The 72,089-nt window shown below is 39.8% G+C and overlaps 1 protein-coding gene and 1 long non-coding RNA gene across 3 annotated transcripts; one reads left to right on the forward strand and one right to left on the reverse strand.

The window, feature by feature from the left end:
- The first annotated feature begins 24,827 nt into the window (after positions 1–24,827).
- Positions 24,828–28,338, forward strand: LOC122034333 (subtilisin-like protease SBT3.10). Its single transcript, XM_042593540.1, has 10 exons — positions 24,828–24,933; positions 25,021–25,112; positions 25,201–25,298; positions 25,681–25,839; positions 25,943–26,559; positions 26,662–26,723; positions 26,868–27,134; positions 27,291–27,414; positions 27,556–27,727; positions 27,800–28,338. The coding sequence occupies exons 1-10, from the start codon at positions 24,844–24,846 to the stop codon at positions 28,336–28,338; spliced, it is 2,220 nt and encodes a 739-aa protein (XP_042449474.1). The 5' UTR covers positions 24,828–24,843.
- LOC122034334 lies at positions 27,585–59,120 on the reverse strand. Of its 2 annotated transcripts, XR_006126687.1 has the most exons (6): positions 58,213–59,120; positions 56,867–56,928; positions 56,171–56,332; positions 55,824–55,991; positions 27,805–28,177; positions 27,585–27,724 (listed from the first exon to the last, which is right to left on the reverse strand). It is a non-coding gene; the product is annotated as an uncharacterized LOC122034334 (long non-coding RNA). The 2 variants fall into 2 exon arrangements; XR_006126686.1 differs by lacking the exon at positions 56,867–56,928.
- Positions 59,121–72,089: the final 12,969 nt, after the last annotated feature.

A 72,089-nucleotide genomic window follows, 5' to 3' on the forward strand; every position in this document is an offset into this window, starting at 1 on the left:
TGATCAAAGATTGCAGCAATCCAATATCGATCCATGAAGAGGTCAAGAAGCCCCCGCGGGCTGGATCAACCGGTTAAGGCGTGGCATCCTTGCACAATGAGTTGTAGGGTCGAAGGTCCACAGACGCGCACTGGATGAATAATCTGGGCCGGCTGTGTTAAATTCCGGAGACATCACGTTTTACCCGGGCCAGCATTCATCGCTGATTTACCTCCTCCTAGGATCCCTGTGGGACCAGGCCTAGGGGGCCGCTGGGCGACAGGACCCACCTTTTTTTGCACAATGAAGAGGTCAAGAAGACTAACAACAGTAGAAACGAGGGGAGTAGCGGCGGCAGTGGCGGCGACGGAGAGGCCGGAGTTCTAAGCCGCCTGTGGTCATCACGCGCGACAACGCCCACGCGGTGCGTGCACACGTGATGGAGGTCGCCGCCGGCCACGACATGGTTGAGAGCGTTGCTGAATTGCACGCCGCCGTCAGGTCGGTATCAGCTTGATCAGCAGCCACGAGACCATCTCCAGCGTGACCGTCAGTGGGGCCGCAGAATCGTGATGCCTCTTCAACTGAATTGCTTTTAAAGAAAAAATTCAACTGATGCATATCATATCGTAAAATTTCCCTTACCTTCTTGCTCTTCCATCACAAACCCAACAATGGACACCACGGCGATCACTATATACCCATAGGATGTGATTGAAACCAAAATCCTCTGCAAAATTTTTGCATAAATCGTTATAGAAGATTCAATAGCAAAATATTTAGCAGCTTGTGACTGACAAACAATCTTGTGATCCAATAATTCAGACCTCTAAGGCTCATGTCTAAAACCTTGATAGCAACATTATATTCATTAAAAGGCCACCAATCCAAGCACACATCAGTTCCTGAGCAACAGTGCCCAATGGCGGAGCCAGGCTTAAGATTACCCTGTCTTACATCATCGTAATCTGACATGTCTTGTTGGGAATATGCATACTAGGTAGTTGATTTAGCAAAGCAGTATATGTACAAAGAATAGAATATGCAACATTGCCTGAATCTTATGGGCTTACAATGTCAAAAACAAGTAGATTGGTGACCAATCCGTGGATTCTTTGTAAATTGATGACGAATCTATCGATTCGTCACAATATTACATAATAATTAAAAAAAATTAGCAAAGGTTTGTGATGCGGATATATTTATGGGACCCAAGGAGAATTATGGAGAATAAGAGAGGTATTTCGGTCTTTTGACAAGAGAAGGGTTTTGGTGTTTTTGGGCTACTGTGCATCGCGTGGAGAGGGGGGCATTTTTTCTTTAGGGCTAAAGGTCGCCGCCACAGGAACACAGGCAGAGAAAAACACCGCCAACTCCTTTTTCACACGTCGGTCCTGGCTGCCTTCGACGTCGTCTGTCTTCGTGGCTGGCCATCTCTTTTCTTCTTCTCACGCGGGCTACCGCCATCATCGCGCAGCCTCGCCTCTCACACGAGTGGTCTCCTTGCTCCACGGCCTTTTGACAGCCACCCTTCAGCACCGTCATCGGCCACCCTCGACTCACTCTAGCGTCGAGGGCGTCGCTGGCGCACTCCGCGATAGCAGCCTTCGCGCCACAGCTGGCCGCCTCGCTCCCCTCTTTTCTGGCGTCCACAGTCGCGCATCGGCGGCCTCTCCGCCGTAGAGACCAGCCACCACCCTCGGTCAGGATGCCCCCGACCTCCTCACCCTACGGACTTCGTCGGCTACTGTTACGCAACCACAAGTGCATAGTTTCATCGTTAGTAATAAAAAGATATTGAATCTACAGGGATTGTTGAATAAGCACTAGTTAACTCCGCACGGTAAATTATCTAAACAAACGTAAGATTGGTTGGAAAAGAGAGTAAGAGAAAGAGAAGAGAGAAGAGATGGTGGATTTTGAGAGTGGCTGAGCTAAGAGGATGTGAGAGATGGTTTGAGGTGCGATTCTAGGATTTTGGTTTCCTTGTGATGCTAGACGATGTTACATAAATTACTCAGTTCCTATCCTCTATGTTCATGCTCTTGTAGGAAGTTAGATGCATTACCGACTCTCGCCCTGTAGTGGATAAGTCGGCATGATCTCCTACTCCATGTCCTATGCTACTAAATAGAAGTGATTCCTATGAAGTCCGTTAGCGGGGCAGCCTGCCACTAACGCTCCTCGGTCATACAATACATAAATACACTGACACATAATAACATAGAAATAGAAATAGTGATTATGCCCGATCCCCTACTTCCTTTTGGAGATTTGTTTCTCCTTTCAAGGTGATGATATCCTAGACATCCGTTAGCGGGGCAGCCTGTCACTAGCGCCCTCGGTCATATGATCTAGGGTATCCCCATATGGGATTAACAATTCTGCACAACCATTTGATGAATTTTATATATATATATATATATATATATATATATATATATATATATATATAAAAGCTTCACATACACACTTCATCAAACATGAACAAGGCATTAACAAGTCATTGAATAGAAACATGACAAATCAACATAGTTTTACATCTCCATCAAATCACAAATACTCCCTAATCCTAGAAAGGAGATCTACTCCATTGCAAAGGAAGAACAACCCCAAAACATAAAGTAAAGCATACTTACAACCCTAGATGTGAGAAGAAGGAGAAGAAGAGATGTTTACCGATGTTTCCGATGTCTTGGGGATGCCTCCTTGCTCTGGAGATGGACGGATCGTCAAGCGATGGAGGTGAATGAAGCTCTAGGATTTTCCCCTAAGGGGAAAATTCTTCCCCCAAGGAGAGGGACGAAGTCCCAAACCCAAGATGAGTCAAGGTTCTTGACTCTTTTATACCTCCTCCAAACTGCCCAGAAAAATCAGGATTATAGGGGTTCGGTAAACCAGATTGTTCACCAATTAAACCAGGTTTTCTCATGATTCACCCTGAACCAAAGTTGTATCTCTTGAAATTATCTGCAATCTGATACTTGGATCGAGCCATGGATCCAACCGAGCCGAATGTTATGGTTGTTCAAAGTTTGGTCTGTAGTTTGGCCGGAGGTCCAGATTAACCCGCGGTTGGGAAGCACGACCGTGCCATTTAGCACAGGTATACAATGCTATCTCTCTATTGGATCTGAGGAAAAGTTGTAGATCTTGAATTTAGCTATATTTTAGTATAAAGATCAGCCCAAAACTCCAACCGAGCGCAAAGTTATAGTCATTTTACGATCGGTCTGCAATCTGCCCAGAATTCAGCACAGCTTTGTTTTGGTGTGGCACAATCCCGTGTTCTCCGTCACACGGCCATGTGAAATCCACATGGCCTCATCCGGCTTCCTCTCGGGGTGAGTCACACGGCCATGTGGCTCACACGGTTGTGGCCTTCTTCTTCTCTGTCAAAGTCACACGGTCGTGTGGATTCACACGGCCGTGGCCTTCTTTGCCTTTGGATTGTTGGCACAGCCATGTGCTGCCTGGCCACGGGGAGATTGGCATGGCCGTGTGGATCACACGGTCGTGGCATGATTTACTTCAGTATGGCTACACGGTCATGTGCCCTACATGGCCCAAGCTTGATTTCTTCCGGAGTTGCTCCCGTGTGTGTTTTTACTTCATTTTCACTCCAATATGCGTCTTGTCAATCAAAATATGCAAAGAGCATATCTACAAACATAATATAATGGAAGTATGACATTATAATGAAATAGAGTGCAATAAACATAGATTGTGCTAATGAAATCAAGTAGATATGCGTCAAAATATGCATAAAAGTATATATAATCTACGCACATCAGCTACGCAATTTCTCACTCTACCGTGACCTTCATATGCTGTATTCGCCTTCTGCATCGCAGACGACATCATCGCTATTGTGCTCCAGTGTCACCTCTAGTGGTTGTTGCCGCCCTCCGATGCCACCTCCAGCGATAGCCACCTGCCGACCCACAGCCTTAGTCGGTCGCACAGCGCCATCGTTGTTGTTGGCACCCCTATCGCCAAATTCGACCATCCAGCGCCACTGCCACATTCACAGCACCTGTTCAGTCCTCGATCCGCGCTATCATACACTTTCGACGCTGATCCAATATTCGATCCATGTCAGCGTATGGTTTCGGCGCTGATCCGGTGCTCGAGCCACCGTTGATTCGGCCTTCGGGCCACTGCTATTGCACTCTACCTCCATGATCTGTGTTCTGCCTTGTGTGCTGTGTTCCGACCATCAAGCTGCTATGTTTCACTCTTCGCACCACTATTATGATTGTGAGCTGTTGATATTATCCGACCTATGATCCGTTAATTCGATCCGACCTTTGTGCCATTGCTGTATTCTCGCTACGTGTCACCATCTAGATTCATGCTGTATTCAGCTCCGTGATGTCACCATCAGACCCAACTCCTTATTCGGCTCACATTTATCCACTCTTTCGGGTCACAACGACTCAATCAGCATTATGACAAGCTCATCGGTCTACTATAGGGTGCGCCCCTGGGCCAGGGTATGTCATCATACTTACTCTCCGTTCAGTTCATTATTTAACTATTATCTTGCTCCTTACATGTTCGTGGGATCTTCCTCGAGTATCGAGGTGTCAGGAACTGGGGAAACCCGGACCCTGTTTACAGGTAGTATTGACTGGAGGCATTATGATGACTTGGTCAACATAGGAGACAACTCAGCATACCCTCCTCGTCCGGGGCATGAAGATGCGGTCAACATTCCAGCCACATCACCGGCAGTTTTGTCTTCTCAGATTCTCGACAGGATCATATTGGCACCGTCTGTAGGAACTACGCTTGATCTGGAATGTGAAGATGGACGACGCCGAAAAACTCTGCCATCATCATGATCTAGTGGTTTTCGACGAACATATCATATTCTCTTCACTCCACGGGTATTTGGGAGTCGAGGAACTGAGTCAGATTCTCAGCTGGTCGACAAGTCCGTTTTTCGATTATATTTTCTCCTTCGGTCATAAGATCTGCCACAGCTCCCCAATCAAACGCTAGTGGTACAACTCTCTGATCAGGATCTTGGGACCTAGCTCTTTGATCATAGACTAAAAGTCCAATATGACTATAAAATCGAGTTAGAGATTCTGGTGTCGATCGACCGGGTTTGTGTTATATTAGAGCCACGGGCTCTAGAAGTAGAGCGGTGACTATAAACCCTCAAGTCAGAGACTCCCATGCCGATTAGCCGAGTTTGAGTTATATTAGAGCCACGGACTTTAGAAGTCGAGCGACGGCTATAAACCCTCGAGTTAGAGACTCCCGTGTCGATCGACCGGGTTTGAGTTATATTAGAGTCATGGGCTCTAGAAGTCGAGCGGCGACTATAAACCTTCGAGTCAGAGACTCTCGTGCCGATCGGCCGAGTTTGAGTTATATTAGAGCCATGGGCTCTAGAACTTGAGCGGCGATTATAAACCCTCGAGTTAGAGACTCCCATGCTGATTGACCGGGTTTGAGTTATATTAGAGCCATGGGCTCTAGAAGTCGAGCGGCGACTATAAACCCTCCAGTCAAAGACTCCTGTGCCGATCGGCCGAGTTTGAGTTATATTGTAGCCACAGGCTCTAGAAGTCGAGCGACGACTATAAACCCTCGAGTCAGAGACTCCCATGCCGATCAGCCGGGTTTGAGTTATATTAGAGCCATGGGCTCTAGAAGTCGAGCGGCGACTATAAACCCTCGAATCAGAGGCTCCCGTGCTGATCAGCTGGGTTTGAGTTATATTAGAGCCACGGGCTCTAGAAGTCTAGCGGCGACTATAAACCCTCGAGTCAGAGACTCCCGTGTCGATCGACCGGGTTTGAATTATATTAGAGCCATGGGCTCTAGAAGTCGAGCGGTGACTATAAACTCTCGAGTCAGAGATTCCCGTGCTAATCAGCCAGGTTTGAGTTATATTAGACCCACGGGGTCTTGAAGTCGAGCGACAACTATAAATCCATGTTTACGCCATCTCCACTAGTCTCGGACCAGTTTATTGATGTATCTATCTCCCCCGTTCAGGGTCGAGTCTCAGACTAGCTTATTGATGTATCTATCTCTCCCGTTCGGGATTGAGTCATCTCCACTGGTCTCAGACCAGCTTATTAATGTATCTATCTCCCCCGTTCGGGGTCGAGTCATCTCTATTGGTCTTGGACCAGCTTATTGATGTATCTCTCCCCCGTTTGGGGTCGAGTCATCTTCACTAGTTTTGGACCAGCTTATCAGAGTATTCATCTTCTCCGTTCGGGGTCGAGCAGTCTTCACTGGTCGCGAATCAGCTTATCAAAGCGTCCATCTCCCCCCTTTGGGGTGGAGTAGTCTTCACTGGTTGTGGACCAGCATATCAGATTCCTTATCTCCCCCGTCCGGGGTCGAGCGATCTTCACTAGTCTCGGACCAGCTTATCGGATTCCTTATCTCCCCTGTTCGGGGTTGAGCAATCTCCATTGGTCTCAGACCAGCTTATCAGATCTCTTATCTTCCCCGTTCAAGGTCGAGCTATCTATTGGTCTGGGTAGGCCGACTGAAGAGGGTTGAGTTGCCTGAAACAGAAAAACTAAACATCTTCTCGATCTTTCAACTCAGGTTAGCAGCAATAGTAAATAAAATTAAATAATAAGAAACTAAAGAAAGAGACACCAGAATTTACTTGGTTACAACCTAACTGGTTGTTAATCCAAGACAAATGAAAGTTCTTAAAAAGTCTCATTCGGTGAAGGCGGAGAAGCCTCTTACACTCGTTAATAATTCAGACTATTGCTAGGAAATGAATATATAAGTTGTTATATCTTTCCTAGGTCCAGGGGTTTTTTTATAGCCCTAGAAAAACTTATCCTCAGGCTGAAGGCACCTCCAGCGAGGTAAAACATAAAACTTTATCCTTTTCTGCAACGGCCAGAATTGCCTGGTTGAAGGTGCCTTCCATAGCCCATGGCTAGTTGAAGGCACCTTCTGCCTAAAGGTCGCGGAGGCGCCTTCAACAGGGTGCCTCTAGTAGCTCCATAGCTCCACTCTAGCTCTTCCGTTGCTCCGATCGCGTGGGTGATTTCGGCCAATCGAAATAAGGCTCACCTGAACCCAATTTCGACCTTCTCCTCGAGCAGCCTTCCTCTCCAGCTTCTTGTCACTCGGGTCGTCGCCCGCATCCTTCTCGTCCGTCGGTGTACTCTTTCGTAGCATCTCGTCCCTCAGACGCATTGATCCCGTTGGCTCTCTCCCGTGCCATCCTTCTCGCTAGCTGTGTTTTTCGCTCGACTTCCTGTGCTCCTAAGCTCCTGCACACTTAGACACAGGGATCAGAATATAACAGGACCTAACCTAACTTGGTTGATCACATCAAAAATAACCTTGGGGTTCCAACAATCTCCCCCTTTTTGTGATGTGAGCAACCCAAGTTAAGTTATGGTAAATCAACCATAAAGTAAAGATAATAAAATTGTAATACCAAGATAATAAAATTGCAATTATGCAATAAAGTACAAAAAGATTTTCAAATTTAATTTGACTTTAAAATTTAACTGCTACCTCCTCCTAGACTTAATCTTTCCTTCTCCCCCCTTTGATCACATAAAAATTAGGGTATCAAAAAAAATCTAAGGGTAAATTTTCAGAAAAAATTCAGATTTTCCCAAAAAACTTATCAAGATTTTCACAAAATTTTGAAAATAATTTTGTTAAAAAAAATTCAACGTCAATATTTTTAGAAACTCTAAGTTTTTTTTTAAAAAATCTAAGTTATGAAATTGACAAAGATTGAAAGCATTAATTTAATTAACTATTTCATGCTTATTAGTTTTTCAATTAAATATTCAATTTAGTAATTAACTTCCAAGCTATGACGATACACTAGACTTTCTTGGTTATTGGATCATCAACCACTTTTAGACAAAGTCTCTTAAAGAATTCAAATATTTAATCTTCTATCTGAAAGCCCTAAGTCTAATTTTACTTTTAATTTATACAAGTTTTTGAAACTTAATATAGGTTTCTTCCTACAGGATTAATCAAGAATTTTAGGGGTACATAATTTTTGGATATTTTTCTGATTTGACCCTTGTGAAATCTAAGGTACCAGCTTAGTCTTTTAAAATTTTGAGTTTGAACAGTTGAACATGTATGATTTTTCAAGTTTTCAACTTGTGTCCTCAATTTATCATTTTTAATTTTTAATTTTTCAAAATCTTCTAACAAACAAGATTTTGCTAAAATTATTTTTAATTCTTTGTTTTCATTTTCAAGTTTGCAACAATCTTTAGTTAATAATTTTAAAAATTTAAACAACTTGTCAGGTGGGAGAGATCATACCTGACTTACCTTGTTGATCTTGTCATCTGTAGTGTTGGATTGAGACCGCACTAGAGGGGAGGGGGGGTGAATAGCGCTCGTGGCTTTCACGCGTTTCGGATTCGTTAAATGATCAAGAATTAAAGCAGCGGAAATGTAAAAGAACACAACGCAAACGCAAGGTATTTACTTGGTTCGAAGCCTGTGGTGACTCCTACTCCAAGGCCCACGCTCGTTGAGCGTTTACGTTGGGCAACAACTATAATATCGTTAAAATGTTTACAAATGAAATACAATCAACAGTAGTAAAATTTACCAACGACAAACAAGAAATAGTAGAATCAGGGCTCCGGGTCGTCGGCTCCAAGTTATAGCTTCGTCGGAACTTCTCGTTAGCAGCTGGTTGCGTAAGGATTTCTTGGAAGGTGATTGTCTTGCTGCTGCCTCGAGATGCCCTTTTATTGGACGTTGAGGGCGCCTCCAATGCCCATGGAGGCACCTTAAACCTCAAAACTCATCCCGCTTCCTGCGCTGCGATAAGTCTTCGGGTCGCTGCCTCTTATCCGCCTGGAGGCGCCTTCATCAACCACTGAGGTGCCTTTAAGCCAGCGTCCAGGGCGCCTCAGGTTCCCTTGAGGGTGCCTCCGAGCCCACTATGCAGCCAGCTTCTGCCTTGCACCTGAGACGCCTCCAAACTCTATGAATGACGCCTCGGGTACTGTTCATCCGAGACAAAAGTGTCTCCTTCGTCCCTGCAAGATGTGTTAGTCTACAAAACAACCATATATCCTGCAAGACAAAGTTAGCACATAATAAATATAATAAATAAAATGTTTGACAGCCTTCAAGTGGTTCAATTCTGACTTCAGATTTCCTACCGGAAACCCTACGTCAAACCGACGCCTACTGTTCCCTCCGCGGGGAACGCGTCCTCACCTACTCCCCTCAGGAGAGATTACCTGATGCTAGTTCGATCCTCCAGATCAACTGGACTTTCTGCGTAGGGTTACCACGCCTAGGACCTAGGGTTACCACCCCTAGGACCTAGGGTTACCGCCCCCTAGGGTTTTTCTCCACCTAGGGTTACCATCCCCTAGGACCTAAGGTTACCCTCCCTTAGGATTTCTCCTCCACCTAGGGTTACCACCCCCTAGGACCTAAGGTTACCCCCCTAGGATTTCTCCTCCACCTAGGGTTACTACCCCCTAGGACCTAAGGTTACCGCCCCTTAGGGTTTTCCTTCATTTAGGGTTACCACCCCCTAGGACCTAGGGTTACCATCCCCAAGGATTTTCCACCTGCCTAACCGTAGTTAGGACTTTTCTGCAACCTCATTCGCACACGTTAGATAACAAAACAACTTAACTTGAACCCTTTTTCATAATCAAAATATTGTTTTGATCGTCGGATGCTTCCTGCACCAACATGTAGCTCCCCCGAACTGTTGCTTTATTCTGATGTAGCTCCCCCTTCATCGATGCTCTCGATGCTCATTTCGGACGAGCTTTCTTTATGTTCATCTTCTTGATGACTTGCTATCAACGCAAGTCCAGAAAAGGCTTCAACCTCCGATTCGGACGATGTTTCATCCCAAGTCGCTTTAAGGGTCTTGTGTTTGTTCGTTTAGACGGGCTTCTTGTCTTTGCTTTTGTTCTTTTTCTTCAATTTAGGGCAGTTGTCTTTTACATGCCCTTCTTCATTGCAGTGGTAGTATCTGATTGTCCTTTTCTTTCTACCTTGCAGATGATTAGATTTTCTAGTTTTAAAAAATTTCTTAAACTGTCTTACCATCATTACCGTTTCATTGTCATCAAGAGAGGACTCTGAATCTTGTTCGTCCATCTTTTCCTTAAGGGCAATGTCGTGCTTCGACTCCTTCTTTGTATCTGCACATCTTGATTCATGGACTTCAAAGTTGAAAATAACACTTCTAAGGTAACAGATTCTAAATCCTTAGAGATATAGTAAGCATCTACTAATGATTCCCATTTTATATTGCTAGGGAATGCATTAAGAGCATACCTTAGTGAATCTCGATTGCTTACATTTTCTCTGAGATTTGAAAGTCTGGTGATGAGCTCCTTAATCCTCGAGTGAAGGTGTGCAATGGTCTCATCTTCTTCAAATTAAAGGTTGCTGAGCTGGTTGCGAAGTAGGCCCCGTCTCGCTAGTTTCACCTCTAAGGTTCCTTCGTGTAGTTCCAAGAATTTCTCCCAGAGTTCTTTTGCGGACTTGTAGGCTCTGATCCGGTTGACTTCTTGTGACGGAAAAACGCTTAGCAGATGAAACTCTGCCTTGCCGTTTGCCACGAAGTTGTCTTGTTCCTTCTTCGTCCATTGAAACTTTTCCTTACCCTTTAGTGCTTCAAAACCAAATTCCATTATTAATAATAAATCGAAGTATGTTTTGAAGAATACCTCCATTCCCTTTTTCCAGCTCGGAACTCCCCCCTCAAACTTTGGTGGGTATAGATGATTGGTCCGGTCATCTCATGTACTTCATTTGGCGGTTAGTCCTCTTAAAGCGAACCTCGCTCTGATACCACTTGTTAGTCCGGGTAGGCCGACTGGAGAGGATTGAGTTGCCTAAAACAAAAAAACTAAATATCTTCTCGATCTTTCAACTCAGGTTAGCAGCAATAGCAAATAAAATTAAACAATAAGAAACTAAAGAAGGAGACACCAAAATTTACTTGGTTACAACCTAGCTAGTTATTAATCCAAGATAAATGACAGCTCTTAAAAAGTCTCCTTCGACGAAAGCGAGGAAGCCTCTTACACTCGTTAATAGCTCAGACTATTGCTAGGAAATGAATATACAAGTTGTTATATCTTTCCTAGGTCCAGGGGTCATTTTATAGCTCCTGGAAAAACTTATCCTCGGGCTGAAGGCGCCTTCCATAGGGTTGGAAGGCGTCTCTAGCGAGGCAAAGGATAAAACTTTATCCTTTTCCGCAATGGCCAGAATTGCCTAGTCAAAGGCGCCTTCCATGGCTGGTTGAAGGCGCCTTCAGCCATTGAAGGTGTCTTCTGCCTAAAGGTCGTGGAGACGCCTTCAATAGGAGTTGAAGGCGCCTCTAGCAGCTCCATAGCTCCACTCTAGCTCTCCCGCTGCTCCGATCGCCTGGGTGATTTCGGCCAACCGAAATAAAGTTCACCTGAACTCAATTTCAGCTTTCTCCTTGAGCAGCCTTCCTCCCAGGTTTCTCGTCCCTCGGACCACCGCGCACGTCCTTCTTGTCTGTCGGTGTACTCTTCCGCAGCACCTCGTCCCTCAGACACACCGAGCCCGTCAGCTCTCTCCTATGTCGTCCTTCTCGCTAGCTGCATCTTCCGCTCGACTTCCTGTGCTCCTAAGCTCCTACACACTTAGACACATGGATCAGAACATAACAGGACCTAACTTAACTTGGTTGATCACAACAAAAACAACCTTAGGGTTCCAACATTATCTCCATTGGTCTCGGACCAGCTTATCAAATTCCTTATCTCCCCCGTTCAGGCTCGAGAGATCTTTACTGGTCTCGGACCAGCTTATCGGATTCCTTATCTCCCTCGTTCGTGATTGAGCAATCTCCATTGGTTTCAGACCAGCTTATCGGTTTCCTTATCTCCCCCGTTCGGGTCAAGCAATCTTCACTGGTCTTGGACTAGCTTATCGGATTCCTTATCTTCCCCGTTCAGGGTTGAGCAATCTCCATTGGTCTCAGACTAGCTTATCAGATCTCTTATCTCCCCCGTTCAGGGTCGAGCAATCTGTTAGGATCCTTCGTACTCGGCTAGAGAGGGGGGTGTGAATAGCCGCCCCAAATCGATCGCGTTTCTTCCTACAATTCGTTAGCGCAGCGGAAAAATAAACAAGGAAACGAAAACAAGAAGATCAAACCTCAACGCGTCGATGTAACGAGGTTCGGAGATGATACTCCTACTCCTCGGCGTGTCCGTGAGGTGGAAGAGCCCAGTCAATCCGTCGGTGGATGAGCCCCCGGAAAACCGGCTAATACAATATACTCCTTGTGGGTGGAGAAACCTCGCCACAAACGTTTGCAACAGCAAACAAAGAGTACAAGAACAGTAAGAGAAGCAATACAATATGAATACAATAGCACTCTACCAATTGCTTGCTTTCTTGTCGACTGGAGGTGAAGCAGCAACTTCACAACCCAAACGCAGCAGCTCGTCGACGACTGGAAGCTCACGCGAAGCTTCGGAGGCGAGCTCAATCAAAGCTCAGTTGAAGCAGAAACTTCAGCAGCAGAAGAACAAAAGTTCTAGTAGCAAGGAAGAAGAATCCCTGTAGAAGCCCTCAGCCCCTTTATACCTGCGAAGAAGAAACAGCGAAGAAACTAGCCGTTGCATCGCAACGGCTAGAACACTGATCGCCCGATCGGCCTAGCGTGAAGCTTGCTTGTCACTGATCGGTCCCGGACCGATCAGGTGTCGCGATCAAGCCCTGATCGGTCCGTGGACCATCCCTCTCTGATCGGTCCATAGACCGATCGAACTCCCTTCTCCCTTCCGCGATCTCTTCACAGACGCCAACCTCCGATCGCAAATGGATCGGTCGGCGGACCGATCCACGGTTTCTCTTCTCGTTGCCTCATGATCGGTCTCGGACCGATCGATTACTGTCGATGAGCCGCGATCTAATTACGATCGGTCACCGGACCGATCGAGGGAAGATCTGATCGATCTGCGGATCGGTCTGCAGACCGATCCAACTCCTAGGTTTAGAGTGCCCTCTCTAACCTAGTTCGGAGAACGAGCTACCGAGCCCTCTCCGACTCCATATGCCAAGCTTCACTCACTTGGACTTCTCAACACCTTGCCCGGCTTCACTCACCAGGATTTTCCGCCTGGCTTCACTCACCGGGACTTTCACACTGCCTAACATCCCAGTTAGGACTTTCTCATTCACCTAGCTTCACTCACTAGGATTTTCACCTGCTTCACTCACCCCGAATGCCTGGCTTCACTCACGGGACTTTCACCTTCACCTAGCTTCACTCACTAGGATTTTCACTGGATTCACTCACCAGATTTCCATCTGCTTCACTCACCGGGACTTTTCCCCGTGCCAAACTCCCTGTTTGGACTTTCCCGTCCAAGTCTCCATACTTGGACTTTTCGTGCCAAGCTCCTGCTTGGACTTTTCCATGCCAAGCTCCTGCTTGGACTTTTCCGTGCCAAGTCTTCATACTTGGACTTTTCCCGAATCAGGTCAACCAGGTCAACCTTGACCTACGGTTGCACCAATAATCTCCCAAACATCTATTCTTGTCCCATATCAAGAATAGAACTCTCTCACGAGTGTCAAACATCAACATGCAACTCAACTAGGTCAATCTTGACCTACGGTTGCCTCAACAATCTTCCCAAGTCAAACATCAAAATACAACTCGAGTCAAGTCAACTCGAGTCGGGTCAACCAGGTCAACCTTGACCTAAGGTTGCACCAACAATCTCCCCCTTTTTGATGTTTGACAAAACCATAATCAAGTTAGGTTAACCCGATAACCTAACTTAGGTTTTCCAACCATCTTCCAATGTCCAATGTTCTTTCCTTGAACATTCTCTGGACATTCTCCCCTTAGGTTAACCCGATAACCTAACTTGGGTTCTCCAATAATTCTCCCCCTTTTTGACACACATCAAAAAGTATTCCAATGTTCTTCCTCGAACATTCCTTGACATTCTTCCCCTAGCTTAGGTTAACCCGATAACCTAGCTTGAGTTCTACAATAATTCTCCAATGAGCACTCTCCCCTTTTTGACACACATCAAAAAGAAAAAGGAGGGTATCAAGGTCAAGAGTTTCTTCCTGATGAAAGTCCCATACCTTTCATTGAAACTCTTATTTTCCCCTTGATACTAAGCTCAACAATCAACTTAGTGATAATCCCATATCACTAATCCTCAAAAGTCTTAAGGAGTAAAAACTCCCCCTAAAAGTCAACTCCCCCTTGACAATTAGGTAGAACTCCCCCTAAAGGTCAACTCCCCCTTGACCATTGCACCAACAATGTCTTTGTGAGTTCCAAACCTTTAGAAATCTAAAAACCAACTGTCAGCCGAAATTTCAGACATGCAGTCGAATTTCAGCACATTGGCACGCTATCAGACTTCACTGGATCGGTCCCCAGACCGATCAGGCCTTCACCAGATCGCACCCGTGCTACTGGAACCTACTGGATCGGTCTGCAGACCGATCCATGCTTCACTGGATCGGTCCGCAGACCGATCAGGACTTACCTGGATCGGTCCCCAGACCGATCCAGACTCTGATAGGCAGATTTCTGAAATTTCCTTCTCGAAATTCAGAAACTCCTAGAAAATTCCAGAAAATTCGAAAAAATGTGAAATTTTGAGGAAACATTCCTCATAACATATACTATCACGGAAAAATAATTTTCTATGAAAATAGTTTCCATTTTCAAATCTTGATACAAAATTTGAAAACTTTGAAATAGTTCAAAGTTAAGTCAATTTTGTATCACAATCTTCAATGATGAATGCTATCACTAGGAAAGCTTCATCAAGGTTTTTCAAATCAATTTTAAAATGCTTTTAAAACCATTTGAATTTAGGACCATAATCTTAGGGCTAAATGTACATGACTTGTACACAAGCTTTCCCTATGATCCTCCATTTCTTGAATTAGGGTCATCTAGGTACAAGAACAATGCACCTTGATCCTAACTCATGATCCTAATATCTCACACACATCTAAAGTATATCAAACACATTCAAGTCAATTTTGATGTGAGATATGGGTTTAGGTTATCTTAGACTAAGTTCTCATGCATTTGCTAAACTACACTTTGATCTCAATATCAAAATGTGTTTTTATCCTTAAATCAAATTCATTGATTATTAATGCAAGAGATGATGACATGGCATAAATGATATCATAAATGAAAACATGTGCCAATGTCATGATGTCATGGCATAAAGTTTGAAACTAAACTAACACATGACATATAGATAACCTAAGCATTATCATGACATTTCAAATGATAATTAAATTAAATATGATGTCATGACATGGCATATGGCAACCAATCATGGTAAGTTAGCACAAATGAAATACCTAAATTCCCTATCTAAGTATCCTTAGCCTTAGCTAACTTAAAATCTAACCCTAGATTGCCCATATATCCCTAAGAGAAAACCAAAATCCCAATTATGGTATTTCTCTAGGTTTCCTTAAATTGTGCCAAATAAGATTAAAATATTCTCACTTTGGCACACTTTACTCTTCCAAGGAGTGAATGATAAAGATTATCCCCTTTCATTTTCAAAGGTTCCCAAAAACCTTGAAAATGCTCCTTGAGTGTCAATTTCCTCAAAGTTGGGTTAACTACCCTTCTAATTGGAGTTGACACTCTCTAGCCCATCTATGGGATAGAGAAGATGCTCCTAGGAACCCAATACCTATTAGAGCTCATTGGGTTCACTAAATATTCACTAGGGATGACTTCCCTAGCAACCCTCCTAATGACCCTCTTAGGCTTTAAAGCCTTGGTCATTTGGGTCTCATCAAGATCAACTATAGGGGTGACTCCCCTTGTGACCTTGGTAGTGGTCTTCCTAGCCCTAGGTTTTGTTCCATAATCGAATGGAACATTATGGTAAGTGGGCTTGACCAATTGGGACTTAGGTTTGTGACCCAAACCTTTCTTGTCCTTGGGCTTTGAAATTTGACCCTTAAACCCTAGAGATGACTTCTCCAAGTTCTTAAGAGCCTTTTCCAAAGTATCAAGTCTTGACCTCAAGACTTGATTCTCCTTCTCTAATACCTCAATTTTTGATTTGTCATTTTTCTTTGAGGCATTCCTAGGCATGTGTCTAGTTGATTTAGGGTTTCTACCTAGATTTTCCTTAACCTTAGGTGTTTTAGTCCTAGGGTTGGTATTTCTAATGTTTTCCTTATCTAGGCTAACATGTTTAGCTCCTAAGCACATGTATTGGTTCCTAGAGTTAACATGCTTATCAATATTTGCAATTGCAATAAAACTCCTAGCATGCATTTTATTAGAATTGCAAAAATGAACCTTAGAGGATACCTTAGGGTTTGCCTTAGCTCCCCCTATCGATGTGCCCGGTTTCTTGTCCTTGCGAGGTTTCCTCCCCTTCGGACATTGGCTCCTATAGTGTCCCCGTTGCTTGCATTGAAAGCACACCACGTGCTTCTTGCCTTTGCGTGTTGGGACTCCGGCTTCCTTGACCTTTGGTGCCGGTGGAGTCTTCCTAACTCTCTTTGGACATTTGCTCTTGTAATGTCCACACTCCCTACACTCAAAGCATATTATATGTAACTTATTTGAAATTGAATTGCTTGAGTTACCTAGGTTTGGGGATGGTTGTGAGCTCTCTTCCTCATCCCTTCCGGAGGTAGAAGCTTCTTCTTCTTGCTCCGAACTTGAACAAGAGGAACTCTCCTCCTCTTCTTCCTTGGATGTTGAGTAGCCCTCAACTCCCAATTCGCTCCCTCCATGATGTGAGCTACTTGGCTCACTTAGCTCCTCTTCATGGCTTGAATTTGAGCTCTCCTCATGGAACTTTGCCAAGTTGTTCCACAATTCCTTGGCATCTTTGTATCTACCTATCTTATGCAAGATATCACTAGGTAATGAAAATTCAAGAATTTTCGTTACCTCGTCGTTGATTGTGGATTGGTGGATTTGCTCTTTCGTCCACTCCTTCTTCTTGATAGGTTTTCCTTCCTCATCCATCGGTGGGGAAAACCCTTCTTGTACACAAAACCAATTTAACATATTAGTCCTAAGAAAATACATCATCCTTACCTTCCAATATGTGAAGTTGTCGTGAGACTCGTAGAAGGGTTGAATCGTGACATCTTCTCCATAGATCCATCTCTAGCCCGTGCTCCCGGGTGTTGATCCGTCGAAGAGCGGCCTCGCTCCGATACCACTTGTTAGGATCCTGATCTCGGCTAGAGAGGGGTGTGAATAGCCCCCAAATCGATCGCGTTTCTTCCTACAATTCGTTAGCGCGGTGGAAATAAACAAGGAAGCGAAAACAAGAAGATCAAACCTCAACGCGTCGATGTAACGAGGTTGGAGATGATACTCCTACTCCTCGGCGTGTCCGTGAGGTGGACGAGCCCAGTCAATCCGTCGGTGGATGAGCCCAAAACCAGCTAATACAATATACTCCTTGTGGGTGGAGAAACCTCGCCAAAACTTTAGCAAACAAAGAGTACAAGAACAGTAAGAAAGCAATACAATATGAATACAATAGCACTCTACCAATTGCTTGCTTTCTTGTCAAGTGGAGGTGAAGCGGCAACTTCACAACCCAAACGCAGCAGCTCGTCGACGACTGGAAGCTCACGCGAAGCTTCGGAGGCGAGCAAAACAAAGTCCTGGTTGGGGTTAGAGAAGCTAGCCTCTTTTTGGGCACGTTTATAAAGTTTTTAGCTACAAGAATAAAAGAAAAAGATAAATAAACTTTATCATAAATGAAAAGTAGAGACTTCTAAATCATATCGAGGCATGATCCGAGTCCGAGGTAGGCTATAGGAAGCAATGAGAATGAGAGAGATGAAATTGGAGAAGGGTTTTGGATGAAATCAGCTTCTCGCCTGTGTTTCATATTTATCACCTACGTTCGATCGACCGATAAATGGATCGGTCGGTCGATTCCTTAAGATCACCGATTTGTTGACCAGTCAGAAGTCGGTGAGTCAATTTTTGGTCAACCGATCGGTCACCAGACCGATCAGGGCAAACGCAGTATCACTGGATCGGTCACCAGACCGATCCAACTCCTCGGTCTAGAGTGCCCTCTCTAACCTAGTTCGGAGAACGAGCTACCGAGCCCTCTCCGACTCCATATGCCAAGCTTCACTCACTTGGACTTCTCAACACCAGACGTCCGATCACCCTTGATCGATCTGGATTTTCCCTTGCCCGGCTTCACTCACCAGGACTTTCCACACTGCCTAACATCCCAGTTAGGACTTTCTCATTCACCTAGCTTCACTCACTAGGATTTTCACCTGGCTTCACTCACCAGGATTTCCCCGAATGCCTGGCTTCACTCACCAGGACTTTCACCTTCACCTAGCTTCACTCACTAGGATTTTCACCTGGATTCACTCACCAGGATTTCCCGACTGCCTGGCTTCACTCACCAGGACTTTTCCCCGTGCCAAACTCCCTGTTTGGACTTTCCCCGTGCCAAGTCTCCATACTTGGACTTTTCGCGTGCCAAGCTCCCTGCTTGGACTTTTCCAGTGCCAAGTCTCCATACTTGGACTTTTCCAGTGCCAAGCTCCCTGCTTGGACTTTTCCGTGCCAAGTCTTCATACTTGGACTTTTCCCGAATCAGGTCAACCAGGTCAACCTTGACCTACGGTTGCACCAATAATCTCCCAAACATCTATTCTTGTCCCATATCAAGAATAGAACTCTCTCACGAGTGTCAAACATCAACATGCAACTCAACTAGGTCAATCTTGACCTACGGTTGCCTCAACAATCTTCCCAAGTCAAACATCAAAATACAACTCGAGTCAAGTCAACTCGAGTCGGGTCAACCAGGTCAACCTTGACCTAAGGTTGCACCAACACAATCTTCATTAGTCTCAGACTAGCTTATCAGATTCCTTATCTCCCCCATTCGGGGTCAAGCGGTCTTCACGGTTCTTGGACCAGTTTATCAGAGTATTCATCTCCCCCATTCAGGGTCGAGCTATCTCCAATGGTCTCAAACAAGAGTATCCCCACGGGTTTTGGAACAGAGTACCTCATTGGCTCTGCGCCCGCTTAGCTCACGACTTTCACTTTTGTGCACCTTCGATTTCCCGGGCTATGCTCTCGTTCAATTGTTGTGCTCTATGCCCGTTCAACTCATGACTTTTGCTTTCGTGCGTCTTCGATCTCACGAGCTATGCTGCCGTTCAATTCTCAGGCTCTATGCCCACTCGGACCATGACTCTTGCTTCTTCACGCCGTTGATCTCACGGGCTATGTGCTTGTTCGATTCATGGGGGATGCGCGGCAACAGGCCAGTCATTTGCTTTGCATCCTCTCTGCATCCGTTCAGTTGCCAACTTGGCAGTTGCCTGATTGCCTGTTTAGCATTCGTATGCTCGACACCACTTGGCTTTCACTCGGTCGCCTACTTGGCATCGCTCATTGCTCTGTCGGTACCCGTGTCATTCGAAAATCAGGCAGTGCTATTTTTTACTGCTCGCTCATCATCACTATCGTTGTTCGATCGGCATTGCTCTTGTCACTTTGACACTGCTTCTGTTGGTCGATCGACATCGTCATAGATATGAGCTTGACATATACATGACGAACCTAGCAATCCGACTTTGTACTCGGGAGCGATTCAGCCTTTGCAACATACTATCTAGTGAGTCAGACTCGCGCCTCATTCGACTAGATTTGAAGGAGAGGCTTGTGATGCGGATATATTTATGGGGCCCAAGGGGAATTATGGAGAATAAAAGGGGTATTTCGGCCTTTTGATAGGAGAAGGCTTTTGGTGTTTATGGGCTACTATGCATCGCGTGGAGAGGGGGGCATTTTTTCTTCGGCGCAAAAGGCCGCCGCCACAGGAACACAGTTAGAGAAAAACATCGCCAACTCCCTTGTCGCATGTTGGCCGCTGGCTGCCTTCGGCGCCATCCATCTTCCTGGCTGGCCATCTCTTTTCTTCTTCTTGCGCGGGCTGCCACCATCATTGCACAACCTCCCCTCTCACATGACTAGTCTCCTTGGTCCACGACCTTTTGATAGCCGCCCTTCAGTGCCGTCACCGGCCACCCTCGACTCACTCTAGCATCGAGGGCGTCGCCGGCGCACTCCGCGACAACATCCTTCGCGACACAGCCGACCACCTCGCTCCCCTCTTTTTTGGCATCCACAGTCGCGCATTGGCGACCTCTCCGCCGTAGCGACTAGCCACCACCGCCGTCAGGATGCCCCCGACCTCCTCACCCTACAGACGTCGTCGGCTACATTCACCTTCCACATCGCAGACGACATCATCGCTGTTGTGCTTTGGCGCCACCTCTAGTGGTTGTTGCCGCCCTCCGATGCCACCTCTTGCGACAGCCACCGACCGACCCACAGCCTTAGTCGGTCGCACAGCGCCAACGCTGCTATTGGCACCCCTATCGCCAAATCCGACCATCCAGCGTCGCTGCCACGTTCGCGACACCTGTTCAGTCCTCGATCCTGATCTGTCATACACTTCCGAATTTGATCCGGTGCTCGAGCCACCTCTGATTCGGCCTTCGGGCCACTGCTATTGCACTCTGCCTCCATGATTTATGTTCTGCCCTGGGTATTGTGTTCTGGCCATCGAGCTACTGTGTTTCGCTCTTCGCACCACTATTATGATTGTGAGCTATTGATATTATCCGGCCTGTGAGCTGTTATTACGATTCGACCTTCATGCCACTACTGTATTTTGGCTACGTGTCACCATCCGGATTCATGCCACATTTAGCTCCGTGATGTCGCCATCGGACCCAGCTCCTCATCCGGCTCACATTTATTCACTCTTCCGGGTCACGATGACTCAATCAGCATTACGACTAGCTCATCGGTCTACTAGAGGACGCCCCCTGGGGCAGGGTACGCCATCGTACTTACTCTCCGTTCATTTCATTATTTAACTATTATCCTGCTCTTTATATATTTGTGGGATTTACCTCGATCATCGGGGTGTCAGGGATCGGGGATACCCGGACCCTGTTTACAGGTAGCATTGACTGGAAGCTTTATGACGACTCGGTCAATATAGGAGACAGCTCGACATACCCTCCTCCTCCTCCAGTGCATGGAGATGTGGTCAACATTCCAGCCACATCACCGGCAATTTCATCTTCTCAGATTCTCGACAGGATCAGTTTACGTAATTATTTTGGCAAAATATTAGAGTTTTGCGACGACTTTCAAATTTGTTGCATATTTTACATGGCTCGATCGAGTAGTCCAGCCGATCAGACCTTTTGTCCAATCGGATCCCGAGTCCCCCTAGCTCAATGGAATCTCGAGCCATCGTAATTCAATTCAGAGCCGATCGAGTTCTCAAGGAGATTGAGTCCTCAAAATATTCAACATTCCTTAGCTGATCTAACCCCGTCCGAGAATGAGGCCCGACTGGACATTATAGGGGACTCGGCCGACCTACTATTAAAGCTTATTAATAATCTATCAGCTCAACGACGCCTAATGTTCCTTTTTGACATTTTGTATAATTGTTGTCAGAGAACCAAGGGGATATTCCCTGTGTAAGCTGTAAGGCGGAAGATTTTATCCTGCAAAGCACAGAAATGGTGGGTTTATCATCGGAAAGTTGTCAGAATGTCAGAATAGCTAGTCTTTTTTAAGAAATGCGTTGATATTCATGTACAGAGGAAAACTAGCACTATATAAGGGGTTTCCTCATAAAGGAGTAGGTATGCAACGCTAGGCACTGGGAGCTCACCGTTCATTTCTATTATTCATTGCATTTCATTTTTTCCCTTCCACTCGCCTAACTTAATGTTGGAGTGCATGCGTTGGGAAATGGGGACTCCTCCCTGGTCTGGTTGTTAACGTTTTCTTCCTTCTACGTTCCTTTTGGACACGTAGGATCACTCGGCACCATCTTCTTCCTACTTGAAGTCTTCTCTTGACCAACATCGATACCATCTGACTAGTGCATCATCTTTCTCAATTTCAGACATGATCAACTAACTAAACCAATTCAAAGACGACTACAACAATGAGCAACTAGACAAAGTTGATTGGGTCCACAGTAATATGACTAATCATTAAGACATTAATAAGGATTTTAAAATTTTAAATTAGTAAATATACAAGCATATATATAAGATTTAATCGATGAGCATTTGCAGTATTTATGAATTATGTATTTATTATTCTATAATTTATTTAAATATTCATAAGTATTTGAAATTTTAATATTGAAACCAGATTTAAATGGATTAATTATCCACAAATGCTCAATTATGGGTCACTAACTATTATCATCCCAAATTAATTAGGATTAATATTGTTTATTCCCTTCATCATTCTAGATGATGACCATTGACTAATATTTAACAAGTTCCTTGTGTAATTTCTGAAACCATATATTGAAAGGATGAGTATGAATAAGCAATGAGATGCAATTGATTGTGATTGTAACAGTCAAGTCATCGATGGCACGTAGAGAGAATTCCACGAGATATAAATTGGAGAACCAAAATGCTGGCACTGATTGTCAAACTTGATTGTAAGGGCATCCGTAATGATAAATCTTTTAAAGAGGCTTATACTCTATTACATTATTATCACATCAAAGTTAAAAACTTGACTTTTTTTAAAAATCACTCTTTATTATCATAAAACCTCTCTCTTTTAAAAACTCCACATCTTTTTAAATCATCTCTCTATTCTCTCTCCACTATTTTTTTTATAAACCTAGTCCTAAGATTTTAATACAGATTTATAAAAAGAACTATAAACCCCACTTTTATAGTGGGAGAGAGGTTTATATTGAGAGGTTTATATATATTATAAATTGTATGCTATAAACCTCCCACTACAGATGTCCTAATGGCACCAATAAATATCTATCTATGCACGTAGAGAGAATTTCATGAGATATAAATTGGAGAACCAAAATGCTGGGACTGCTTGTCAAACTTGATTGTAATGGCACCAAAAAGTATCTATCTATGCATGAATAATGAGGATGGTAAAATATAATGGTGATCATGGATCGAATTGATTTGATTATTAGAGTAAAAAGTTATTCGACCTTACTAAATCAGATAATATAATATCATGATCTATATCTGACCCTATATTCGACAATTTTTATGTATCAAATATCTGATGGGTTGTTAGTTGTTTGGATATCCGACCCTAATGGCACCAATAAATATCTATCTTTGCACGTAGAGAGAATTTCATGAGATATAAATTGGAGAACCAAAATGCTGGGGCTGCTTGTCAAACTTGATTGTAATGGCACCAATAAGTATCTATCTATGCATGAATAATGAGGATGGTAAAATATAATGGTGATCATGGATCGAATTGATTTGATTATAAAGTAAAAAATTATTCGACCTTACTAAATCAGATAATATAATATCATGATCTATATCTGACCTTATATTCGACAATTTTTATGTATCAAATATCCGATGGGTTGTTAGTTGTTTGGATATCCGACCCTATATCTAATGAAATATAAAATATAAATATAAATACAATAAAAAAATAAAATATTTTAAAATGATAATAGATATTACTCATTACACGTTGTAGCAGCTAATCGAAAAATAGCTACTACAACGTGAAGTTGCTTATCGACAGTAGCTGTTACAACGTATAACAGTTTATTGACAGTAGTTGCTACAAGTAGAAATGATCGTGGATTGAGTTGGTTCAATTATTGGGATAAAAAACTATCCGACCCTACTAGATCAGATAATATAATATCAGAATCCTACATCTGATCATATATATTCGATAGATTTTTTTTTTTCCGATTCAATTCGAATCGATGTAAACGGATTGAGCGATTTAATGAATTAACTACTCATCCCTAATAAAATACGGTGACATTATTATAATCTTGTCAGACAAGATATATTCGACAGTTTTAGTGGATCCCAACTAATTGAATTATTATAATATTATTGTAGTGTTCTTGAAATAAGAGACTATGCATAAGCAATGAGACATATGCAGTTGCATGTAGCAGTCAAGTCATCGATGGCACAAAGAAAATTCCACACGATAGTAATTGAACATCAATTGGTTAGACTCTATTAAAGACCTCATATCTAATGATATTTTTTTCATGTTTTTCATATATTTTTAATATTAAATTATATTTATAATCTTATAATCCCAACATTGACATCCTAAAATAATTAGGATTAATATTATTTATTACCATCATCAACTATGCTGGATTATGATTAATATTTAAGACTTTCCTTGTGTAATTCATGAAACAATATATTAAAAAGATGAGTTGCGGTTTTTTTAATGTATTTTATATAGGATAATACTAAATGATCAGAATTTGACCAGCTAAAATTTATGTATGTATGAATATACAAGGGCATTTTAGTAATATCATATGTATAGATTAATTACATGCATGTATATACATGCATTATGGCTGACCAGATTCTGACTAACAAGATTTACTCTTTTATATATTTGGTGCAGGAAGCTACGTTGACTTGGACTTATCTACGTATCACATTGGTGAGTCGATTTATTGGGCCCCCTAATTAAAGCCGTCGCGATCTACAGCTGTAACCTATGGCAAAGAAGAAGTGCAGTCTCCATGAGACTATTAAAATTCCTAATTGTAAAATGGTATAGACAGCCAGATTAAGAAATGAGGGTGATTAGTTGATTGATCAATTGAGATGCTCGGTCAGGAATAGAGATTGATGAATATATATTACTTAATAATTTACATTGCACTTTTCTTCACATCATAATTAATCGATTTTAATTAATTATAAATTGAGTATTATATATATCACTGCCCCTTCTTCTCCAACTTAACCAATTAAATCAAAATGTATTCACAACCTCTTCTTCCTTCCTTTCTCTGTTTCCTCCTCGCTCTCAGCTCCTTTCAACATATCCAAGGCCAACCTTCAAGCAAGGTAACCATTTAATTATTTTAATTCTCCTTGTTAATTAGGCCATAAACTCATTAATATAAAATTTTATTTTTAATTTATTTTTTTAAGCTTTATATTGTGTATCTTGGAGAGAGGAAACATGATGATCCAAATCATGTGACTGCATCCCACCATGACATGTTATCTTCCATTCTTGGCAGGTACATGTAATATATCTTATTTTATTTTATTTTTAATTCTTCATGATCAATTTTTTAGTTAACGTAAGTTAATTGACTTAAATTTCAGCAAGGAAGAAGCTCTGAGTTCGATTGTTTATAGTTACAAGCATGGCTTCTCAGGGTTTGCAGCCATGCTTACTGAATACCAAGCTGCTCGAATCAGAGGTAATTACCTAATAAAGGCTAGCTAATATCGAATAGATGATGACTTCTTATTCGTTTGAGGCTGTTCTAACATCACTTGTGTTGTATTGATACTACTAAAATTAAGATTGCTATAAATATATGCTTAATTGGATCTGTTGGTCAAGATCATTGCATCTAGGAAGCAATATCTAATCTCTCGTGTACATTCATATATATGGTGGATCTTCATGTATTATGATAGAAGCAATTATATATTTGTAGTTTAGTGATAATTTTCATTATCTTTGCTAAAAATTGATGAAGCTCCAATTTTTTATTAAGTTCTAGTATAAACTTTTTATAACATGATTAAATAGTAGAAATGATTTATAAGACTAACGCAAGTTAATATTTCATATAGAATTGCCGGAAGTGAGGAGTATACAGCCAAGTGGTACTGCGTCATTGCTCACCACACGGAGTTGGGACTACCTTGGGGTTGGTTTAGGCAATGACCCCTTGGGACTTCTTCAAAGAGCCAACTTTGGTGAAGATGTCATAATTGGAGTAGTTGACACAGGCAAATTATTATATGAATTCTAATTAAGTTTTTATATCTTTGTCATTAATTAATCTTGTGGTTATTTGATCTTACTACTTGATTTATGTGTATGTATGTATAGGCATTTGGCCTGAATCTAGGAGTTTTGATGATGTTGGTTATGGACCGATACCGTCTCGATGGAATGGGACATGTCAAGAAGGCCAAAGCTTCAATATCAGCCATTGCAATCTCAAGATCATTGGTGCAAGATGGTATAATGAAAGCATCACAGCTCTTAATCTCAGTGTAGATGACTACCAATCACCACGAGACTATCAAGGTCATGGCACACACACGGCTTCCACTGCGGCAGGCTCACTTGTGAGAAATGTGAGCTTTCATGGCCTTGGCGAAGGCACAGTGCGAGGTGGGGCTCCTCGTGCTCGTTTGGCCATTTACAAGGCATGTTGGGAAGGCAACGGTTGTCCTGATGCCGATGTGCTCAAGGCTGTAGATGATGCCATATACGATGGGGTGGATGTTTTGTCACTGTCTATTGGTGGTCGATTTTACTTGAACTTTGCCACACTACATGCGGTGGCAAGGGGGATCACAGTGGTCTTCTCGACGGGCAATGATGGGCCTCTTCCTCAATCACTTAACAATGATCTTCCATGGCTGATCTCAGTCGCAGCTAGCACGATTGACCGTTCCTTTCCTACTGAAGTTACTCTAGGAAACAATCAAACAATAGTGGTAAGATTGCATACTTTAATTAATTAAACTATATATGATGTATGCTTAATTTGGTTGTTTGAGTTTTGTGCACACATAAATGTCTCTTGAATATTAATGCAGGGTCAGTCCTTGTACTATGGATCAGAAGATGAAGGATTCAGAGAGTTATTCTTTATTCTAAGGTAGCTAAAGCTAGATTCTTGGAATATTCTAAGCTTGAAGCAGATAATCTCTTGCCTAGCGCATTCTGATTAAATTAGTTTTTTCATTGTGACAAACAATAGGATTTAAGTACACTGACATGATCTGAATGTAATATGATGCAGTTGCTTTACAGACAGTCTAAATTCCACAAATATGGAAGGGAAAATAGTGGTATGTAATGATTCAATAAATGCTCCTGAAGCTATTGTTTCTAGTGCTAGACTTGCCAATGCAATCTTCGCCCAAATAGTGTATAGCTTACAACAAGCAAATGCAAAGGGGGTCATATTTGCTCGATCCCCACTGGGCCTTTTACAAGATTTTCAGAACTTCTCGTGCATCTTGGTAGACAATGATGTTCTTTGGCAAATAAACGCCTACGCCAGGAGGTATGCATACTTTTCTCAAATCATAAAAACACAACTAATAGTGAGGTCATCCCAACTACTCTCGCCTTCTATAATTACTATAAACACCTCCAACATTGGTTACAATACAATGAAAGTTTCTATATACATTTCTAACAATAAGTTAGGATTTGGCAGTGATGCATCTCCGGTTGCCAAGGTGAGACCGGCATACAATATTGTTGGTAGTAGAGTGATGTCAACTAGGGTTGCAGCTTTCTCCTCAAGAGGACCAAGTATACTATTCCCGGATCTGATAAAGGTATGTTCTTGAGTTCAAGATGAATAATTCTACCTATATCTACTCATGACCATTGTTTTCAAAACTCAGATATGGTCATGAATGATGTACTATATATTATTATGATTATGGTTAAACACCTAAACTCTATCATTTCTGCAGCCGGATATCACAGCCCCTGGAGTGAATATCTTAGCTGCTATGTTTGACAGCTACGCTTTCGATTCTGGAACTTCCATGTCTTGTCCTCATGTTTCTGGAATTGTTGCTCTTCTCAAAAACATCCATCCAAAATGGTCACCTGCTGCCATTAAGTCTGCTCTTGTAACAACTGGTAAATTAAGTAAATTTATGATCAAACTTAATTGTTGACACTAATAAACATATAATTTTGCAATGTTTGAAGCTTACACTACGGATGCATATGGCTTTCCCATTGAAGCTGACGGAATTCCTCGAAAACTTGCTGATCCTTTCGACTACGGTGGCGGTCATGTTGATCCCAACAAAGCTGTCGATCCTGGACTAGTTTACGATGTTGATCCAAATGATTACTTCAAGTTCTTCAACTGCACTAATGATGTATCGAGTTGTGGCCTAGTGGATAGTCGTCTGTACCACTTGAATCTACCGTCGGTCTCCATTTCCGATCTCAAAACTTCCGTGACAGTAAATAGGACTGTCACCAATGTGGGCGATACGAATTCTGTCTATCGAGCAGTAGTGCAGTCTCCCCCGGGCGTTGATACGATTGTGGAACCTTCCATCTTGGAGTTCAATGGCTCTAAGAATACACAAACCTTTGTGTTAACATTCAAGGCTCTTCGAGCAGTGCAAGGAGACTTCACTTTTGGAAGCTTAACATGGACGGACGGTGGGAATCACACAGTCCGAATCCCTATTGCAGTTCGAGTTATCATCCAAGACTACTCCATCACCTCCTAATATGCAAGTATGATAAAAGATGTATACTCAGTATACACCAGATTGAAAGTGCTTCAGTTCCCTATTCTTGGATTTATAAGAGATTCAGTAATAATTGTTGGGTTAAACTAAATTTAAGAATCAAATTATAAATTGATTTCAAATGTCTCTTCTACTTCTACAAGAAGCAAAGTTTAATTTCATCTCAAGCTAAGTACCTCTTTATGGATTCATGGTACCTTTTCATGGATTCATGAATCTTATTAGTTAATGCTTTTAATGTGGTTAGTGTCTTGTTGATTTTCATGTTATCCAAAAATGTATAAATATGGATGAAATGTTTAGCTTGTAACAAGTCCAATACAAATAAATCTTATTTGCTTCGTAATTTTCTCTTTTCCATAAATTTCTTACTTTAGTTACTTGGCTTTCTTCTTCTTCCTTCAATCTGGTATCAAAGCTATGGCCAACAATCTTGTTTCTCTTGTACCTCGATTCAATGATGAAAATTTTGATTATTGGAGCACTCTCATGAGGTTATGTCTTGAATCACAAGACTTATGGAGTGTTATTGAAGAAGGAATACTAGAGGAAGAAGATCAATTAACCGAACTACAAAGAAATATTTAGAAGAGCAAGAAGCAAAAGGATAAAAAAAACTCTTTTTCAAATTTATCAAGCATTTGAAATTTCAGTTTATGAAAGCATTTCAAAAACATCGAGTCCTCAAAGAGCTTGGGAGATTATATAAACAACTTATTCCAGCCAAAACCAAGTGAAAAAGGTACATTTACAGTCTCTACAAATATATTTTGAGAAATTAGAGATGAAAGCTAGACAAGGAAAAAGTTTCAAAGTACTTCACACGAACCGATTTTATTGTGAATCAAATGGAATCAAATGGAGAAATCATGGAAACTCAAAGTGTGGTGGAGAAAATCTTGTGAAGTCTATCAAGCAAATTTGATCATGTGGTAGTTGCTATTGAAGAATCACAAAATCTTTCACTAATGTCCTTGGATAGTTTGCCAGGAAGATTGGAAGCTCATGAGGTTAGAATTCTTCAACAAAGTCCTCTTATTGCTTTTTCAAATCAAGTTTTGAAATCCCAGTTCACATCCATAAAAGGTCATGGCTCTTATCATGGGCGTGGAGAAGATCGAAATCAAAGAAGAGGTGGCAGATTTTTTTACGAACAATCACGAGAAAAAGGAACGAAGAGTCTCAAAAAGAGGAGAAATATTTTTCTTACAATTTTCAAAGAGGAAGAGGACGTGGAATTACAAAGGTACAAAACCTTATATTGAATGTCATTATTGTCATAAGTAGGACATAAAATAAATGATCGCTGGAAAAATATCATGAGAAAAATCTTGATCTAGCAAAATTGAAGGAGTAGGAGAAATCTCTTTCAAAACAAAGTCTAGCAAAATTGACAAAATGTCTGAGGTATTTTATGTTCTAGATTTGCAAAGTAATCTACTTAGTGTTGGTTATTTATTGAGAAAAGGTTTTGATATTCATTTTATTGATAAGTATTGCACCATGAAAAGGGAAAATAAGTATATGACAAAGATCAGTTTGAGCTCAAATAATTTATTTCCTCTCAAACTCGATATTATAAATTGCTTGTTATCTTACTGCCAATGAAGAAATTTCCAAGTTGGGCACCTTAATTTTCAAACCTTGAAGGAGTTAGCAAGCAAAAATATTGTTAAAGGACTTACTAAAATTTATGGGATAAGTGAAGTTTGTGAAGAATGTCAACTTGTAAAGCAACATCGAGACGCATTCCCATCTAAATATAAGTGGAAATCACATTTACCATTGGAACTTATCCACACAGATCTTTGTGGACCCATGTGTTGGTCCCTTGCGATTGACAAGAGGAGGGTGAATTGCCTTGTACAAAAATAAATAAATACCTATCTTGATCTTAGCTTGATTAAAATACTTGTACAAAAGAATTAAGAAACTAATTAAAAAGAAAGTAGAGGCAGATCTTTTACTTGGTTTGTAATCAGAGGATTGCTAATTCAAGACATTTAAAGCTCACTAAAAATCTTCTTTTGGCAGAGTAGCATCTTACAACGTTGGCAGCTCACAAACAAAATAGTAGAATAGAAAGAAAATCATTTACAAGTGTTGTTTCTGAACTACTGAGATCAGAGCTGTATTTATAGTCCTGATCTGGATGTTTGGAAGGGTTCCAGGCGCTGGAGTGTAGATAAACTTTTATCTACGGCGCAACGGATCGTGATAATGTGTCAAATGATAAGTTTTGTGGTCCAAGCGCATGGACTAGGTCCGAGCACCCAAACCTGGCTAAACCAGCCCGCGATCAAGGCTCACACCCGAGGCACCCTGGCTGCCTCGGGCGATCCGAGCGCCCTTAATAGCTTTGGGCGCCCGGACCAGAGTCAACTCCCAGTTGATTTTTTGTCAAGGTCTCCTACTCCAGTTCCGCTTGCTTAGGTGATTTTGGCCATCCAGAATAGACTCACACAAACTCATTTTTCGACCTTCTCAAACAATCTTTCGCTCTAGCTTCTCGTCCCTCGGAAGCGTCACGTGCTTCCTTCTAGTCCGCCAGCATACTCTTTCGTAGCGCATCATCCTTCAGACATATCGAGCCCGCCGACTCTCTCTCGTGCCATCCTTCTCGCTAGCTGCGTCTTTCGCTTGATCTTCTGTACTCCTAAGTTCCTGAACACTCAGACACAGGGCATCAAAACACAATAGGATCTAACTTAACTTGGTTGATCACATCAAAACGACCACGGGATACTTACAATCTCCCCCTTTTTGATGTAAGCAATCCAAGTTAAGTTAGGATAAATTAAAAACAAATAATAGGAAAATAGCAAGTATGAATTTTGTAATTAAAAAAAATGTAAAAATCAAGATGTTACCCTCCCCTTGCACTTAACCTCTACTTCTTCCCCCTTTGATCACATTAAAAATAAAGGTATGCTATGAAAGTAAATTGAAATAAATTTAACACAAAGTCTAAGGGATAAAAATATAGTGATTAGTATCCAAATAAATCATCAAATTTAAATTTCAAAACCCAGATTTTTACTATTTATAAATAATTTTTGGAAAAAAAAATCATTTTAGAATTATGTTTAATTGTTCAAAAATTTTGACAATTTTTGAAATAGGAAAAATAGATATCTACAAAGTTGTGATAAAATTTTCATGAAATTATGCATTTGATTTAAGCAATAATAATTTATCTTTAAAAAAAGTTGAAATTTTGAAAAAAAAAATGATTAAAAATAGTTTTTATGCTAAAAAACGTGAAAAAATTTCTAAAAATATAATAGAGCAAGTATTTTTCTAGAAAATTTATTTTTTAAAAATTGAATGAAAATTGAATTTTTAATATTTAAAATATAATTTTTGTGAAAAAAATCATAGAAAAATAATACAATGGTCAAACAATTTGAAATTTTTTCTTTGTTTGATAACATGAAAAGAGTTCACAGAAAAATGAGGTTTGAAAAATTACTTTGAGAATTATTTTTAAATTAAAAAATATAATTTATGTTAAAACATTTATAAAAAATAATTTAACAGTTAGAAAAATTTTAAACAGATAAGTGATGAAATACTCTTTCTTGAAAAAATTAAATTCTAATAGAAATCATGAAAAGAAATTTATTTGAAAATACTTGATAGATTAAAAAAACTTTATTCAATCTAAAAATAAGGCAGACATAAAAATTTAATTTAAGTATGATTTTAGAATCCAATATAGGTTCCTACCTACTGGATTAATCAAAAAATATTTCAAAATATATTTTGGTGATAATTTTCTGATTTAGCCCTTATGATATCTAAGATGTCAATTGAGTTCTTGAAAATTTCTAAAATTTAAATGAATAACATTTGAACATGCAGAATTTTTTAAATTTTATATTTGTTCTTTTAAAATTTAATTTTCTATTTTTAGTTTGTCGAAATCTTCTAATCGACAAGATGTTGCTAGGTTCCTTTTAACTCATTATTTTTTTAATAGTTTTTTAATATCATTTTCTAATTGACAAGAATTTTTTGATAAAATTTTAATAAACTTAAATAACTGGTCAGGGGATAGAGATTGTACCTGACTTACCATGTTGATCTCTATGCTCCCCCTATAGAGCTGCTTTCTTCTGACGTTGCTCCCCCTTCATCGATGTTTATCTCCGATGAACTTGCTCCATCATCTTCTTGGTGACTTGTCATCAATGCAAATCCGACATAGGTTACGACATCCAAATCTGATGAAGATATTTCGTTTCATGTCGCCTTTAGATTCTTGTACTTCTTTTGGGTAGCTCTTTTATCTGTTTCCTTGTCCTTATCCTTATTCTTCAGTTTTAGCCAGTTATCTTTGACGTGTCCTTCTTCATTGCAATGATAGCACCTTACTTTCCTTTTTCTTCTTTTAGCCTGCACTTGATTGAATTTATTAGTTTTAATAAAATTTTTGAACTTTCTTACCATAAAAGTCATTTCGTCATCATCGAGAGACGTTTCAGATTTTGGTTCATCCATTTTTACCTTCAAGGTAATGTTGTGCTTCAACTCCTTTAGATCTGCGCTTCTAGACTCGTGAATTTGAAAAGTGAGAAATAACTCTTCTAAATTACTTACCTTTAAATCTCTAAAGATGTAATATGCATCTACTAGAGTTGATCATTCAAGAGTTCTAGAGAAAGCGTTAAGTCCATACCTTAACAAATCTCGATTAGTTATATTTTCTCCGATATTCGTGAGTTCGGTGACTTGTTCTTTAAGCTTGGCATGCAATTGAGGAACTGTTTCTCCTTCCTTGAGTCGCAGATTCGTTAGTTGGTTCCGAAGAAGATCTCTTCTTGCAAGCTTGGCTTTGGAAGTTCCTTCATGAAGCTCTAGGAATTTTTCCCAAAGATCCTTTGCAGACTCGTAGACTCCGATTTAGTTTACCTCTTGCGGTGGTAGCGCGCTTAGCAGATGGAACTCTGCTTTTCCATTCGCCACAAATTTAGCTTCCTTTTTCGTCCAATAGTCTTTTTTCTTTAGCTCATATTGCTATCGGTAGGTACTGCAAAATCATTTTCCAAGATTATAAATATATCATAGTTAGTTTTTGTTGCGCTCAAAGGATGTCCACATATCTCCACAATGGCATGATATTTTGCCAATGGAGATATTTTGCATCCTTTTAACCCCATCATCTTTACCAAATCTTTCTAATGTGGGACTTTGATTGAACCCCAATAATCCTCCCCTCAAACGAAGGACCACAATTACTCTCATGGTCCGGACCTCCCCGCGAGCATCTGGTCACTCTGACCTGTTCTGGGCCTCCCCGCAAGCATCCGCACCCGGTCACCTTGACCTACTCCAGGTCTCCCTACGAGCATTCGGCCACCTTGACCTGTTTCGGGCCTCACTGCGAGCATCCGGTAACCCTGACCTATGCGAATATCTGGTCACCTTGACATGCTCCAGGCATCCCGCAAGCATCCAGTCATCCCGACCTGTTCCAAGCCTCCCCGCGAGTATCCGGTCACCCTGACCTGCTTCATGCCTCCCAACGAGCATCTGGTCATCTTGACCTACTTGCTTTCGCACAAGTATCCGATCAGCCTGAAATGCTCCAGGCCTCCCACGAACATTCGATCACCCTGACCTACTCCGGGTCCACCCTCAACTTCGTTCAAGGCCACCCCACATGGTATCTGGTTTGTACCATGGCTATGATACCATTTATTGCGCCCAAAGGATGTCCACATATCTCCACAATGACATGATATTGTCCACTTTGGGCCTAGGCCCTCATGACTTTGCTCTTGGGCTCTACCCAAAAAGCCTCATTCCAATGGAGATATCTTGCATCCTTTTAACCCCATGATTTTTACCAAATTTTTCCAATGTGGGACTTTGATTGAACCCCAATAGTTTTAAAATATACCTCCATCTTCTTCTTCTAGTGTGCGAAGTCTCTCTCGAACTTAGGCGGGTGGATTCTTGTTTCAGCTATCGTCTTTTATGCTTCGATCGGCGGTTAGTCCTTCTGAAACTGTTGGGCTATGATACCATTTATTGGTCCCTTGCAGTCGGCAAGAGGGGTGAATTGCCCTGCACAAAAAAAAAAGACAAATACTTTTCTCGATCTTATAGTTTGATTAAAACACTTGTACAAAAGAATTAAGAAACTAATTAAAAAGAAAGTAGAGGCAGATCTTTTACTTGATTTGCAATTAGAGGATTGCTAATCCATGGGAATTAAATATCACTAAAAATCTCCTTTTGACGGAGTAACCTCTTACAACATTGACAACCAACAAACAAAGTAGTAGAACAGAAAGATAATCATTTACAAGTGTTGTTTCTGAACTACTGGGATCAGGGGTAGTATTTATAACCCTGATCCAAGTGCCTGGAAGGGTTTTGAGCGTCTGGGTATAGATAAACTTTTATCCACGCTACAATGGATCGCGACAGAATGGCAAACGATAAGTTTTGTGGTCCGAGCGCCCGGACTGGGCTGAACCAACCCGCGATGAGGGCTCACACCCAGGGCACCCTTGCTGCCTAGGATGATTCAAGCGCTCGGACTAGGTTTGGGTTGTTGGAACTTTGACGTCCACTAGAGGGGGGTGAATAGCGTCTCACCCAAATCGATGACTTCCTACGTATTCGTTAGTTGCACAGTGGAATAATACGAAACTAAATACGAATATGAAAGCTAAAGACAAAGAAAGGAAATGTAAACCAATGCACGTCAATGTAACATGGTTCGGAGATAACTTGTTCCTACTCCACGGCTGTCCATAAGGTGGACGATCCCGATCCTTCGGTGGATTAGCCCCCGACAAACTCCGGCTACTCAAGCAACTCCTTATGGGTGGAGAAACCTCACCACAACACCAACCAAGAACACTTGGACACAAGAGAACCTTGAGCACGTTTGGTGACTACTAATTAGGTTTTAACCAAGTCTAATTTCGCCACCTTGGCCGGTCATACCAAGCTCCTTCTTATAGAGCTTGGAACAAATCAGCAACCTGATTTGCCCATTACCAGTCGACTGGTCCATGCACCAGTCGACTGGTGCCAGCCCAACGGCTCTCTCAACGGCTCTATGCTACACTGCATCAGTCGACTGGTCCATGCACCAGTCGACTGCTACAGTAACGCTACAGTAACTGCTACAGTAACACCCTAAAATTAGGATTTTACTCCGAGTACGATCTCTCATGCACTCGTCCTCGCCCGACCAACCTAAACTTAGCCTTCTAGCCTCCTTCATCAGCCTCGCGTCCCTCGGATGTCTCCCCATCCTTCACGTCTTGCCTTCTGGAGCTTCCTTCGGCCTTGTCCATATTGTCGGGTCTTCCTTTGCCAAGAGGCTCCTCACCTCCGGGACTTCATCCATTGTCAAGTCACACTTGGACTTACGTTGCCAAGACTACATGCTTGGACTTACACCGCCAAGACTCATTCTTGGACTTTCCTCCCTTGCCAAGATCACACTTGGACTTTCCTTGTTGTACCTGTATCCTGCACACTCACAATGCATATCAAATACAACAATAAACCTAACTTAAACCTTTGCCCAAATATCAAAACCTAGGGCACCTAGATTGCTTCAACAATCTCCCCTTTTTGATATTTGGCAATCTGTTTAAGTTAGGGAAACATAAATGTAATATATATGCAAATAAATATGCAAATCAACTCATGCATAAATAATGAAACCTAAATCCCTAGGCTCCCCCTTCACCTAAGCTCTCCCTGAGCTAGGATTTTCCACAAAGGTAAACTTCTCCCCCTTTGCCTAAACAATCGCTCCCCCTTCACCTATGCTCCCCCTCGAGCTAGGATTTCTTGCAAAGGTGTATAGGTTTCCCACTTAAACCTAAACTTCTCCCCCTTTGCCATGCATCAAAAAAAAAAACTCCAACAATATCCCAATTGTTGAAAACATGTCATCCTAATTGACCCTAAACTCATATATTTATCCCCCATGGATCTCATACATTTAAATGAGTTGACACGGTCAAGAACAACGTTGAAAAACACATTTAGGCTGGTATCAGTCGACTGAAATAGGTACCAGTCGACTGCCCCCTTAGATTTCCACTCACAGAACCTTCTGTTTTCGAAATACACTGTTACCAGTCGACTGGTATCGGAACCAATCGACTGCCCTCATCAAAATGAGCTTACAGAGACATTCTGTGCTCAAAAACACTGTTACCAGTCGACTGGTATCTGCACCAGTCGACTGGTAACCTATTTCTGTAAAAATCAACCTTTTCAGGTCAATTTCAGAAATGCACCAGAAATTCTACAGACCTCCAAAAATTCCCAAATTTTGTGGAGAGATCTATTGAACCCTTATCTACCTGGAAAAAATATATTACAAAATGTATCTATCACCAATTCTAAGATGGACACAAAATCCAAAACTAGCTAAATGGTTTAATTGAACCTTGACCTAAAGTCCTAGTTTTGGCTTCCTCTTGATGTATTTGCCAATACCAACCCACAATGCACCCCTAGCATTGGTTTATATGGCATCTATACATCAAAAACTAATTTTCATGTAATATAACCCCAATGTCATATTTTTATGCATGAAACTTAACTCAATTGTGCCAACCAAGTATAATAGAGACTCAAATCCATCTCTAATCCCTTTGGCATATCTTGGTTCACTTAAGATCATTTACCATATGTCCCAAAAACTCTTTGAGCTCCCCCTTGAGCTCTTAATCTTAGCCACCTCCCTAAGTGACACATTTACTATGACTAGGTCACTTCGGTGCACCTCAGGTGACACTTGGCCTACAAAACTCACATTCTTAACCTTAGACACCTTGTCTTTGGTCAATTTCTTCATGTCATTAATCTTGGACACCTTATCCTTGCTATAATTATATGCTACCCTAGCATATTCCTTCTTATTGGCCTTGGATGACTCTCCCTTGTTCTTGGTAACACCTCCCATACCAATATCATGTGCTACCTTAACACTTGACCTCCTTTTGGTCTTTGAAAAGATTTTCATGATTTCAAATATTAGCTCCCCCTAAAAACATGGTCAAACTTCTATCATTGCACCAACAATGACTTTGGGGTTCCTAAATAATTAGGAAAACCAAAACTCGAAGTTTTGAAGTTCAAAATTCAATAATGAAACTAAACCTCAACCGAAACTTCACTTTGATTTTTTTTAACCAATCCATACTTGTTTTCATCATGAAAAATCATGTAGACATTATTTAGGGTATACTTTATCAAGGAAAAATAGTTTTTTATGAAAATAGTTTCTATTTTCAAAGATTGACACAAATTTGAAAACTCTTGAAAACTTCAATGTTTTCTCCTAGTTTGTGTCTAACTTTCCAATGATGATTACTATCAAAAGATAGTCTTCACCAAGGTTTTTCAAAAGTATTTTGAAATTTTTTTCAAAACCAATATCCAACCACGTTCTTTGGGCTCAATTCACATGACTTGTACATTAGCTTTCTCAATGATTGGAAGACACATAACTATGTGTTTTGATGAATCTAAAACTCAACAAGATGCACTAGATCAACATCTTGAGTTTAGTTCACCATCTTAACATCTTACTTGTATCTAACGTGTATTAAAACACATACAAGCCACCTTATAGTTCTTTGTGAGATGTATATTTCGTCTTGCCCTAAACTAAGGGATCATGCATCTCTATCTAGGCATTGTAAAAAATCATGATCATCCATCTAGGATGCCACTTGATATGATCCCTCTTGTTGGGACACTTCCATACATAATAAATGTCTTTTGTCCTTAATTATAAGGAAATTGACATACTGCATGATGATTAATGACATACATCAAAATAAGTAATTTTCAAAAGCAAAGCATGCTATAGCTACATGATGTATGTATGACATGATATGATATTTTTGTATTTTTCTTAATAAAATGAATGCAACACATGATGTCATGACATATAATATGCAATCAATCATGGTATTTTAGCATAAATAAAATATACCTAGATCAGCTATCTAAGTATCCTTAAACCTTAGCTAAAACCTTAAAATTAAGCCTAGATTATTTATCTCTTGAAAGAATGTCAAAACCCAACTTGACATTTCTTTTATCCATTTTCTATTTGTGCCAATTGAAATTAAGAATTCAATTCTCAAATATTTGTTTGGCGCATATTACTCTCTTTAAGGATCAAACATTTAGATTGAGACTTAATTTTGCTCTTAATCCTTTAAGAACATGCTAAGATCTCAACTAGTCATTTCTAATCCTTTTCAAGTGTGCCAATTTATATGTATTTCAATTCCTTAAGATTTGACATACTTTGTTCTTCCAAATAGTGATTACTTTGGATTAAGGTTAAAAGTCTCCCTTAACCCATCAAAAGGAGACCAAGACCCCAACTTGTATTCCTTGTATTTTCATATTTGTGTCAATTTAAGTTAAACTCAAATCCTCAAATTTTGACACAATTTACTCTTCTTAAAGAGTACACTTAATAATCCTTTTCATTTTCAAAGGTTAACAATAACCTTGAAAATGCTTTCAAGTGTCAACTTTTATCAAGGTTGGGTTAACTATCCTTCCAATTGGAGTTGACACTCTCTAAACTCATCTAAGGTGTAGAGACTATGCTCCTAGGAACCCAAAACCTATTGGTGCTCCTTGGATGCTCTAGGTACTCACTAGGGATGATTTCCCTAGATACCTTCCTAAGGACCTTTCTAGGCTTTTTAGAAGTCTTGGTCACTTCCACTAGGTCACTTCTAGGGCTAACTCCCCTTGTAACCTTATTTGTGACTTTATTGGACTTCTTAGAAGTCTTAGTCACATTGGTCTTTGCAAAAGTACTCTTAGGGACAACTTCCCTTGTACTTTTAGCTTGACCACTAGTCCTAAGTTTGGTTCCATAGCTATATGGAACCCTATGAAAGGAAGTCACATCTTTCTTGGCTTTGGGTTTGTATCCCAAACCTCTATAGCCATTGGATGACTCTTGTCTAGATTTTCCAAGGTTGTGCTCACTTTGCCCCTTAAGCAAGTTTTACATTCTTGCTAAGGTTCTTTCTAAGTTATCAAGTCTTGACCTTAAGACTTGGTTTTCCCTTACCAAATCCATAGATTTGGATTTTTGTTTATTCCTATGAGCATTGCTAGCCTTAGGCTTATATCTAAAGTCCTTAGAATTGTTGCCTAAGTAGTTATCTACCTTCCTAACCTTAGGTATGATAGATCTAACATGAGGAAGTAGATATTTGTCCTTAGGTTTATCATGCATTCTATTTTCATGATAAATAGCATTATAACGATTTAAATTTCAACTAGCATTCAAATTAGGGTTTACCTCCCTTACCCTTGAAGCTCTCTTCTTCTCCCACTTCTTCAAGTGCGCCAATTTCTTGAGCTCTCCTCTCCTTGGGCACTTTGTGTGGTAGTGACCTCACTCACTACATGTAAAGCACCTAATGTTCTTCTTCTTCTTTCTACAACTCACATTAGTTTCTAAATTAACTTTAGTGAGTTTAGAGTTTACCTCCTTTACCTTCTTGAGCAAAGGACACCTACTCTTGTAGTGTCCCATCTTACCACACTCAAAACATTTGATGTGGTCCTTTGTGCTCTTCTTGGTAGTTGAGGTAGAGGGTTGAGCTTCCAAGATCTCCTCTTCCTCGGATTTCTCTTCTTCCTCTTCACTTGAAGATGTGGACTCTTCCACTTCTTCATCTCTTGAGAATGTGGAAGATCTCTCCTCTTCCACCTCTTCCTTCTCTTTCTCTTCCTCCTCGAATGTTGACCTCTTGTCAACATCGGATTGATCCTTCTCTTCTTGGACCAATGAGCCATTCTCCTTGGACTCTTCCACTCTTTGGATTTTTATAGGGTCTTCATAATAGACAATGATCTTTTTACAAAGATTACTTGCATTTATGGTTTCACCTACACTCAACAAAATATTAGAAGGTAGTAAATTATGCAAAATTCTCGTTACCTCCTTGTCCGCCTTCGATTGCTCTCGTTGCTCTTCGGTCCAATGCCGAGGTCGGAGGTGTTTACCCTTCTTGTCCATAGGAGCTTCAAATGGGTCACTCAAAACAACTCATTGGTTCCAATCCATTTGGAACCATGTCTCCAACCGCTTCCTCCAATAATTGAAGTCTTCTTTGTCGTACGGAGGTGGAATTCGGATATCCCATCCGAGCGGTCCTTCGGACTCCATCTTCTTCTTCCTCTAGCTTCTTGCTCTCTTGGCGGTTAGTCCGTAGAAGAGCGACCTCGCTCTGATATCACTTGTTGGAACTTTGACGTCCGCTAGAGGGGGGGTGAATAGCATCTCACCCAAATTGATGGCTTCCTACGTATTTGTTAGTTGCACAGCGGAATAATACGAAACTAAATACAAATATGAAAGCTAAAGACAAAGAAAGGAAATGCAAACCAATGCACGTCAATGTAACGTGGTTCGGAGATAACTTGCTCCTACTCCACGGTTGTCCGTAAGGTGGATGATCCCGATCCTTCGGTGGATTAGCCCCCGGCAAACTTCGGCTACTCAAGCAACTCCTTGTGGGTGGAGAAACCTCACCACAACACCAACCAAGAACACTTGGACACAAAAGAACCTTGAGCACGTTTGGTGATTACTAATTAGGTTTTAACCAAGTCTAATTTCGTCACCTTGGCCGGCCATACCAAGCTCCTTCTTATAGAGCTTGGAACAAATCAGCAACCTGATTTGCCCGTTACCAGTCGCCTGGTCCATGCACCAGTCGATTGGTGCCAGCCCAACGACTCTCTCAACGGCTCTCTGCTACTGTGCATCAGTCGACTGGTCCATGCATCAATCGACTGCTACAGTAACGCTACAGTAACTGCTACAGTAACACCCTAAAACTAGGATTTTACTCCGAGTACGATCTCTCATGCACTCATCCTCGCCCAACCAACCTAAACCTAGCCTTCTAACCTCCTTCATCAGCCTCGCGTCCCTCGGATGTCTCCCCATCCTTCACGTCTTGCCTTCTGGAGCTTCCTTCGGCCTTGCCCATATTGTCGGGTCTTCCTTTGCCAAGAGGCTCCTCACCTCCGGGAATTCATCCATTGCCAAGTCACACTTGGACTTACATTGCCAAGACTACATGCTTGGACTTACACCACCAAGACTCATTCTTGGACTTTCCTCCTTTGCCAAGATCACACTTGGACTTTCCTCCTTTGCCAAGATCACACTTGGACTTTCCTTATTGTACCTATATCCTGCACACTCACAATACATATCAAATACAACAATAAACCTAACTTAAACCTTTGCCCAAACATCAAAACCTAGGGCACCTAGATTGCTTTAACATGGGTGCCCAGAGTGTGGGCAGCCAGAATAGCTTCGGGTGCTTGGACCAGAGTCAACTCCCAGTTGACTTTTTGTTCGGGGATTCTACTATAGTTTCACTCGCTTGGATGATTTTAGCCATTCGAAATAGGATTCACCCGAACTCATTTTCATGTCAACTTGAGCAATCTTGAGCTCTGACTTCTCGTCCCTCAAAACCACTACGCGCTTCCTTCTCGTCTGCCAGCGTACTCTTCCATAACGCCTCGTCCCTTGGACGCACCAAGTCCGTCAACTCTCTTTCGTGTCGTCCTTTACGCTAACTGCGTCTTTCGCTCAACCCCCTATGCTCCTAAGTTCCTGGACACTCAAACACAGGTTATTAAAATATAATAGGACCTAACTTGACTTAGTTGATCACATCAAAATGACTACGGGGTACTTACACCATGTATATACCCTATCTCGGAGGTACTTATACTCCTTATTATTTGTTGATGATTACACTAGAAAAACTTGGATATATTTTGTTAAATAAAAATCAGAAGTTCTCTCTTTCTTTAGAGTCTTCAAAATTTAAGTGGAAAATTTTTTAACTATCAAATAAAAAAATTTGAGAAGTAATAGAGGAGGTGAATTTCTACCTTCTTTATTTGAAGAATTTTGTCAAAACCATGATATTAGACATGAATTGACAGCTAAGTATACATCGCAACAAAATGGTATCGTGCAAAAAAAAAAAAAAAATAGGATAGTCATGGACATGGTCAGGTGCATGTTGAAGAAGAAAAAATTATCACCTAAATTTTTGGCTGAAGCAATTTCTTGTGATGTTTACCTAATCAACATATCACCGACAAAAAGGTTACAAAATTCTACTCTAAATGAGGCAGGGTATGGAAAGAGATAAATGCTACTCATTTAAAAACTTTTGATTTATCTTGCATATTCATATATTCTTGATGATTTAAGAAAAAAACTTGATGACAAGTTTAAAAAGTGAATTTTTATTAGATACAGTGAAAAAAGCAAAGTTTACAAGCTTTACAAAAAAAAAACTGTGATTAGTAAGGATGTCCGCTTTGACGAAAAAGCTTCTTATGTTTTCTTAGATTTGGCAGGTTCGTCAAGTTGGGAAATTCTTGAATTTGAAGATGATTCTTTATCACTGCAACATGATATTCTTGAAAGAAACATGTCTCCATCACCATCATAAAGAAGTATAAGAAGTTTGAGAGATATTTATGATGAGCCTGAAAAGGTAAATGTGATAGTCCAAGTCCTTTTTGCAATCTTTGTAAGAGAAAATCAAATCACATATGAAGAAGCATCAAAAGAAAAGAAATGGGTTCATACTATGAATGAAGAAATAAGCTTAATCGAGAAAAATGGTACATGGGAGTTCACAACTTTGTCATCATACAAATCTCTGATTGATGTGAAATGGATCTTTAAGACTAAAACCTAGAGATGACTCCATTAATAAATAGAGAGCAAGATTGGTTGCAAAGGGATACAAACAAAAAGAAGGTGAAGATTTCAATGTGGCATTTGCTCATGTTTCTTGCTCATGTTTTTAGACTTGATACAATTCGATTAATTATTGTTCTTGCTACCAATGTGGCATTTGCTCATGTTTCTTGCTCATGTTTCTAGACTTGATACAATTCAATTAATTATTGCTCTTGCTGCTCAAAATGATTGGAAATTATTACTAGTGTATGTCAATTCAGCTTTCTTAAATAGTTTCTTTAAGAAGAAATTTTTCTTGAACAACCATAAGGTTTTATGAAAAAGTGTGAAGAAGATAAAGTAGTGCCTTTATCTGGGTTGAAGCAATCGCCTTGTGAATACTATGGCTGAATTAATAATTATTTTATGAAATATTGTTTTGAAAGATGCCCTGCAGTTGGTACCAATAATCGAACTTAAGTTAGGATGTAACCTTTCTACCAAGTATGTAGGACTTGACTAGTCTGACACCAGGCTAAAATTCAGCTTGGTCTGAATGGTCTAATAGCTGATGTAGAAGGACAAATAGGTCAAAGAGCAACCCGATATCTGGTGGAAAGTCCAGCTGGGTTCGCGGGATCTGACAGCTGGTTGAAATCTAGTTAGGTTTGAGAACCTAACAACTTACGGGAATACCTAGTGGACCAAAGTAGAGTCAAGCGATTCTATATAGAAAGTAAGGTAAATTACTGAAGGAGGGTGTTCTAATGAGGACGAGTCCCAATTGAGATGAGATCTTCTGTCCTAAAAATGTCGTGTCCCCGTGTCCCAGTGCCGATCGGACGGCTATAACATTTTCATGATGTACACTGCATCCTTGAGATGTAATTTAGTTCGTTCGATCGACGCTGGGACACGGGGACACGGTATTTTCGGGACAGAAAATCTCATCTTGTCCCAATTAAGGACTTTAGATGAAGTCCAATTTATATCCATTTTGGAAACCTAAACTAAGATCATGGCTAAATCCTGGTCTTGGACTGACAAGATCTAATTAATAATACTATTTTATTATTGTGCTAACTTTATTTTTCTAATTACACTTTATTTTTGGACTAACGTACTTTGCAGAAGTAAAAATGAACAAGAAACACTCGGGTGAATAGTGCTCGAGGGGCCTCCTAGGCGATTTGAGGTGCCTCGGCTGCCTTGATCAAAGACCCACATGGAAAGTAGCGGACGCGCCTTCCATGTGGTTGAAGGCACCCTGGAGCTTGGCACGAAGGTGCCACAGAGCACCTAGAAGATGCCCTCAGGTGGATATAGGCTGAAGTTCATGTTGCTTCACATTTCCGAAGATAAAGGGATAGAGGTTGCTACTGGATGCGCCTCAGACGAAGATGGAGACACCCTCAACAACCTATATACGCCCTATTCGAGTAGCTTTCATAACACAACTTGTGTACGAGCTTCAACAACTCCATCGCTGCTTCGACTATGCTCTACTGTTGTGTTATAACTCTGAGACATTCGACCGTGGCTTGCAGACTAACACCGACACACAAGTCCAGTCAGACTCTATAAAAGTGTTGGTAACGATTTAATATTACTGTACATTTTTCATACTTGTAAAAGGAAAGTGTAGGCTGTTATACTTTTCTAGTTCTTCGTACTTGTATTTGATTCTCTCTTCTGGTGGTTCTGGAAAAGGCTTATAGTGGATTACCTGTCGATACGGTCCAAGAGATCATGGGTCTTGGAGTAGGAGTCACCGAAGGCTTTGAACCAAGTAACTCCTTATGTACTTAGTGTTTTTCGATTCCTGCTTTATTTTATTCGTTGCATACTAAAAATTGAAAAAGATAGATTTTTAAAACCACATGATTCACCCCCCTCCTCTCACATGCATAATGATCCTACCAGTTGTATCAGAGTTATGTTAGTTCTGAATTGGTGCAACCACTAATCAAGAAAGGGATTTATTTTCTATTTTTTATTTCAGTTTTATGTTTCTTGAATCAATTTAAACTAGTACTGTTACCTCTTCAGATAAGTTTTTCACTTTGATTTCTTCGAACTGCTCGAAATTGGTACAAACACCACTCCAGCTTTATTCTCTTCTTTTTCCCATACTACTTGCCCCAAGACCAAGTCTTGGTATGTATTTAAGTTTCTCCTATTTCAATAATCACATGGTCTAAAATGAAGGATACAGTACTGCTCGCCTCTCGCTTTTTAACGGAGATGACTTTCATACTGAATGATCTTGTCTAAGACCTGCAAAGATGATATGCTAGGCACGGTAGATGAGTGATTGGTCGTCAAAAGACCTTTCTCTCCCAAATGAAGCTTTTACTTTGTTCTTGTGCACAAGGAGACAATCCAACAAAACGTTAGTGCCTAGAAACTATAGAGAGTTCTTGGCAAAGGCCCTCTGACTCTCAAGTCAGTCCCAGTCCGAACGAATGGAAGAACCGTCAAAACGTATGCGCAAAAGTAGAGTTACAGATATTAATGAGCGTACCTTCATCATGGAGAGAAATTTACCACCTTACGTAACCTCCGCAATCATGAGGTGGCAAAATGTGTCAAAGTTTGTTAAGCAGTTCACCATAATCATCCAAGGAATCTTTATTTTACCCATATGTATATCTCTTTTGTCATTTATAGCTTCTTCTATTATTTCTGAGATTGCTGAAAGAATATGCTCTTATTATTGGCCTGCTGATGGGAGACATGAACTGAAGAAGTTTCCAAAAGAATATTCTCTGACACAAAGTTGTTATTATGACAAGCTGTCAGGATATCGTCTGCTGAACATGATTCAGTCGGTCCTTAAGTCAGCCGTCCTGTTGAGATGATGTTGTCAACTGAATATAATCCGATCGATCCTTAAGTTGGCCTCACTGTTAGGATGATGCTATTGGCTGAATATAATCCGACCGATCCTTAAGTCGGTCTCCCTGTTAGGATGCCTATTGACTGAATATAATCTGGTCGGTCCTTAAGTCAGTTGCTTTGTTGAGATGATATTGTTGGTTGAATATAATCTTGCTGGTCCTTAAGACGGTCGCTTTTATTGAGCTTTTCAGCTACATTCTATATATTTCACTGCTATGCATCATATTAAGTTGCTCAACCACATTTTGCGTAGCATTAAGATACTCATTGGAGAATGGTAGAGTGTATCATGCTCTCGAGAAACCCCTTTAATAATAATATATGTTGTGCTAGAATTATGTTCATGTGATAATAATATAAGTGTCGTATGTCCATTTATCTCTTTACCTGACCGAGCGTATGATAAGTTACCTAGAAAAGGCCCGCTTCGCTCTAAGAGCCTGGATCAACATACCAGCTGGGGTTGTATTTGTCCTGCTCTAGTTTTTGTACGGTCGGGACATATAAGTCTGTTTAAATTTATAACTGGACAATTTTACCTACCTTTTGTTCACCAGTAGTTGGTCTATTGTGGAATGAGTTAATCGTTCAGGTCAACCCTTAAGGTCGGCCAGTCTTGCCCATAGTCACCTTAAAATCTAGTCGGCCCTGAGACACCAGGCTCCTCGATTCGCTTGGTTTAAGGGTTGATCATCCTTCCCCAACTGGATTATAACTTGGTCTTGTGGAATCTAAGAAGCTTAGCACTGAGCGACTAATCCATGCCAGATGAGGGGATATTACTCTTTTTCAAGTTCAACTGCCCCGTCATCTTGACTCCTTCTACCACGTCACCTTCCAGGTCCATTCATCATAACCCGTATCATTAGCCTCCCCTTTAAGTCTAATAGAAGGAGGTATAGCCGACTGACTAGTTCCAAGTCCTATTTTTGCCTGCTTGACCTTCTCACCAGACCCTTCAGTAATCCACTCTTCCTTTTAAGTCTTTAGGAGTTAGTAATTTTTTTAAAAATCACCTGTTCGTAGCCAGTTCCTTTAGGTGAGGTCATCGATGCCATGCAGAGAGGTTCATGGTCAGAGGAATAATGTGATTGTCACCTCTATCATAAATGTCTGTTTATGGGTTAGTGGGACATGTCTCTTTTTTTCGTTTTCTGAAATGACTTCTGATGCATGCTACTTTGTATGACTCAATGACACAGCCTTTTGCAGATCAAAAGTACGCTAGAGCGCATGCCGTTTTGATCAAGCGGTTACCATTAAACTAGTCTTTATAAAACCCTTAAACAGTTGACCCCCTCAGTACTTTACACTTCATCTTCTTCGACTTCTTTCCCGGTGAACCTTCCTCCTCAACCTTTTCTTCACCCGCGCCTTAAGAGATCTAGTAAGTCATTTGCTTTTCGCCTTATGGCTCAAGAATTTGCCTCCTGGTACACCTTTACCAGTTCAAGCTTTGATGATTCTGACAAAAATTTCCTCTACTCTAGATATGCAATTACCATATTACTCTTCCTTTGTTGGACGATCGTTCTCATCATCCCCCTCTTAACCATATCACCTTCTTTTCTGACCAGTTAGCAGCCGACCTTCGCTTTCCTATCCATCCCTTTTTATTGGAAGTAAGTCAATACTTCCACACCCCTTTACAACAGTTCGCCCCAAATGTCTTTCGATATATGTGTAGGATATTCATGTTATTTCATTTATTCGGCATCCCTCCCACTCCTCGTAATATTTATCTTCTTTCTTACCCTAAAAAATCAGAGCCTAGGGTCTGGTCTTTCTTTTCCAGTCTCGACCAAAAGCAGTCTTCTTTGAAGACATGTCATATTCGAACTGAATGACAATCCTCCTTTCCTCCTCTCCCTGACCTTGGAGAGTTTAAATGAGATCCTACCTTTATTTCTTTCCTTCCCAAATTGAGCAACCAATGTTTCCGCATTCATAAGTGGTTAAATGAAGGCTTTCTATATCTTTTTGATTTAAGCCCAATCTAAAAGAAGTTGTCATATTCCTTCGGTAAGTTTTAGTAATTTAATCCTTACGTTATTGCTAAGTAAAATGTTATTTCATTTTGTGCAATGGATGCTATTTTGAAGTTCATTGTCAATAAAGAAATTATACTAACTAGGGAAAAACTTCGCGCCAAGGAACAAGAACTGTTGACTGAGAGAGGTCTTCCCATGACCTTCCCATTCTGGGAGACTTCTGAAAGTCATGCAGTAGAGTCCATCATGGTTACTACTTCTGGGGAGCTACCTCCTAATTTGCTCCCAGTATTGGAGCATCTTCCTTCAAAGAGAGATGTTTCCCCTAAGAGAAAATGCAAGGGGTACAAACTTACCCTCGCCCCCGCCCATCTCCTAAGTGGTGAGCGTCTTCTTTAGAAACACCCTCTCTGCCTCCATTGTCAGCCCAAGAAGAACCCATTCGAGAGGAGGCACTTTCTTGATCGGGCAACTCTCTAGAGCCAACCTTCTTTGCATCGCCCTGTGCAAAGGCTACTACTACAATAGGAAGTTGGTCTTATCATTCGTCCGTTACCTTTAATTTGTCATGTACCCAAGATGTGGTTACTTTGATGACCTCCTATTCACCTATTGTCCCCATATTGTTGGAGGGTCTTTTAAAAGACGCCTGAGCGGATGCGGGAAACTAACTCAGTGAACTTGTCCCTCTTGTCCCTAAGGGTTTAGCAAACGAGTACTGCTATGAGCAAACCAAGGTAACGTTACTTACTTTATTATTTTTCACTCATATTGAATACTCATATTGACACTTGTCTTTCAACACTAGGTGATAAGTGTTGAACCCCGTGGTTGTTTGATGTGATCAACCAAATTAGGTTAGGTCATGTTTGTTATTTGATCCTTGTGTTTAAGTGTGCAGGAACTTAGGAGCGCAGAAAATCGAGCGAAACACGCAGCTAGCGAGAAGGACGACACGGGAAGGGAGCCGACAGGCTCGGTGCGTCCGAAAGACAAGAGAGCTGCGGAAGAGTACACCGGTGGACGAGAAAAATGTTCACAGCATTCGAGGGACAAGAAGCCGGGATGAAAGCCTGCTCGAGGGAAAGACCGGAAGATGGGTTCGGGTGAGCCCTATTCCGGATAGCGGAGATCACCCAAGCAAACGGAGCCGGGGCAGAAAAGACCCGGACCGAGACGAGCTGAAATGGAGCAGAAGGCCCGGACCAAAAGTCAAACCTGAGTTGACTTTTCATGTCCGGGCGCCCGGATCCCGGAACAGCCCCGGGCGCCCGGAGTAGGATTTTGACCAGATCAAGTCAAAACTCGATCTAAACGTTGAGGGATAAAATTTTATCCCCCCCAGAGCACCCGGACCCTTCGGGGCGCCCCGACCAAGGCTATAAATATAGCATTGGTCCAAAAGCTTTTCAATATTCAAGCAATCAACTCTGTATTCATTTCTAGCAATAGTTCTGAGCTTTTAGTGTATAAAAGGCTTCTCCACCTTCAGAGAAGGAGATCGTTAGTGCGCTTTTCATCGCCTTGGATTAACAACCATCTTGATTGTAACCAAGTCAACTTCTGATCTTCTCTGATTCTTTTTTTTATTACTTTATTATTATTGTTATTTATTTTGAGTTGAAAGTCTTGAGAATGGTATCTTTAATTTTGCAAGCAATTCACCCCCCTCTTGTCGGCCTCCATTTTTCAACAAGTGGTATCAGAGCCCGACAGCCTCAAAAGGACTAACCGCCAACTGAAACACAAAGATCAGGACGATGGCCGACGCGAACATTCATCCCCTGAAATTCGACGGAGACTTCGCTACTTCGAAGCGAAAAATGGAGGTATTTTTTAAGACCGAATTTGATATCCTTTTAATAATGAAATATGGATATACAACGCCAAAAAGAGAAAGAAGAATACAACTTGACTAAGAAGGAGCGAGTCGATTTCGTAGCCAACGAAAAAGCAGAATTTCACCTGCTCAGCGTTCTGCCGCCCCAGGAGGTAAGTCGGATCAGAAGCTATGATTCCGCCAAAGACCTCTGGGATAAATTCCTGGAGCTCCACGAAGACACCTCAGAAGCAAAGCTAGCGAGGAGCGACATTCTTCAGCCCTAGTTAACGAACCTCCGGATGAACAACGGCGAGAAGGTAGCGCAACTCTAGGCAAGAATTAAGGAGTTGATAACTCAACAGACCAACCTCGGAGAACCGATAACGAACTAAGACTCTATCCGGTATGCGCTCAACGTCTTCCCAATAACTCCAGAGTGGGCATTTATAGTAGATGTTTACTATATCTCTAAGGACCTTGAGGAAAGTAGTTTAGAAAATTTATTCTCTACATTTGAACTTCACGAGTCTCGAATCGCAGAGCCTAAACAAACGGAGAAGACGAACCTCAATATTGCCTTACAAGCCGAAAAGGACGATCCCAATTCTGAGGCATCGATCGACGAAACTGAAGCGGCTCTTCTGATAAGAAAATTAAATAAATTTATTAAAACTAACAAATTTAGATCGCAGTCGAAAAAACATCAACGCTATAAAAAGACAATTCGATGCTACAATTGCAACGAGGAAGGGCACATAAAGGGTGACTGCCCCAAATTAAAGAAAAAAGACAAGTCTCAAAGATCGATATCCACTAAACGCAAAAGTCTAAAGGCCACTTTGGATGATTCTTCATCATCCAAATCAAAAGTCGAAGCCTTCTCAAGAATAGCACTGATGGCCAACCATCTCTTTGAAGATGACTCTGACTCAGAGATGAGCATAGATGAAGGGGAAGGATCTTCAGAAGAAGAAGAAAGCTGCGACGAAGGGGGAGCATCACCAAGAGAGGTAAGTAAGGTACGTGATCTCACTCCTACTCAGTCCTTTAAATTTATCAAAGTGCTTACGAAAGATCTAGCAAAATTAGAAAAACAAAATGCTGAATTGAAATTGAACTTAACAAAAGCATGCCCACTAGAAATGTATGATAATTTAAAATTAGAAAATGAAAGATTAAAAATTGAAATTGAGAAGTTGAAAAATAATCATGCATGCTTAAATAAATTTTCAAAATCAAAACTAAAACTTTTAAAAAATTAAATTGGTATATTAGAAAATATCATGGACAACTTAGGAAAGTTCCAAGAAACTATATACCCCCTAAGTTTCTGATTAATCCAATAGGAAGGAACTCTTTTACTGGGATCCAAAATCATTACTAGATTAAATTTAAAAAGTTAAAGACTTTCAATGAGAAAATTAAACAGTGAATTTCCTTATGAGACTTTGACTAGAAAGTGGTTGTTGCTCCAATAATCAAGAAGACCTAGTGTCTCGCCACTGCTTGGAAGCCAAATATAAAAATGAAATGTTTAATTAACATTCTTGAAAAGCATTAAAATTAAATAATGCTTGTAAAAGTTCTTCAAATATTTTTTTTCAAAAATATTTTTTTTGAGAAAATATTTTTGTTTAAGTTAAATTATTTTTTTAAAAAAAATCTATACTTAGAGAAATTCTCCTGAGAAATTTTTTTTTAACTTAAAATTTTTTTGGAAAATCTTTAAAATTATTTTTGCCTAAGTTAAAAAGTCCTCTAAAAGTTAAAAAAAAATTACTTAAAATCTTGGATTAACTTATAATTTTTGCAAAATCTTACGGAAATTTTACTTAAAATTTTTTACACTTTACTTGAAATTTTTTCAAAAAAAAACCCCCTTACATTATACTTTTGTACCCCATTCTTTTTGCTATGATCAAAGGGGGAGAGGTAGGCATACAAGCTAAGGGGGAGTTAGGAAAATTGACAAATTACATATTTTTTGTATTGCAAATTCCTTTTTGCAATCTTTATGCTTAAGCTGTTAGTTAGTAATTTCTTTCAAATTACTATTTGTTTTTAGACCCTAATTTGAACTTGGGTTGATGCACATCAAAAAGGGGGAGTTATGTCCTGCTTGTTGTTTGATCCCTGTGTCTAAATGTGCAGGAACTTAGGAGCGCAGGAAGTCGAGCGAAAGATGCAGCTAGCGAGAAGGATGGCACGGGAAGGGGGCCGACGGGCTCGGTGCATCCGAAGGACGAGAGAGCTGTGGAAGAGTACTCCGGTGAATGAGAAGAACGTTCGCAGCGTTCGAGGGACGAGAAGCCGGGATGGAAGCCTGCTCGAGGAAAAGACCGGAAGATGAGTTCGGATGAGCCCTATTCCGGATAGCAGAGATCACCCAAGCAAACGGAGCCGGAGCGAAAAAGACCCGGACCAAGGCGAGCTGAAACAAAGCAGAAGGTCTGGACCAAAAGTCAAACCTGAGTTGACTTATCATGTCCGAGCGCCCGTAACAGCCCGGGCCGCCTGGAGTTGGATTTTGACCAGAGCGAGTCAAAACTCAATCTGAACGTTGGGGGATAAAATTTTATCCCCCTAGGGCGCCCGGACCCTTCGGGGCGCCCCGACCAAGGCTATAAATATAGCCTTGGTCCAAAAGCTTTTCAATATTCAAGCAATCAACTCTGTATTCATTTTTAGCAATAGTTCTAAGCTTTTAGTGTGTAAAAGGCTTCTCCGCCTTCAGAGAAAGAGATCATTAGTGCGCTTTTCATCGCCTTGGATTAACAACCATCTTGGTTGTAACCAAGTCAACTTTTGATTTTCTCTGATTCTTTTTTTTATTACTTTATTATTATTGCTATTTATTTTTAGTTGAAAGTCTTGAGGAGGGTATCTTTAATTTTGCAGGCAATTCACCCCCCTCTTATCGGCCCCCGCTGTTCCAACAATAAGTATGAGTGTGGTTCAACAATTCTATGCCCTAGCACAAGAAAATGAATCACTAAAGCAGCAAGCTGCTGAGGCAGCTACCACGCGTGCTTTTGAATGGATCAAGGAGTTGGACGCTCAACTTCAAGAAGCTCCAAAGCTGGTCAAAGTTGAACTTGAGAAAGCGGCCAAGCTAAAAAGCGCCCTAGACACTTCTGAAGCGAAACTCCAGTCGAAAATGACTCTCCGAGTGAAAATACAAATGGAGCAGGAGGAATAAATTGTTGAACCATGTGGTAGTTTTGATGTGATTAACTAAGTTAAAGTTAGGTCACATTGTGTTTGATCCTTGTGTCTAAGTGTGGAGGAGCTTAGGAACACAAGAAGTCGAGCGGAAGACGCAGCTAGCAAGAAGGATGACACGGGAAGAGAGCCGACAGACTCGGTGCATCCGAGGGACGAGGTGTTGCGAAAGAATACACCGGTGGACGAGAAGGGCATGCACGATGTTCCGAGGGACGAGAAGCCAGAGTAGAAGTCTGCTCTAGGAGAAGGGGAAAATGGGTTCGGGTGAGCCCTACTCCAGTTGACCGAAATCACCCAAGCGATCGGAGCAGCGAAGGGTAATAAGATGCTGCAAGCACTACTGGAGGCACCTTCAAAGGCAGTTAAAGGCGCATCCGCGCCTCTATGTAGAAGGAGCCTTCCATGGATGGAAGGCGCCTTTGATGAATAGTACAAAGACGTCTTGCAAACCTATGGAAGACGCCTTCCCAGTGAATGTTGGCAAAGATAACGTTCATCTTTGGACGGATAGAACTTGACTTGCTAGAGGCGCCTTCCAGCCTATTGGAGGCGTCTTCCAACCTCGGATAAGATTCTCCAAGAGCTATAAAAAGACCCCTGGAGGCTGGCACTAGGGGGGTCGCTAAGGTAGCGGATCTACCTTTTATAAAAAGACCCCCGGACCTAGGAAATACATATCAACTCCTGTATTCTTTTCCTAGCAAGAGAAAAAATATCTCCATTGACATAAGACCTTTTGGGTAGAGCCCAAGAGCAAAATCATGAGGGCTTAGGCTCAAAGTGGATAATATCATATAATTGTAGAGATATCTAAATTCTTTTCGATCCTACAACATCCTGCGATATTGCGATGATAAGATCATCCCACTCATTTTTTTCATTACGCATTGTGCCAGCGATTAGACATTAGCATTGCATTACACATCTTTATAATGGCATCAACGCATCTAGTAGAATTACTAGGGGACGCATCCACATGCCCTATTGCCATGTGTTGACCACTATCTTTTCAGCTATAAGGATTGATGTCACCCAGGTTGTACTCACTCTGAGTGAGTAGGATAGTTTTAGATAGCGTCAGTTAGCCCTAGCACATATAGAGGTCATTACTCAGGGAGGTCTAGCTTGGAGAGCAGGTCCTCAACGAGCCATTCTGAACGAGGCCGATGAGGGCATCTCGCTAGTCATTCCAGCCTATGTCAATCAGGTAGCCGCAACTACGGAGGAAGAGATGCCAGAGTTTACATTTGACGAGTTCTTTGCACCTCTTCCGACCACGACCCAGCCTTCGACCACACTTTCCACAGACGAGCGCCTTGCTAGAGTTGAGGAGTCTTCCGTACAAATTTGACAATCAGTCTATGAGGGATTCACTTCTTTCTATGGTGAGATGACCATTGGATTTAGGCAGATAGACTAGCAGATGTAGGACATACTTCAAGCTTTACGTGTGGCTGATCAGCCCCCACCTCCACCTGCCGATGATGATTAGACTTTATTTTGTTCAGTGAACTTGTATATATTATTTGCTTGACTTGATCAATCTACTTGACCTATACAGTTACTTATTGATTACTTTCTTTGGATAATCTAGAAATTTTTTTGAAAATCTAATTATAGGATAGGATATTTTTGTTAACATAATTTCAAACTTCTAGGTTACTCCTGTTTTAAGAATCCTCATTTTTCTTGGTTTTTAAAACTATTATGGACTTAGCCTAGAACTTCCCCTAGAAATCATGATCTTATAGTTTTAGGCAATTAGCATCTTACAAGCACACTAGGATTATCATGCTTGTGTATTCAAAAACATAGAATGATGTGAGATGCTTAGACGTTTGTCTGGACTTCATATGCTTATATCGGTTCATCAAAATAAATCAAAGCATTAAATACCAAAAATACATTGATCAAGTTAAGTGGTCCATTATAGTAAATAACTAGCTGGATTAGAGACGAGCATCTCGACATGGGAGTTATTCGATATGAGCTAAGGATAAAGGTGGGCATTTCTTACCTTGTTCCTTTAGTACTTTGACCTTAGTACATGATCTATATTTAGATCGTTGCTATATTTACCTTGACTCTATTCGTTCTTATTTCTTGAGCTTGATCTTTTATTTCTTGATCTTGTATCTTGGTCTATTTTGACACGACAATAAATATGACTTCTCATAGCACGCAATTATGCTATCAATAACGCGCATTGCACGCTGCACAACTACAAACTGTTAAAATTTATAAAACATTGACAGCACACGATATGTGTTGCGGTTAAAAGCATTCAGAGTCATAGCGCATGCTGTAACATGTGGTGCAAACTGCAATTAAGAATATTCACAGCGCGCAGCACGCTGCGATTAAGGCTATTCGTAGCGCGCTACGATTAAGCCAATTCACAACGCCCGACATGCTGCGATTGAGTCTATCCGCAGCACGCAGCGATTAAGCCTATTCACGCTGCAATTAAGCCTATTCGCAGCACGCGACACGCTGCGATTAAGCCTATTCGCAGCGCCCGGCGCACTGCAATTAAGCCTATTCATAGCGCCCGGCGCGCTGCGATTAAGAATATTCGCAGCGCACAGCGCGACACACGTTGCGGTTAAGAGAAATCAATAGCAATCATACACAAATTATAATACCACATACAATTATAATACCATATGCAAATTATAATACCATACACAAATTATAATACCACATGTAGCAATAGCACGGTTTAAATTGTAAACTGGTGTCTCAATATAAACAGGCAAACCTTTTTCAAGAGCAGCCTTTGATGAAGAGATAAACTTCAGTCCATGATCTTGCTTCTGAATGATATCAAACCATGGTTGGCATGCCCTTTTACAACACCACTGGCAACTACACCAACGCCAGCCTCAAAGACTAGCTTAACACTGATTCTGGCACCAGGATTTGAGTTCTACAACAAAAAGAGGAAGTTTTACAACTTGTCAGAGAAATATAAATCGAAAACTCTTCGTGCTAGTGAACAAAGATTCAAAGTACACTTACAATGCTTCTTTTGTTATTTTTTTTTTAATAACACTATGTTATCATTGAAAAGAACTAGAAAAGGGACCAGTAATGTAGATTAAATACCTTAAGGTCAAAAATAAGCTGCACAAGATCTTCAATCCAGTATATATCATGGTGTGGTGGAGGACTAATAAGACCAACACCAGCAGTGAAATTTCTTATGACAGCAATATCACCAATAACTTAGTGGCCTGGAAGTTCACCTCCCTCGCCTGCCTTAACTACCTACACAGCAAGATAAAGTCATAAAAACAAAAGGTAATGATAAAAAAAATAAGCATTAGAAAAATATGGCCTCACCAAATTGCAAAGATATTTATTATTACAGATACAAAAACATAATTAGTGCTATGTGGCTCAACACCCATCTGTCCATGAACAGAGAGATTCATAAACAGTAGGAACTTGCATTCCAATAGGTGGAAAATAGGTAGAGTTGAAGTTGACTCCAAAGAAAATTCCATAGTCTGGCATAAATAAGATAAAGAATGATATAAATCCTATACAATTGGGAGAAACCAATGTATTGTCAACAACTTGCAATAGAATGAAGTAAGCAGGCAAATAAAATTTTGTTTGAAGAAAGATGTGGATTGATAGCTAGACCACAATGGTAGCTAGCGATAAACGGAATTTGCATTTTGCAAATGCAGGTGATAAAATGTATATTTCTTCCTATCTGCAAATCGCCAACTATAATGGAAAATTAAGAATGCAATCCACTGTTTTGATGAACAAGTTGAACTAACTAATCAATACCTCTTCCGGAGTTAATGGACATTTCCCAACAAGCAGCCTCTCTCTGTAAATAAGTTCCTTCGCTGCAAAGATATTTTTACAGTACTTCTTCAAAATTTCCCAGGAGTAAATATATCGAAACACCTACCAGAGTAGATTATTCATTTCTGAACTAGGTGTTTTGAGTTTGGGGGAAAAGCACCAAACAAATTTTAATTTTGCAAAGGTAGAAAACCATTGTCACTTCAACTAGGATTTAGATCCTTTGCATATATATGGATCCAATGCAACAAAGCCATCCAAACCTAACCCTACCTTGATTTTTGCAATCTGATGTGATAGGCTAACCCTAGGCTTCGAGTAGTTCAATTCATTGGCAAAATCTAACTAGAATCTCACAAATCCGCCATATGTGCTATCTTCTGATGCATGATGATGAAGGCTGGCATAATGATTAATGAAATGCTAGCTTGCAAGTTTGTGAATCTGTAATATGATTGAGCTATAAGTTTGTGAATCTATAATATGATTGTGCTATCTTCTGATGCATGATGATGAAGGCTGGCATAATGATTAATGAAATGCTAGCTTGCAAGTTCGTGAAGCTGTAACAACACTATGACCTTAAAAGTATGTTTGCTCCTATGTGTCAAGTTTGCCTGACTATTTTTTACTTGCAAAACCAAGGTTGTGGAGATGAATCCTTTCTACATACTAGTAACTCCAATGAACATATTTTTGAGATCTATGTTTTATATCTTCTAATAGATTAATCCGACATTCAGTCACAATATCTAAACTTCCTAACAGTAAAAGGGCATCATATGTTAAATAAAATCTTGCCATGCAACAAAACAAACTAATGCCCTGGTCTATAGCAATTTGGAATTTAGGATACATTTAGAAGCACTTGGTAAAAGCTATAGAATACAGATAAGGGGTGTTTTTTTTTATATTTTTAAGTGGAGAGATTTTCTGATGATAATGATTAATAAAGGATGCTTTTTTGATTCTCTGCTAATAAAATTAGAGCTTTTCTGTTTGTCTAGAGTGGAAAATAGCAAAAGTAATAACACCTAATCACAAATCAGAATCAACCAAGGGAAATATTATTTGAAATACAATTGATTCTTTACCAATTAAGGTCTTTTTCTTGATTCTACGACATGATAATAACATCTATGCTATGCTCCATCATTAGATAAGGATGCAGTTTATATTGGTCCAATACTCCAGTAGAATAACTATATGGTAAAGAAACTATTAATTGTCCTAGTATTACCTATTAACTCAGTTGCATTGTGATAAAAGGAGTGAACATACTATTCTACAAAACCTTGACAACTAGGAATACTAAAAAAAATTACCTTCTGTCTCAGTGTAACTGAAGAAGTCTTGCACTGAAAACAATTTCTTCTTGTCAGGATGGTCAGTGTAACGAAAGAGTGCTAGTTGTAGGCCCCTCCTTATCATCCCCAAGGTCATGATTCTCACTGTTTTCTTTGACCGATGGTGCATCCTCCGCCAAAGTAGTAGATACGCCTCCAACCCTTGCAAAACTCAGTTTCGAAAGAAATCCATCAAAATATGCTTTCTTTCCATTAACTAATCCCTTTATTATTTTCAAGTAATCAGACTCTTCTAAAGGTGCTAGATGATCGAAGTTCTTCGAGTTGCTCCCTTGGAAACCCTAATTAAACATTTGGAGATTCTGACCCAAACTGTCCAACGCAAAGCAAAGAATCAGTTGGACAAGCAACGTGTCTCCCTCACCTGTAGTTTTCTCGATTTTATCCCAAAACATGATCTTGAATGACCTTTTCCCTCTAGCTTTCGCACGAAAAGGGGAGTCCTATCTGCAGCGATCGTTGGAATTCAGAAGACCCGTCTACGGCGGTGGGGGAGGTGAAGTGGCATCCTCGGACTAGAGATTCGCATGCGGCGGCGTTAGGCTCATGAGATTCGTCGGATGCGGGCTCAATGGCGTACGACTCCGAGTCGGGGCCGAGCCTGGATACCAATGTCGAGGATACGAGGGAACTCTGGGCTTTGGTCTTCTTGTGTGCCTTGTCAATGAAATCCTGAGATTCGGCAGAGAGCGCTTCGACAGAGAAGGATTTGACAGAGAGGGCTTCGTCGGACAAGCATTCCGTGGAGAGGAGTTCGCCGGAGAGGGGTTGGGCAGAGACATTCGGTGGAGAAGGAGTTTAGGGTTGGACGCAGCAGCAATATTTCGAGGAGAAAGAATTCGGGGTCGGGTAGAATGGATTCGACGAAAGGCGCATGAAGGGGTAGGGATTTAAAAATTTTTAACTTTGTGAACACTATTAACAGCGAACAGGTTTTTAATAGTAATAATAGCATGCTTCATATGTTGTTAATATTATGTGTCAACATCACACTTTACATGTTGTAAAAAAATTTATTGGCGAATACTTTTTTATGTACGAGATATCATTTGTATAAATATTATTTTATTCACAACACATATAATTATGTGCGGTGTAAAAAAATAAATTCACTATTTTAATACCCCATAGTGTCGGTCTCACGAATATGAAAGGAGGTACATACAGATATACAGGTCATAGGTATGTGGTGGAGTAAATCTCAGGTCGTCAGTTCCTGTGAACCGACCCCACCATTACGCTAGAGATGTCATGTGCCCACCGTCTGCGCTACGCCTTGAGGGCATTGTGCGTGGTGTAAAAAACTATTATTAATGGTGCACTCTAACTACATGTCGTTGATGACGCACTGCAAAAAATCATATTTATTGTAGTGTGATATCCATGCAGTTTTATTGTTATCCATGTTATTTATGACCATTTATGCTCACACTATTATTCTAACGATATTATACCGTAGCATAGTTGTAAAATATTGAACTAAGTTATTGACTTGATATTTTTCATGTATGTGCATTTGTAAGATCATACCGTAGTGTAGGATATTAAGTATCATACTTGACCTTGTCTGTTATTCAGACTTATGCCTAAACACTAGTGAAGTTAGACCATTCTACGTATTGTTACATTGTCATATCCTATCGACTATTGTCTCCCATTCTTGGTTGAGAGAGTCATTAGTGACCGTTGGTATATCCTGTCAACCATTGTCTCCCACTCTTGGTTGAGAGAGTCGTTAGTGACCGTTGGTATATCGTGTCAATCATTGTCTTCCACTCATGGTTAAAAAAGTCATCAATGATCATGATGTATATGATTGCCCACAAGACCATTTGTGGTAGCGAGTTTGCGTGTGGTCCATAGTTAGACAGCTATGTATATACCTTGTCTGTCTGTGAAACCATCATGGTAGTGAGTTTGCTCGCAGATAGTGACTGTTTACTTACCTTATCTGCCCATGAGACCATTCATGGTAGCAAGTTCACCTACAGATAGTGACTATTTATTTAGCCTGACTGTCCACAGATCATCCATGGTAGAGTGTTCTCCCACAGTCAGTGCTTGTTATATACTTGTCATATGTCGGTCATGTATTTGTTTGTGCAGGTTGGGATGTACTATATGTACTCATGATTTATTGGTCACACTTTGTTGAGTAGGTTAGTGGAGGATTATTATTGTTGGTTATACTTTAGTTAGTAGACGATTATAGTGGCACACTTTTATAGTAAGTATTTTCCTATGACTATATACTTTTGCTCTCTTTATATTGTTATCATGCATTATCTTCTATTACCCGTGGAGTCATTTGGACTCACTACCTATTATATTTTTCTTCCTTCATGTAGCAAGTAGATGACATATGTATGGAGTTGCTTTGAGGATCCTGTCTGCCAATCCCACATTGCATCGAGAGTTTTGTTTCTGTTATTTTTTTTACTCATATTTTGGTTTTCTAAACATGTTTATATAACAATTAACTTGAGTGTGATTTTTTTAAAATTTTATGTTAGTCTTTTGTTTGGTTTAATAGTTGTTATGTCAAACCAGGCTGGCTCGTAGTTTGTTCTTTTATTCTTCTAGTTTACCTTATGATTTCTACCTTGTTTTCCTCCCAATCATGTGGGTTGTTATTTATCTTGCATGGTTATGGTTGTTTCCAGCCGTGCGGACTGTATATATTATTTTTATATTGTCTTGTGATCATGTATCCAAGTTTCAATTATCATTCTTATAGGAGAGATACTGTTTGATTTTCATCGAACAATCTTACCCTCGGAGCGTGACAAGAGGAGAGTTGCACCAAGATTCTTCCTAATGGACAATTGCACCTACAATCTTCATATATTGTCAAACATCAAACTCAAGCTTGAGCCAAACTGGTCAACTTTGACCCAGGGACAATTGTATCATCAATCTCTCCCTTTTTGATATTTGACAATACATTTAAGTTAGGCTCATTCAATAGCTCCAACTTCTTCATGTCAAAGCATGAATGAGGGTTTTCTACATCTCTCCCCTAACATGAAGGTTTCACATTCTCCCCCCTTTGAATATGGAGGATTTTCTAACTTAAACCCTACATTCTCCTCTTTGTCACACATCAAAAATCTTCTCCCAAGATTTGTCTCATGTGTTATTCACAACCTCATTTGTTTTTCACAACATCACAATGAAGGTTCCATACCCTTCATTGCCCTTAAATGCTCATACACAAGCATTAATCCATTATCCAATGCTCATCTTAGAGCATTCACACTCAATTTTCATTCATGTGTTTACGGAGATCCTCCCCATCAAAATATGCTCCAAACTTTTATCATTGCACCAACAATGATTTGGAGTTTCTAAAATTTTAGAAAATCTGAAATTCAAAGATATGAGGTTAAAATTACACTCTTGAAAACTAAACCTCACCCTAAACTCCAAATTAGTCTCCTATAACAATTCCTTGTTTATTTTTTATCAATAAAATACCCTTAAATACTTCTCTAAGCATTTTAGAGGATTTGGAATGATTAATTCTGACTAAACATGACTCAATCAACTTAAATAAACTTATTTAAGATAAAATCAAGGTCTTAAGCTATTGTTTTCAGCAATCGATCGCTTAAACCATGCCTTAAGCGCTTCGAAATGACTTTTAATCGCTTAAGCCATGTCTTAAACGATTAGCACGAAGTGCTAATCGATTAAGCCATTCCGTAAGCGATTAAGGAAAGCTCTTAATCACTTACCATTTCTGAAGCTTTCTTCTGTCTGAATTTTAGAAATAACCTAAATAATTTTATAAAATTTTAAAAATCATGAAAATTTATATAGACATTATTTATGCCATATACTATCATGGAAAAATATGTTTATAAGAAAATATAATTTATTTTCAAAGATTGACACGTAATTGAAAACTATTAAAAACTTTAATGTTTCTCTCAAGTTTGTATCTAACTATTCAATGGTGATTGTTATCAACAAATAGTTTTTACTGAGATTTTCTAAAATATTTTTGAAATTATTTTTCAAAACTAATTTCTAGTCATAATCTTTAGGCTAAATGTATATGACTTGTACACTTGCTTTCCCCATGATTAGATATCACATAATCTATATATTTTGATGAAACTAAAACTTAAATAGATGCACTAAATTAATATCTTGAGTTTTGTTCATCCTCCTAACATCTCACTTGTATCTATATACATCAAAAGACATACAAGTCAACTTATGGTCATTGTGAGATGTAAATATCGGTTTTGCCCTAAACTAAGAGATCATACATTTCTAACTAGCCATTTTAAATTTTGATTATCCACCTAAGATGTCATTTGATAATTAGTGTCATTGTCCTTAATTATAAGGAATTAAAATAATACATGAAAATAATCATGATATACATCACATGTCTACTTTTCAAAAATGTAATCTAAATATATCATAAATGGAATGATACATGTATGAGATGCATCAAAAATATTATGGCATTTTTCATAATAAAATATGAATATCAAATATGATGTCATGATAATGTGACACGTGATAGGGCAAATAAATCATGATAATTTAGCATAAATAAGAATACCTAGATTTTCATCTAAGTCCTCTCCTTAATTAATTTTGTCAAGATAAACCTAATTTGACTTAAAAGCCCCATTTTTCAATAAATGTACCAAAATTCTGATTTTGCACATTTCTTTGAATTCTATCCTAGTTGTGCCAATTTAATTAAGTTTGATTCTCTAAATATTTTAATTGACACATATTTACTTTTCAAGAGTAAAAATCAAGTTTTCATTTTCAAAGTGTCCCAACACCTTAAAAATATCCTAAGATGTCAACTTTTTCATAGCTAGGTTAACTAACCTTTCAATTAAAATTGACATCCTCTAAATTCATTTAGGGTGTAGAGAACACAGTATTAGGAACTCAAAACCTATTGGTGTTGTTTGAGTGTGCTAGATACTCACTAGGAATAACTTCCCTAGAAACCTTCCTAATGACTTTCCTAGGCTTCTTTAAAGTCTTAGTCCCACTAGTCTTCTCAAAGTCAACTCTAGGGATAACTTTCCTTATAACTTTGACTTGACTGTAAGACCTAGGCTTAGTTCCATAGTTATATGAAACTCTATGGTATGAATGCATATCATTCTTGGTTTTAGGTTTGTATCTCAAACCCCTACAACTATTGGATGAATCTTGTCTATTTTGACCTAGGTTTTTATTTTTAAACTCTTTTATTTTATTTGTCATTATCTCTAGAGTCATCTCTAATTTCTCAAATCTTGACCTCAAAGATTTGATTTTCCTTCCATTAATCCTCAAACTTAGATTTTTTATTTATCTTTTAAGAATTTTTCCTTGTAAGCATATATCTATTTTTCTTAGATTTCATGCCTAAATCATTTTCTTACCTTCCTATCCTTAGGTAAGGTTGTTCTAGCATAATATGTTATATACTTTTTCTTAACCTTATCATACTTCCTATTTTCATGATAAATAGAATTAAAATGATATAAATTATTTATAGCATGCTTTTTATCATTTTTTAAAGGAATTACATCAATAAATGATACCATGGATTTGCTCTTAAGAACTCCCCCTTGAATTGAGCTTCTTCCTTGGTTTTTAATCGAAATCTTCCTTCTTGAGCATTGATTCCAGTAGTGCCCCTTTTTATTATTTAGGAAGCATATAATATGCTCCTTGCCTTTGTGTATCACGGTTTCGACTTCCTTCGATTTTTCTTTTGTCTTGGAAGCCACTTGAACCTTCTTCATGACTAAATTAGGGCACTTACTCTTATAGTGTCCTCTTTCTCTATACTAAAAACAAATAATATGATTTTTTTTATAACTTGAAATTGTTATACCTTCACATGTAGGAGTGGCACTTTCTTCATTCGATCAGGATGTAGAGGTTTCTTCTTTCTCTGGAACCAATGATCTACACTCTCCCTCAATCCTTGAGGTGGATGCCTCTTCATCTTCATCCTTAGATGTTGAGTATCTCTCAATCTCCGAATCCTCATGTAGATGAAACAAAGAGTTTCTCTCTTTGCCTTTGTCGTTGCTCTCAATTGAGGATAGAGCTTCACCAATTTGCTCCATAGCTCTTTGGCATCTTCATAATCTCCAATTTGGCTCAAAATATTGCTTGAAAATAAATTGACCAATAATATGGTCACTTTGTCATTAGCCTCACATCTTTGGATTTGTTCCTTGCTCCATTTGCTTCTTTTGATGAGTTTACCTTTGCTATCACTTGGAGCATCAAATCCCTCCATTAAAGCAAATCATTACTCTATCTCTATCATGAAGAAACTTTTTATCCTTGATTTCCAAAGATCGAAACTTGACACTTTGAATGGTGGAGATGCTTGAGTATCAAATCCGAGTCCATCTCGGAAATCCATCTTGAAGTTGAGCTCTCTAGATGATGAGTTTTTGACTTGTTGACTTTAAGGCTTCAACTTCTTCTTCTTCCTCTAGCTTGTTGCTCTTTCCGGCCATGAGTCCAATGAAGAGCGATCTTACTCTAATACCACTTGTTAGGACCAAGGGGAGCTAGAGGGAGGGGTGAATAGCTTCTCTCGCTTCTGTTGGATCGTTATGCACATGAGAAAGGGAGGGGGGTTGAATCAGGTGGTTTTAAAAAACTTATCTTTTTGGTTTTATAAAATAAGTACTCAGCGGAAAAGATAGAAAAAGAAATAAAAAAAGCAAGAACTCGATATATCGGTTACTTAGTTCGGAGCCTTCGGCGACTCCTACTCCAAGATCCACGATCCTGCAGACCATATCAATGGACAGTTCACTATAATCATCTTCCAGAACTATCGGAAGAGAGAAATGAGTACAATAAAAAAGTTAGGACAAGTGTAACACGCTACATTTTCCTTTATATAAAAATTAAGTACAAAATAAAACTTCGTTACCCAACACTTGTAGATGATCATATTAGGCTTGGTGTTGAACGTCTCCTCAGCAGTAGTTAGGCGTAGTCATAGCAGAGCAGTAGGACAAAGTCGAAGCAGTCGAAACATCGCACAAACGCGTAGAAGCTCGTAGAGGAACTCAACCGAAGGCGCCTTCTAAGCTCTCAAAGGCGCCTTCCATCTGCTGAAAAAGCCTTAGGTATTATTCACCCAAGACATTTTTATGCTCCTTTCGCCCTGCAAAATGTGTTAGTCCAACACAAAATATTTAACTTGCAAAACAAAGTTAGCACAATAAAAATAAGCAGTTTAGTAATTAGATTCTGTCTCCCCGAGACCAGGATCTAGTTGTTGGAACCCCAATGTGTTTTGATGTGATCAAACAAGTTAAGTTAGGTCCTGTTTGGTTTAACCCTTGTGTCTAAGTGTGCAGGAACTTAGGAGCACAGGCAGTCGAACGGAATACGCAGCTAGCAAGAAGGACGACACGAGGAGAGAGCCGAGGGGCTCGGTGCGTCCGAGGGACAAGGTGCCGTGGAAGAGTACACCGGTGGATGAGAAGAACGTACGCGACGTTCGAGGGTGCCCCAAACAGTGCTATAAATATAGCACTGATTCTCACAGTTAAATTAATTTACTTGTAATCCAATTCTCTATGTTATACTTTTCTGTCTGTACTGTTAATGTTGTAAGAGGTTGCTCCGCCCAAAGGAGATCTTCAGATAGCGTCATATTCTCCTTGGATTAGCAATCTTCTGATTGCAAACCAAATAACTCCTTTGTGTCTACTTTCTTTTAATTAGTCTTTTTGCTTTTTCTTTACAAGTGTTCTTTATTTAGTTATAAGCTGAGAAAGGGTTGGTTTATTTTTCAGGGCAATTCACCCCTCCCCTCTTGTCAGCCTCCAAAGGGACCAACAAGTTGTATCAAAGCGAGGATGCTTCAGAAGGACTAACCGCCGACCGAAGCAAAGGAACCAATGGTCGGACCAAGCATCGTTTCACCAAAATTCGAGGGAGATTTCGCACACTGGAAATGTTGTATGGAGGTATTTCTGAAAACCGATTTCAAAATTCGTTTAATAATAAAATATGGTTTTATAGCTCTGACGAATCAAAATAGAGAAGAAAAAGAAGAAAGTCTTTGAACGAAGTAGGATCAAAATGATTCTGTAGCGAATAACCGAGCGGAGTATCACTTGCTAAGCATGCTGCCGCCTCGAGAAGTCAACCGCATCAGAAGCTACTAGTCGGCCAAAGAACTTTGGGAAAAATTCTTGGAACTCCACGAAGGCACATCCGAAGCCAAGCTCGCAAGAAGAGATATACTTCGAAACAAACTGATGAATATCCGTCTGGAAAGAGGTTAGAAAGTAGCTGATCTACACGCAAAGGTAAAAGAATTAATTACCGGACTCGAGAACCTCAGTGAAATGGTAACCAACCGGGGCACCATACGCTACACACTCAACGCCTTTCCCAGAACTCCGGAATGGACCTCGATAATCGACGCCTACTACATTTCAAAGGACCTGGAGGTTAGTACCCTAGAGGAATTATTTTCTATTCTTGAATTACATGAAACCAGATGTACAGGGACAACAAAGGAATCAAGATAGATTATGGCGCTAAACACAACCAAGAAGGATGAACCCAAGTCAGACTCAGAAGAAGATCAAGAAGCGTATATGGTAAGGAATTTTAAAAAATTCTTTCGATCTAATAAATTTAAAGAAATACAGAATTGTTAGAATGTATACTAAAAGCCTAGCTTTTGGTATAAACATTTATCTAGAAATAAGAATCACATCGGTCAAATATCTACATTTATGATAAATGTAGTTGTTCAATTAATTTATATTGTAGATAACATGGTGTGTGGTGTCACACACAGAGGATCATATTATAAGTACCTTATAAATTATAAACAGTAGCTCACGACCATAATGGAAAGGAACAAACCATTGGAAGGTCGTAGTGTAATTAGGTATTAGTTTATCTTAACTATATAATTACACTAGTACACTTAGAGTGTGTTGAGTAGGACCATTAGAGGTTGTTTCTTTTATACTGACTTTATAAAGAAACAAAGACCTCAGTTATTATGGAAGTGTGTACTCTTAATCCTAATATAATAACGAGCACATATATTTGATATTTATTTCTTTAATTTATCAATGGGTGAGATTTAGTTCGATGAATCAATAAAGCCCGATAAGTTGGGAAATGATATCACTTATAGTGTGTGTTGTTGATTATAGAAGGAAACTGTGTCCTAGTGATCTAGGTTGAGAATGTCCCCAAGAGGAGCTCATAAGGATTGTCATGTTAAACCCTGCAGGTGGACTAGTCCGACATGGCGATGAAGTTGAGTGGTACTACTCTTGGAGCTAGATATTAATTAAGTGAGTTGTCAGTAACTTACTTAATTAGTGGACATTTGTTATCTTAAACACAGGGAGACTAACACACTCATAATAAGAAGGAGCCCAAAATGTAATTTGGGATTGGTGCGGTAGTTCAATAATAGTTCTTTAGTGGAATGAATTATTATTGATGAAATTTAGTTGTGTGTTCGGGGCGAACACGGGATGCTTAATTTCATCGGGAGACCAAAACCAATTCCTCCTCTCGGTCCCTATCGTAGCCTCTAGTATATAGAGATTTATACCCACCGCATACCCACCTTCTTACCCATCCAATGGGGCCGGCCAAGCTTGTTAGAGTGTATACTAAAAGCCTAGCTTTTGGTATAAACATTTATCTAGAAATAAGAATCACATTGGTCAAATGTCTACATTTATGAGAAATGTAGTTGTTCAATTAATTTATATTGTAGATAACATGGTGTGTGGTGTCACACACAGAGGATCATGTTATCAGTACCTTATAAATTATAAACAGTAACTCACGACCATAATGGAAAGGAACAAACCATTGGAAGGTCGTAGTGTAATTAGGTATTAGTTTATCTTAACTATATAATTACACTAGTACACTTAGAGTGTATTGAGTAGGACCATTAGAAGTCGTTTCTTTTATACTGACTTTATAAAGAAACAAAGACCTCAGTTATTATGGAAGTGTGTGCTCTTAATCCTAATATAATAACAAGCACATATATTTGATATTTATTTCTTTAATTTATCAATGAGTGAGATTTAGTTCGATGAATCAATAAGCCCGATAAGTTGGGAAATGATATCACTTATAGTGTGTATTGTTGATTATAGAAGGAAACTGTGTCCTAGTGATCTAGGTTGAGAATGTCCTCAAGAGGAGCTCATAAGGATTGTCATGTTAAACCCTGCAGGTGGACTTAGTCCGACATGACGATAAGGTTGAGTGGTACTACTCTTGGACTAAGATATTAATTAAATGAGTTGTCAGTAATTCGCTTAATTAGTGGACATTTGATATCTTAAACACAGGGAGACTAACACACTCATAATAAGAAGGAGCCCAAAAATATAATTTGGGATTGGTGCGGTAGTTCAATAATAATTCTCTGGTGGAATGAATTATTATTGATAAAATTAAGTTGTGTGTTCGGGGCGAACACGGGATGCTTAATTTTATCGGGAGACCAAAACCAATTCCTCCTCTCGGTCCCTATCGTAGCCTCTTATTTGTAGAGTTCTATACCCACCTATACCCACCTTCTATACCCACCCAATAGGGGCCGGCCAAGCTAGCTTGGGAACAAGCTAGGGCCGGCCTAGGTATGAATTTGGGTGGCCGACCCTAGCTTGAACCCAAGCTAGTGGGGGCCGGCCAAATTAAATTAAAAAAGGGATTTTAATTTTAATTTTTATTATGTGGAAGAAATAATTTATTAAAGAGAATTAAAATTAAAATATCTCTCTTGTAAAAGATCTACAAAAGATTAAAGAAAGAGATTAAATCTCTTTCCTTATTTATAGATTGGTGAGATATTTTATTTTCTCTTTAAAATTATCCACATGTTGATAAAATTAAAATTATAGAAATTTCCTTTTATCAACCATGAAGAGATTTTTAAAGAGAAATTTTATTTTTAAAATTTCCGGAAACAAATTAGGAAATTTTAATTTGTTGATTAAAACTTGTCTAATTTATTTCCTCTTGATGTGGCCGGCCATTAGAGATTAATTGGGGAAATATTATTTTATTTTTCTCAATTAAATCATGTCAAGGGAATTAAGGAAATTTTATTGTAATTAAATTTCCTAATTTGCCTAGGCCAAGGAATATAAAAGAAGGGGTGAGGGTGCCTTCACAAGACACAACCTCTATTATTCTCCCTCTCCTATTCTTTGGTGTGGCCGGCCAACATCTTCTCCCTTTCTTCCTCTTTGTGGTGGCCGAAATTCTCTATTGCTTGGAGCTCTTGTGGAGGCCGGATACTACTTGGAGAAGAAGAAGAAGAAGGAGAGAAAGCTTGCATCTCTTGGAGCTTGGTTGGTGTTTTTCTTCTTCCTTGGTGAAGCTTTATTTTTGTGGCCGAACCTAGCTAGGAGGAGAAGAAGGTGGTTGGTGGTTTCTCATCTTGGAAGATCGTTGCCCACACAACGTCCGAGGTTAGAAGAGGAATACGGTAGAAGATCAAGAGATTTTTCTACAAGGTATAACTAGTAATTTTTCTTTCCGCATCATACTAGTTATTTATGGAAATAATACCAAATACAAGAGGCTTACGATTCTAGAATTTCGAATATGTTTTTCGATGTTGTGTTCTTTTGTTTTTTCTTTTCCTTGTGATTTGATTGTTCTTTTCGGTTAACCTAAAGTTATTTTAGGAAATTAAATATTAGCTTTCCATAAGAGGTTTTGTCTAGTCGGTGGTGGTTGCTCCCATATCCAAGAAGGCCATGTGCCTCGCCACGTCAGTACTGGGAACCAATTATGGAAATTAATATTTAATGGAATTAATAACTTAAGGAGACTTGGGTCGAACGTGTTAAGTTCCGCAGGAGATCCAAGTCAAAACCTAAAAGAACAAATAGATTAAGTTTTGGATCAAACGTGTTAAGTTCCGCAGGCGATCCAAAATTTAATTTAAAAGAACACATGGTAGCTAGGAAAAGGTTCAGACCTTTGTACAAAATTTTTGTACAGTGGAACCTATAGGTTTTCCGAGTAGCAACCAACAAAGCTAGCTTGGAACCCAAGCTAGGGCCGGCCAAGACCAAGTGGATGAGCCATGTAGGTGGCCGGCCAAAGCTTGGGTCCCAAGCTTAGGTGGCCGGCCACTAGAATATTAAAAGGATTTTTATTAAAATTATTTCTTATGTGGATATCATGATTTTAAAAGAGAGTTTAAAAATTAAAAATTTCCTTTTATAACTTTCTACAAAAGATTAAGAGAAGAGATTAATCTCTTTCCTTATTTGTAGATTAAAAGGATGGTTTTAATTTTTGGTAAAAACTTTCCTTATTTGTAAATCATCTACATGTTTAAAAGAGAGTTTAAAATTTGAAATCTTTCCTTATTTGTTGATTAAAGGAGGATTTTAAATTTTAAGAAAACTTTCCTTTTTAACCATGTTCATGATTTAAAAGAAAGTTTAAAATTAAAAATTCTCTTTTATTAGTTTCTACAAAAGATTGAGAAAAGATTTGATATCTTTCCTTATTTGTAGATTAAAAGAGATTTTAATTTTTAGAGATAACTTTCTTTTTATCCACATGTTTAAAAGAAAGATTTTAATTTATTAAATTTCCTTTTTATAAACCAATCATGAAGGGATATAAATTATTGGAGAAATTTTATAAATTTCTGGAGACAAATTAGGAAGTTTTAATTAATTAAAACTCTCCTTGTTTATAGCTTGATGGTGGCCGGCCATGTAAATTGAGAAAAGGAAAATTGTTTTTAATTAAATAAATTTTTCCTTTTCATGGCAAAAGAATTAAGGAAGTTTTTAATTAAATTTCCTTATTTGCCAAGACCAAGGATTATAAAAGAGGGGGTAGAGAAGGCTTCATGGAGAACAACCTCTATTATTTCTCTCCCTCTTTTCCTTGGTGTTGTGGTCGGCCAACCTCTCTTCCTCTTGGTGGTGGCCGAACCTTCTCTATTGGCTTGGAGCTCTTGTGGTGGCCGGATACTACTTGGAGAAGAAGAAGAAGAAGGAGAGAAAGCTTGTATCCCTTGGAGCTTGGTTGGTGGAAAAAGATCTTCATCTTTTGGAAGCTTTGTGCTTGGCCGAAACTTGAAGAAAGGAGAAGAAGGTGCTTTGGTGGATTCTCATCTCGGAAGATCGTTGCCCACACAACGTCCGAGGTTAGAAGAGGAATACGGTAGAAGATCAAGAGGTCTTTCTAAAAGGTATAACTAGTATTTTTTCTTTCCGCATCATACTAGTTATTTTTGGAAATAATACCAAATACAAGAGGCTTACGATTCTAGTATTTCGAATATGTTTTTCGAAGTAGTGTTCTTTTGTTTTATTTTTCCTTGTGATTTGATTGTTCTTTTCGGTTAACCTAAAGTTATTTTAGGAAATTAAATATTAGATTTCTATAAAAGGTTTTGTCTAGTCGGTGGTGGTTGCTCCCATATCCAAGAAGGCCATGTGCCTCACCACGTCAGTACTGGGAACCAATTATGGAAATTAATATTTAATGGAATTAATAACTTAAGGTGATTTGGGTCGAACGTGTTAAGTTCCGCAGGAGATCCAAGTCAAAACCTAAAAGAACAAATAGATTAAGTTTTGGATCAAACGTGTTAAGTTCCGCAGGCGATCCAAAATTTAATTTAAAAGAACACATGGTAGCTAGGAAAAGGTTCAGACCTTTGTACAAAATTTTTGTACAGTGGAACCTCTAGGCTTTCCGAGTAGCAACCAACAAGAATAAGAATAATCCAAGAAATAGAAGAAGGGTTCGTTGCTACCAATGTCAAAAGGAAGGACACTTAA

The sequence above is a fragment of the Zingiber officinale genome, chromosome 11B (assembly GCF_018446385.1).
Source record: "Zingiber officinale cultivar Zhangliang chromosome 11B, Zo_v1.1, whole genome shotgun sequence".
Lineage (NCBI taxonomy): Eukaryota > Viridiplantae > Streptophyta > Magnoliopsida > Zingiberales > Zingiberaceae > Zingiber > Zingiber officinale.

Bases quoted from the DNA above. Each gene is read 5' to 3' on its own strand.
- LOC122034333 (XM_042593540.1), top strand. From the start codon at position 24,844: ATGTATTCACAACCTCTTCTTCCTTCCTTTCTCTGTTTCCTCCTCGCT. The intron at 25,299-25,680 runs GTAATTACCTAA...TATTTCATATAG, and splicing joins CCAAGCTGCTCGAATCAGAG to AATTGCCGGAAGTGAGGAGT. The intron at 26,560-26,661 runs GTAAGATTGCAT...ATATTAATGCAG, and splicing joins GAAACAATCAAACAATAGTG to GGTCAGTCCTTGTACTATGG.